The sequence below is a fragment of the Sinohyriopsis cumingii genome, chromosome 2 (genome assembly GCF_028554795.1).
Source record: "Sinohyriopsis cumingii isolate HCF-2022 chromosome 2, ASM2855479v2, whole genome shotgun sequence".
Lineage (NCBI taxonomy): Eukaryota > Metazoa > Mollusca > Bivalvia > Unionida > Unionidae > Sinohyriopsis > Sinohyriopsis cumingii.
Window position 1 is genome coordinate 130,442,232 of NC_142962.1, and position 72,089 is coordinate 130,514,320.

Genomic DNA, 72,089 nt, shown 5'->3' on the forward strand with positions numbered 1-72,089 from the left:
TTATTACAATATGAGGTGAGAGGGGGGATTAGTGGTGGCTGAGAGAAGAGCTTTTAAGTACACAACAGCATTACGACAAGGCTAAAATGTACAACCCGTAAAAGGAATCACATTGAACGAAGGTAAGAAATTTTACAACAGATGGCCAAAAAAACGTCAGCAGTACAAAAGGGAAAATATAGTTGCTCTTCTCCTATTATTATATATTTCTCTTTCAAGAAACCTCTCGCGTGGTTCTGTGTGATCTTCACCACAGCCACATGCGAGATCTGGTTACACGTGGCTTCTAGATATTCATCAGGGGCAACATTCGCCGAATGAATGTCTCTTAAATGATACATACCTTCTTTCATACACGAGATAGCTTCCAGTGGGATGTGCTACGATGGTTGTTTTTTTAATAGTTTTGTTTTCTTCCCTTGAAATTGAAGTAGAGATAATAACTAAAAAATAGTCTTTCAGTTGGTATTGAATGGAAAGCAGTAACTGCTGGTTTTTTCCCGCTTTTTTATTTTTATTCGAGGAGCACAAGAATAAAGTATGCTGTAGTTTCGCATAGTGTTTACTTCATATTTCATCTGATCTCATCGTCAATAAAATAGCAGATATTATGAAATTACAGACCAGCCCTTATACAACTTACACATTCTTAATCAGAAATGGTGTGAATCTAAAATAACACCAAGTTTTTGCGAGCTAGCACTACTGATACATGAAATTATGCATGGAAAATCGTCAATCACGCATTGATGGAACTAATGAAGAAGCCAACTATTTTTCACCAGAAATTTCATTTCATTAAATGACTAGAAATTTGATAGGAAAATAAACATATCTCTAGTGACCATTGATACAACCATCCTTTCAGTGGATTTTAGTTCGTTCGACTAAACCCAAATCATTAAAATAATCAATAACAAATTAGTAGCTGCAGCGGAGACGGTTTAAAAAAATAAAGATTTTAATGAAGTCGTCACGGTGTTGACGTTAATGGTGACATGTGTGTCTTCCATATAAATCTCAATACGGAAACATTATCCGATGACAGGCTTGCGAAATGAGCAAATCGTAAAATTACACATTACCATTAACGATGGTTTACTGATGGGTTATGTTATCTGATTTTAAACAATGACTGCAGAAATATTATAATAGTATTGGATTTTATTATCTTTCATATTAAATCTTTACTGGAACAAGGATATGCAATTTGTTTCGAAAGTATCAACTCTCAAACGTTGATAACATTAAGAAAAGGTAGTTATCGAAGTTTCTGTTCATATTTGAACATTGCTTACAGGTTGTTTTATTTATATATAAAAATCATAATTGTCATCCCATTCAAAACACAGCTGCTCGGATCATACTTAGAGTAACACGATCAGAGCACACTTCGCCGCTGCTCTGTACCCTACACTGGCTATCCATTCGATCCAGAATCAAACACAAAATTTGTTCTCTGTGCTACGTTTCACTGTCGGACTCTAGTCCAACATACCTATCTGACCTACCCATGTGTACACACCAGCAAGATACTTACGCTCCTCTTCTGACAATCGTATACTCATTATTCCCACTTTGAAAACAGTCATATGAACAGCGTTCTTTTGCATACCAGGGCCCAGCAACGTGGAATGAATTGCCCACTGAACTTAGACACAAAGACACAGTGATCACATTCAAGAGGGCTCTCAAAACTCACTTATTTCGACTGCAAGAAGAAACTTAAAGACATAATAATGTTTCCTACCTTAAATATTCTCAGCATGTTTTTTTTTAATGTTTTCTAATTTTATGGCGTTTGTTTTTGTAATCATATCATTATATGTTTTTTTTTATCTTATATGTGTTGTCTAATGCTGTAAAGCGCTTAGAGCTTCTAAAGATTAGGCGCTACACAAACTCCTCATTATTATTACGTAATATACAAGGCAATATATTGGAGGGAAAATACATGTTAATGTGCTAATAAGTGTGATGTTCTAGTTATCACTTCATAGGTGCTATAACACATTTTTTCCATAAATCTGGGTATTGCCCATTTCGGAAAATAACAGTTAAAAATGCTTTACAACAAAATTAATGATAATATCAACAGAGTTAACAATCATTATGGTCAGTGCATTGTCGAGCCCCATTGATTTGTTTCTTTTCAATGATTTATCGAATATTTTTTTCTCAGTCTCGTGAAACATGCACAACCTGCCAGCTGAAGCCGACAATGTTGGTGGTTAACACCCTGGACAGCCTTGTGGTTTAGGATGGGCAACTCCATGGAAGCTGAAACGTTGGGTTACGGTATGAACAATATTTTGTTTTTTAGGGACACTTTTTATCATAATTATTGGTTACATCGAAGAAATGGGAGGTTAATACCTTTCCCGAGAACACTCTAGGGCAACCGACCTGTACTGGCATGGGTTTGTATCCGCAATGGGATACAATCGGGTTGATTGGATATAATGAAAACGCTTAAGACATTTAGTGAATCAGGTGTTTCTTTATAATGCATAAAGTCCAACAATGGATATAACAGAACGATATCGTTCCTAAATGGAACCGATCAAAGGATGGAATTTTAGGAAATGAATCTCAAACGACTTCGTATAGCAACTAATGTAATCAATGTATGAAACTTATTAACAAATATGATTTATACACACGGATCTAACAACAGATAATCGATGCATGTAGCATTATGATCAAATATGAACAATGTATTGTTTATCCGAAAGAATGATGGATGTATAATCAATATTCACATATATAGTGACATTGAATTTTATTGATTTTCACACCATGGTATTAAAATTGAGATTTAAAAATAATATAATATATGATAATATTTATCTTTTAAGATTCAGTCGATGATTACGAGAGATGTACGATCCCACAGCTCCCGTCAGACGATAAATGAACAGCATGTCGAACGGTCCATATAGAGCAACCATATGCCCCTCGCACCGAGTAAACCAGACCTTTCTTTCGAACAGACGTCACTACTGTCTCCCAGTATACGGGTTACACAAAACTCCAAGTTCGATTACTCCTCGTTAAAAACTAATATAAAACAAAAACAAGAAAAGTGTAATACACGAGACACGGTTAAGTACATATACCATGATATACATTAGATATGAACGTACACTAGTTGACTTTTCTAAACATTAAGGTATTTCATAAGAACGAATGTAAGAGACTATTATTATAATAACCACGTCATTATTACAATACTCACGTTGGTACATGAACCTGTTTCCAGCAAGAATAATCAAACTGGATTAAAAACAAAAATTCGAACACTACTCGTCAGTTAATGCATGCAACATAGAGCTGAATTCAACTGGTACGTTAAGCTGTACAAACGGCTAACATGAAACAGACTATAGTCTATCGATAAAATGGCACAATGAAAGTGCAGAGGTTTTGGTCACGGAGTTCGATGACTTACAGGTTTGATAGCTATTCAATGCCTGGAGAGCGTCGACGCTGTAAAGCTGCTGTTTAGCTTTGATAATGCGTTGAACAGACAATAGCTATTTGGTTTAGGTATACCATAGTTTTCTTCGTAGTGTTCAGCGAGCTGTGTTTTCTAGATTTTGGAGGCCTTCTCCCGGTATGGCAGATCATTATGTCTGAATTATCGAGACCTCTGTAAAGATATTCAGCAACGGCGATGGCTACAATTTCGTCACAATGCCTCATTATATCAATATGCAGGGAAAACGTTTTATTCTCAGTGGATGTTTTCTTAATGAATTCTTTCAACATTTGTCCCCATCTCAATTCAAGCTGGCTGACGGATAACTCCTGATCACACAAATTTTTTTCTAGCTCCTCTGCATGTGAATGTGGTAGCGAGTTGATAAACGTGATGATAACCGAGATATGCAAAGCTGCTGACAATCGCCAAACATTTCGCGTGGCTGTCTCGATGTTCTCGATACTTACCAATTTACTGCAGTCTTTTTCAATATCATCATCTCTCATATATTTCAGTATATGAATGAGGCCTGATGTTTCATAAGCTGATATTAAATTCATGATTTTAGACTTTCTCAAGTGCAGTACTGGAAATTCTGGAAGAAATATTGCATACTTTTTGTTCCCATCTATAAGCTTAAAAAGATTTGTGGCAATCTTGTAGTCAGGTGCAAACAGAACCTTATCATTTGTTTCACTCAGTTCAGCCTTCTCCAAAAAATCATCGAGAACCACTTTCAATGTGGTTATGTCGTCATCTCTACCACTGGAGGGTGGAGGATGGCGGCTTAATAGTGGCGGTGATGGTGTGTTGTTTAGATCCTGATACTCTAGTATGCTACTATCAGTACTGCAGACAACAGTTTCATCTTTGTTTGTCATAAATGGTATCTGTATTTCTTCAAGGAGGGCTTGAACATCTTGGAGAATATCTTTATTAGCACCAACTTTTATCCTAATATTTGAATATTCTTCCTCCTCCTCTTCGTCTTCTTTTCCTCTTTTTTTATTCATTTTATCTTTATACATTGGATGTACATCCTCCTCATCTATATCACTGACATCAATATATGGTAACAAATCACAAGATACATTTGGATCATCCTGGATGTTTTTCATATCCTCGATTGTATCCCCATTACTGTCAACTGATCTAATGGAGGTAATGGCTCCATTAATGCTCTCTATATCTTCACTGGAGATGTTTAGTGGGAAGTTTTCAGTTCTATCATTATTACTAATTTTATCCATTTTCTCCAAATCATGAATGGCCAAGGATGAAAAGCTTTCATCTAGATCCATGTTTTCTTCCTGAAATTCTGAATTTTCCATCGAAGCCGCTTTGCCTAGAATGTTTGTGAAGGGCTGTAATGATGTAAGTCTTGCCCATATGTATTTCAGGCCCCATTTGGCTTGCTGCTGAAAACGTTCAAAAGCACACTCTTCATCAGAGGTCATCTTTAGTAGAACCCATTCTAGATCTTCTTTTTCCAGCGGTGGTGCTTCCTTGCATGCACAATCTTCTTTTTCTTCACACAGTGGAAGATGCCATGTTAATACATCGTTTGAATCTTTTGGAATGCCTTTGATTGTAATGGGCAGAGTGCACAGTTGATTTATTCTCCTTTCACCAGGTTGTGGGTCAGTTTTCATGGTGAGCTGGACCAGATTGTCCATGAAAAATATAAGATGGCAGTCTCTGAGACAAACCAAATGTTCAGAAGATGAGACATCACTTGCTTTTATATAGCAAAGTGGATATAGTTTCAGATACGTTTTAAAGTGACAAAGTTCTGGATCTGCAGCTTTCTTAAGACGTCTGTCTCCATTTCGTAGACTTTGACTCATATTGGTAGCTGATGTGATGGAAAAAACAGATGTGATGTTATAGTCGTTGATGAACAACTCATCTGTGACAATATCTTGTATGAGACCACTGTAATTTCTGTTATGTTCAGTGATGAATCGAAATGGCAATATAAAGAGGATAGTTTTGATGTGTAGAAATCATCTGATGATCGACGCCTGAGGCTGTCTTTGTTCAGTAGTGTTTGTTCTAAAAAACACTGGAATGGTAAAGGAACGTGCAAGCGCCATTCTCTCATTATTTGAAAGTGGTTCATATCTAAGGGATCAGCAAGCCAATGTTTCTCCTCTTTAAAACATTGAAAGCAAAAGGAGTCAAGAATTCTATATTCCTCTGGGAGATCTTGGTCATCCAGACAAGATGAAAGTGACACATAATGGGGTTGGAGTTTTCCAGATTTTAGATGACTTCTTGCAAGAAAACGCTCACCAGGCGGAAGGCAGCCTTTGGGAAAGAAGAGTATGACAGGCACATAAACATTGTGACTTTTCTTCAGAGAGGTACGAACTATCAGAGACATATCATCATACATTTCAACATTATGTTGCAATTCCTGCAATTCGATACCAATGTGTACTCCTGCTTTATGTGCACACACATTTGTGCACTGAAAAGAAATAATATTTTGAAACTGAGGAGCAGGTATGTTTCTAAGAGCATTTTCTGTGTCGGTTTCTATTTTCTCAGGTCGATGGATACTTTCAAGATGGATAGTAATTCCATTTATTGCATCAGCAGCAAACTTTCGAGCAACATTCCGCTGACATACCTTCAAGCACAACTGATTGAGTTCTTGTCCTTTTTCTGCCAACTCTTTACATAATCTAAAGAATTCCCATTTACTTTCCTGCTCATCTTCATAGTCTGATGCTTCTTTCTTACAAAAGGAACTATAATGCCATTCGAACAATTGAATTTTATTCCATTCGCTGTCGGTGAACTGTGTTATATAATCAATAATTAAAGATGGAATCTTCAGCCCTTCAAGTTGTAGCTTATTAATTGTTTCTTCATACAGACCCAAACTTAAAATTTCAACAGACGCTAGTTGTTGATAAAGGTTCCATGTTGATTTATTCCATTTGTTTGAAGATATAGACTGTGTTTGTTTTTCTAAGAGTTCATCACATACCACTTTGCAAACCTGGAAGTCATCATAGTGATGGAACATATATCGAAAGAAAGACGACAAAGAAACCAAATTCTTTTCTTCTCTCTGGATTATCCCAGTATCATGTCGCTGTAATTCTTGTACAATATTTTCTTTCTTCACAATTTTTTTCATGTCATGAATCGAATGGTTAGATTTAAGGAACTTTACGAGATCATCTATGGCTATGAAAGTTCCATCTTCGATTTTATTGAAAGGTAGAGACTCGAGTGATGGTATACAGATGGAAACCTGTTGAAGAATGAAATTATTTAACTATCTGATGTCAACAATTCTGTCAAACTAGATAATAAAATATAAAGTTAGAATTTTGGTACTAGATTTTATGTATTGGAAGATAAAAGATTACAAGTATGATTGATCAGTGATATGAGAGATTGATAGAAATATAAACTACAAACACATATGACCATATATCAATTGCTTCAATTTGTTGCCTGAATGCTATTTACACAAGGCTGGTGTCAGTTATGATCCAGTGTATGATTAAAGGCTTTATACACTTCCATGATCATTTACAAACATATATGCTAATTACCATAGTCTCTATCTATGCTACTTATAATATACATTAGGCAAAAAAGTACTACTATCTAATGATGATACACTTCTAATTTACCGACATAGACAATGTTATGCCTTAATTACTTCTTGCTGCAATTAGACAAATAAATGACCGACATGAGAATTAAAGCGACATGAACTCTGGGTTTCTTGATTTTGTGGATTTTGGAGATTGAACTTAACTTATTATTATTGAACTGTCAATGAACTTAAACTGGATTGATACATTAATTCTATAAACTTTTGCAAATGACCGTGGTATAAGGCTATTATATTTCTACAATTCCAAATATATATATATATATATATATATATATATATATATATATATATATATATATATATATATATATATATATATATATATATAAAGTATCTCAAATAGAAACTCACAATAGAAAGTTTATGTATGTGATACACTAAGTGATAATACAAATTACTGAATGCAGGTAATATAGAATAAAATGCTTGATGATATTACATACTCCGTGTCTTCAAGATAAAACTGTAAGTATTCTTGTAAAAAGTCACAAAACTATTTAGACAATGTATTTGAAGCATCTGCAATCAAATACATCACAACAACAGTCAGCTAATCTTATTTTGGTACAAAATAGAGACCTACCATTTATTATGCCCAATACAATAAATATAGAAATCCGATATTTAAAGCTAGCTTTCAAACACAGGGAACTGAAATAGGGGCATTATAACTGGACAGTTAGCTGGGAGTCTAAAAGCAATTATATTTGACATGAGTGAAAGTCACACTTGCTGATAACAAGGTGATGACAGATAAAGCAAACACTGGCAGGCAAGAAACAGAATCTAGAGATATTCAGACCTGGGGCCTGTCCTAGGAGTAATAAGGTCCGGAAACAATTGATTCAATCCTTTCTAAGTCTGCTGTTAAGTTATGTAATCAAGAGCCCGACGCAGTACGTTGCAGAAGACACTGTCATGGGTATGGCATGTCCATAACGGACAGTTTTTCTTCCTTTACATAATTTAAACCGGGCTTATGAAGCTGGATACATCGGTATTGTAATGATTTTGGTCGGGTAAATGACGCAGAGTTTTACGAGTCAGTCTGATCCATCTTATCTCATTTTCAGGAAAGGATTGAAAATGTTTTTTCTTGTTAGCCAATCAGAGTATAGGGAATTTCCCCGATGATTTTACAACGTTAATACTGCATTAGCCTATCAAATGTTGAACTTCTTCAGACAATATAATTTGAGCAGCTGGGTATGTAAGAGATGATTTGGACATTTTACTCATTCTGATGTCGGCTACTGTCAAACAAGCACCCTGAGAGAAGCTAAGTTAAAGGCGGCTTGGTATAAAACGCTAGAAGGTTGCCTAAATAAGACTAATTCTGGTGGGTAATGAATTTTGTCTTTCCGTAACATGTTCATAGGTTTGTTTACGGAACTGTGTTTTCATGCATATGACAGGGATTAGGGTAGCTTCCGGTATGTTATGTGCTTTCTTAAAAACATTTTTCACTTAGGAATATACTAACCTGGATAAGGCAAGGAACACGGTGACAAATAAAGTTACAAATATACATCAGACAAAAGTGGAAAATACTATCACAAGATGATAAAAGATGGTGTATATTTATGGAGAAAGAATACTGTTAGTATACAGGTTATAGAAGTTTTAATTCGTCCTCTACTGAAATTTAAACCCGGGTCTGCTTGTTACAGCGTCCATCGCCTTAGTTGCAAGAACCTACTGCCATTCCCTCTCGAGTAAGAGCAAATTCCCCAAAAGTAAAAGGATCTAGGCATGTCGAGTAAGGCAAGTAAAACTTCGTAAAAGAAAGCTGTGAAAATGAGCCCATAACGTACCAGAGATACCATGAAAATTGTCATATGCACGCTATCAGAACTCTGTAAAGTAGCACGTGAGCATGGTTACATACCGACAATGTTCAGGCAACTTTAGTATTTTATACCTAGCCACTTCTGGCTTACCTTCTCCCATTTCTTTCTGAGCAGACAACACTGAAATGATTCAAATGCTCAACCCATCTGCTCGAATTTCATAAGTTGAATATACTCAGCTTCGGTAGATGCTGCATCGACGGTATAAAAATGATTGTGACAAATCCCTGTAATCTGATTAAACAACAATAAAGAGCAGTTTCAGTTCCTTTCTGAGAATTGAAATTGTTTACAATGATTTGTGAAGCTTAACTGAAAGTGATATTTGGCTAACCCAAATCATTGCAAAGCATTTGACTATGTTCGCCGCCATTATCCTGTGATTTTCCACTTTGTCCGCTGAGTCGCTAAATCGTTCCCACCACAAATCAATTTCTTAAAGAATCTTGCAAAAACTTCTTGTCATGTTTTTACGTTATTTTCTGAAGAATTCGTAAATATAGTATGAGAAAAAAGGAAGAAATAGTTTAAACTTTTACCAGCAGATCTACCACTGTAATAGTTAATTTGGAAACTTTCTTTCCATGAAATTTTAACAGAAGCTTTACCTTATGGAGAATTCAAAGCTGGTTGTCCCAGGGGTCAAACTCTGCAGGCAGTATTAGTGTTAGAGGATACAAGAGAGTCCTCTTTATTAGATTTAGTTTTCGGCATCTGGGTGTTTTGTTGCTGTTTGTATTCTTTAAATAGAAGCATTCTGCCTTTGTTGCAATGTGTTTATCATACTTGCACAAAAAGATGTAATGTAATAACTGAATACTGTACCCATCAAACACTCTGTAAATTGAATAGAGTTGTCTACAGATATAGCACCCATGTTGATATTGTAAAACTTGATGGTTAAAAAAAAAACCCTGTTGGAAAAGACAGAAACTGTCATGGAGACGGCATCATGGTATACGTTTCCGATAAAATGATTATCTGAAAGATTCAAACTTTGAATGTCATGACGTTGAACTTGCGTCGATTCAGGTTACGTTACCGTCTTTCAAAGTAGCCGTTAGATCAAACTACTCCTTAGCTATTTTCTGGCATAGTTTTGAACTTCCATTTATATCACGAGTGACACGTATACACATTTATTATTATTATTATTATTATTTGGGGATTATGCCATTGATGTACTCAGACCTTCTATTCCGCAAATTTAACTGATTTTATGACAAGGTATAGTCTACCAAATGTGATCACTATATTGTACATGATCATTTTAAAAACTGATAAAGAATGTAGTGACCATGCTACTCCCAATATAGCAAACAGAGCAAACTTGAACTTCCAAGCATCGTATGAGCGCCGTGTCGGGATCTACAGCAAGGCTGGCTTTGACAGATTCAACGCTCTGATAGCAGGAGCTAACTGAAGCAAGTGATACTGATGCTGGAGCTGATCTATTCACCACCAGGTTATCAGAATTCTCTGCGTTGTGTATTCCCTCTAAAACTGTTTTTATCAAATCTGCCCAACTGACAAAGCATAGTAATCAAGGATAATGATAAATTAAAGGCACAGAACATGCAAATTTCCCCTAAATCATGGTAGGTCAATCGATTGGAAAATACAAACAAATCAAATTATAAATAAAGTAAATAACATGAACATGTATGCGAAAGATCAATATATAAATAATCCTGGTGAGTATTTCTCAGATACTGAGACAAAAGATGCAAACTTTGGAAAATTACAGAAATAATTTTTGAAAGACAAATTATATCCCACAACTCCAAGTTACAAGCATTAATGTTGGATTCAATCGGAAAAAGAAAAGGCTAGCTTAAAAATGAGTAATATACTTTGATTTCAACTATTGCTGATATTAAAATTTCACTACCACTACCAAATTTTCAGAAAACATTAGTTAATGCTCTAAATGAAGAAATCAAAATTATTAACACTGTAAAGTTAAAACAATGCAAACTCCAGATTATATCAATGAATTACTTTCTCCCCCTATGTTTCTCCCCGTATGTCCGAACAACCAGTTCATATATTCAATAATATAGTCACTTGCAAATCCAAGTTCATTCAAGTAAATCATCTTTCATACCATCAGCAGTTGCCTTATAGATCACTCTTTTATAGAATCTACAATGTAGCATGTCTTAAAGCGCTTTGAATGAGTGTATATGTCCGTGTATCGAATCACTAGAATTGCCAGGTATTAGTCATCGAGACCTAAATATTATTCATACAAGATTGCAGCAAAATGTAAACACTTTAATTGCTGATGCGTTCAACTTTCTGACATCCCTTTTTGTTCAAGTGATGGATAGAAACCACCCTGCATTTCTTCATGTTCTGCCCCAAGTATAGTCAGCAAGGGACTGGCTAATAAGATAATTACTGTGACACATCCAGCTATGAGCTTGAAGGACAATGCCAATGAAAATTATTCAGTGACATCAAGCTATGAGCTTAAAGCGCAATGCCAATGAAAATTACTCAGTGACATATCCAGCTATGAGCTTGAAGGGCAATGCCAATGAAAATTACTCAGTGACATGTCCAGCTATGAGCTTGAAGGGCAATGCCAATGAAAATTACTCAGTGACATATCTAGCTATGAGCTTCAAGGGCAATGCCAATGAAAATTACTCAGTGACATATCCAGCTATGAGCTTGAAGGGCAATGCCAATGAAAATTACTCAGCGACATATCTAGCTATGAGCTTGAAGGGCAATGCCAATGAAAATTACTCAGTGACATATCTAGCTATGAGCTTGAAGGGCAATGCCAATGAAAATTATTCAGTGACATCAAGCTATGAGCTTAAAGCGCAATGCCAATGAAAATTACTCAGTGACATATCTAGCTATGAGCTTGAAGGGCAATGTCAATGAAAATTACTCAGTGACATATCTAGCTATGAGCTTGAAGGGCAATGCCAATGAAAATTATTCAGTGACATCAAACTATGAGCTTAATGCCCATTGCCAATGAAAATTATTCAGTAACATCCAGCTATGAGCTTGAAGGGCAATGCCAATGAAAATTACTCTGTGACATATCCAGCTATGATCTTAAAAGGCAAAGCAAATGAAATTTATAGAATTCTACAGCATATTTGCAAGCATATACCTGATACAAGACAATTCCTATATCTTACTAAATTCGTCCATGTTGTCAATCCCCATTCCCGGTTTTCGTTACACTTTCGTCGTGTTGAAATATATTGAAATACTTGCATCATGCAGGGAGAGGACTAATTTCATTGTTAGAACATATGCCTAATCTGATTGTATCGAATTCTGACAATAAACTAACAAGGTAAGGATCCACGTCGGTTGCTATAGTGACCACTTTGTTGATACCTAGTTAAGGTAATGACTAAAATTCAAACGGCAGAAATGACAGATTTTGAATAGCTCCATTCAATATAGGCATGCTTAAGATATTAATTTCTCTGGAATGTAAGCCATAATGTATAGTCTGTATAAAGTGTCGAATTTTGAATTGTATTGAATCTTAAAGTTGAATGAATTGAGCATTTAAATTTTATCACATTTAAGCCAGAAAAAAAACCTTTGTTAAGGGTCGCTTCGACCTTTCTTCTTAACTCTCTTCTCTCTCCCCCCCCCCCCCCCCCCGGTGTCAGTGTTAAAACTTGAAAGGTTTACGTGTATTACTCAATGAGATTTGAACAGGGCATTGCAACGCTGTCCTGAGAAATTAAACATTTGGGGTAATGTCACCCTGTTATAAAGATGGGTGGTTTATCCTTCCAAACTCTAGGTTCTGACCCTTCATGGACTTCATGGTCCTTTTACTCTGACCTTGTTCTTCTTTCTTTCTTTAACGTACTCCTGTCTTCGGACTGTCTCGTTCTTCTCTCCGAAAGCTGTTCCTTAAAGGACAAATTTACCCCATAAGACTGTATACTTTCTGTTCAGAGGTACATACTACAATTTTCTTAATCGCTATTCAGAGCCTGTGGCTATCCACACACAGCTTACATTCTGACTTAGTACGGTAGGACATTGACCCCGCTTCCAATGGCAAGTCTTAAATTACCACGTGACTGCTAAGCATTACCGTATTAATTTACATATGCTACTACATGTTCAATTACTATTGCATGAAATTCAAAAGAAATTAACTCATGGCATTCTTTAACTATAAGATTATCCAAGCATTACAAAATAGATATAATTAGGTAATTGTCGCTAACTCACGATGATCTGTATCGTCCTAACAACAAAGCAAGTTATTTCATATAACCATATGAAATCTTACACATATGAACATTTGGATCGCATGCAATCAATTCTACCAATGAACTAATAACTGTAAAATTAAAGATAAATTACATAACAATTCTATCATCAACACTTTCTACGAAATTGAAAAAAATAATTTGTATCAAATTGAATAAAGCAAGTTGTATAACAACTCTAACATCAACACATTTCCATGAATTGAATAGACGATACATAGTATAGAAACCTAGTCATAGCAAACACATTTGCATAAAACAAACAATCACATAGTAGAATATTACGTGAAACTAAAATTGCGTACCTCGTCGCTGTTTTTCTTCTTTTTTTCTTTCCTTCAGGACTTGTGCGTTCTAGCACTAAACATGCCTTTCTTTTACGCGACGACCCACTGGTCCCTTTAGTGGCGCTATACAGTTTCGCATTTTGCATAGATTTTAAAGAAAAAAATGTCCCCGGCTTTCCTCACTGGTTATACTGGCTATTTGAAAAAGACCTTGTATATCTTAGGTATAATGCAAAGAACCTTTAATTCCCTTTATTTTGGTGTATGATTGATGGGTGTACTATGGGTTGTAGAGTATACAGCTTGGCCTTACTTCAAATGTGCACCTTTCAAAAAAGTGCTAGCTCTACTTGATCATTTTCACTTCCTGAACTTCAGAGGTAAATTGTATAAAAAAGAGCCGATAACTTTTTTTTACATTTTATATATTTGGTAATTCATTCATTGCACTTTCAGAAGCTGGTACTGTCTAGTCTGGCAAAATTCATTTTCCCTATTTTAATAGCTGCTATGTATAGTGTACTTTAGACTAATTCAGACTGATTTTTTAACACAAGGGAGCAGTCATTTTAGTTAGCAGTGTGCTTAAATCATGTAAAATTTCCAAAAGTACAACATCCAAAAGAAATATCATCCACATTAAATTAATGCAACATAGAGGTATGCAAACATTCTCTCCACTGTGCATGTTTTAAATGCGAACTACTTCACCTTACATACGTCACTCTCTCAAAAGTACATATTATCTGGTGAGCGCCACCTTTCTTATTTCACGAGGAAAGCACTAATCATAGGCTTCCACGGAGTCGAGACAAAGTTTCCTCTTCTAGGAATTTTCCAGACTAAAGGATTTACACTAGGGTCGTCACTTTAAAGTCGGATTGCTCTAAAGTGTACGCCCTGATTTATTCAAACCAATCGTAGGCAAGGGTCCCTAATATTTCCCAAAGAAATAATTTCTTTCATCAGATTTAGACAGATCAGAATCTGTGTACGACAGTGCGTGACAATGTTTCTTTTGAAAATATGATGAGTGGACATAGGTTCCTACGAAGCGGTTAGGGTTGGTAGCTCAAATGTTTACTTCTAAAGACCGTTTTAAGAAACCCCGGTCAATTTCACTGGGTCGGTAATATTGTTCCTTTCAAGTTTACACTGACATGGGGGAGATGAACGGCGAAAGTTCAGAGTGACCCTTCACAAAGACTTTCATGGCTTAACTGCGATAACTTTAATTGCTAAATGCATTCAGCTTTAAATTTTCTATACTTCAAAATTCGACACTTCACACCAATCATAACCTCTTGATAGGAACCCATGTACAATTATCATTTTCAAAGGGAAATTTATATGCACCGTAGTTCACAGATTCAAGGCCATCTAAAATCTGACGAAAGAAATGATTACTTTGGGATAATTAAGGAACGGCTGCTTGCGATTGGCCAGAATAAATTAAGGCGTACACTTTAGGAGTAATGTGAATTTTAAGGTGACGACTTTGGTCGAAATTCTTTAGTCTTAAATTTCCTGAGAGAGGAAGAGTTGCCTCGAGGAAGCCTAAAAGAATAGTGCTTTCCTCATTAAACAAGAAATGGGGACCAGGTGGCTGTCTTGTAAGAAAAGACGCACAATTTCTGAAAGAGAGCAACATTAAGGTACGCAATTTTAATTTCCCAGGTAATCTTCTATTTTTGATTGTTGTTTTATGTAAATGTGTTTGATATGACTGGATCCATATTATGTACCGTTTATTCAATTTCATGGAAATCTGTTGATGCCAGAGTTGTGATGCCATTTATCCCTTTAATTTTACAGATACTAGTTCATTGATAGAATTGACGATTGCATGTATCCAAGTTTTCATATGTGTAAGATTTTATAGGGTTATCTGAAATAATTTTCTTTGTCTGTTAGGACGATAATGATTATCGTGAGTTAAGGATAACTGCATATTTATATCTGATTTTGTATAATTAAATAATCTTGTAATTTAGGGATTGCTGTGAGCTAGAATTTTGTGAATAGTAATCGAGCATGTGGTAGCGTAGATAAAGAGATACGGTATTGTTGGATATACCGATCACGTGTTAATTTATGGCCGGTCGCTGCGAAGCGAGGGTGATTAAGTCAGAATGTATGCAGTGTGGATAGCTAGTATGCTTCTGAGTAACGTAAATGATTGAATTTATGTAGAAAGTTGTACATAGAGAGATTTAGGGGCAATTTTGTCGTTTAAGGAACAGCTTTCTGGAGAGAGACGGGATAGCCCGAAGACGGAAGTCAAAAAAAAGAAGTGACGAGTTCAGAATAAAGGACTAGGAAGTTCAGGAAGGAGTGTAACGTAGAGAATAGGAAGCCTCGAGGAAACAGGAAGACGTTGACACACGGTCAAGGGAGGAAGGTGATGCAATCAGTCGTGGACATTGCGCTCTTTTCACCACCCGTTATTATGATTAAATAAATCCAAATTAGGCACTGCTATTAAATTATGTCGACACAACTTAGATTGAATTGGAGTTGTGCTACTTATTGTTATTGATTAAATTTTGTAATTGTTTCTTGTCTAAGGGGCCTCGTATTGCATTATTTCTTCCCAATAGTCTTGCTAAGTTCTCAGTTGAAATTCTATCTTTCCACTCCCACCGAGCTATAATATCGAGGGAGGTCATCCTCTGATAACGCAAGCCAAATCTAATTAACCTTTCTCTTACTAAGTGGGCGACGTAACAGTCTGACGATTCTTGTTGAACGATAGGTCAGCTTTTAATAAGATTTCAGATATGACACTGGATTTTAATATGAATTGTTACGAAGTACTCAGTATCGTACAGTCCAGATGTATTTGAATCAATTGGCTGTTTTCAAACAAATATATAATGACCTAATTTTGTAGTAGGTCGTTGAATATCACTTCTAGACTTATACTCTAGTAATTCTTTGCTACCGTCAGTTCGATCTAGCTGCAAATGCGTTGCGTACGTGCTGCAAGTTTTTGTGGCTATATGTTGGTGGAACTCTCGACAAACAACTTTGGAACCAAATGTAGGCCTCTCAGCTACTTTGTAATGTTCATTTCATGAAAAGTCGAAGTAACAAACTTGTATTATTCTATTTCAAGTATATATATATATATATATATATATATATATATATATATATATATATATATATATATATGATTAATATAAATGTTTCTGTTCAAAACAAAAACAAATATATATATTTGTGATTGCAACTGCCTGAAACAATTTTCAGGCCGTTGCAATCACAAAGGAATATATTAGTTTTGAACTATTATCGGATATTGGATAAAAGAACATTTCAATTCCTAATCTGGAAAAGGCGGGATCATCCCCAAATTTAAATTCCTAATCTGGAAAAGTCGGGGTCATCCCCAAATTTCAATTCCAAATTTGGAAAGGTCGGGGTCATCCCTAAATTGCTTTAATGTGGTTTAAGCCGTCAAGAAATGATTTTAGAATTTGTTTTAAAAATTACGTAAACTTGGGGTAAATGTTCTAGTTCTTTAAAAAATGTAGACCATAAAGGACATCTATATACATGCGTTATCAGAATTTTACTTAATGAGATTTGTTTAATGTCCCACTTTTAAACATTTGGGGATAATAGTTTAGAATATATCTCATTTGGGACGTACATGTATCTGGCTGGTGTTGATACAAATTTTCTTTAAGTAAATCCTGCACCATAAATTCTATTCATTTTGACTCCAATTACCATGAAATCCATAATATATATTAATTGATATGACGACAGATACCGATACGAACAAAATCGATATCATTCCGTTATTCTGCGTAGTTAGTGAAAAACTGCTTAATGACTTGCCCTAGTTTAATATGTGATAAAATCTTTGTCATAATTAAATATTGATAATCGGAACATATTCTGGCCTTCAAGATTATGCGACAAAAGGATTGCTTCAAATCACGTCTAACGAGTCTAACTAAAATGTCTTTGACATCTTGTGCCATTAGCGATTCCTAAATTGCAATGATCATTGAATTCTGATAGCGATGAAATGGTTCTGTTTGAAAAAAAAATTATACCAGTAAATGTAATTAAAATAAACTGTTCTAACGATAATCGGAATGGGTGTACCGGAAATATAGATATTGCAAATATTGGTATCTCAATTAATATATAACGTATGTGGATGGATCATTCATTGTGTCTGGAAGATTCTGAAATGTGAAATGTTAACTTTCAAACTAACATTAGATCGCGATAAAGGTGATTGGAGTTTAGTCTTCGTTTAAAAACAGTAATAACAAAAATATATGTTTCTTAGAGATATGATTTTTCTATAAAGAACCAGTCTCCTCAAGGATCTAAAACCTATAATATTATCTAGTCGTCTTGCTAGGTAATATTTCTTCACGTGCCTTATAATTGGTGATCTTTCAGAATCACATCCTTCATCCTAAACCGCCATTGAGATGACGCTTGCAGAGAATAACTAAGAAGTGTGGCATGTGTCAGCACCCTTTGGTTAATAAATCCCAAAAGGCCCCATATGGGCCATCCAGATTTCTAGAAACGATAGATGCTACTAATTGCAAATTTTTATTTGTATGTCTTTATCTCTGCTCAGTACCCAGCTAAAACTTTAAACACTTTGCATCTCTAGTGTGTGTGATAAAGTAAGTTTTGTGTGGGTGTAGTGTGTTCGTTAACACTCCTACCTTTGCTTGTATGTAATATTATATTTTTGTCGGTATAGTGTGTCCATAAATACTACTACCATTGTGTGAAAGCATATTTGTATATACGTAAGCATAGTGTTGCGTATATTTAATTCTTCTGTATGAATTTTTTTTTGATTCCATTACTTGCTATTGTAATGTAACATTGTTAGGAGTTTGTTGTTTCAGGAGGCTTTTGATAATTGAAAAGTCATACTTAAGACGGCACCATTTCTTACAGCTCCAAATTTTAGCCAATCATTCAATCTGTCTCTTGATGCAAGTGATGTTGGGGTTGGAGCAGTATTAATTCAAGAAGATAAAAATGGTGTTGATCATCCAGTTTGCTATTTTGATATTATTCCACAATCGAGGAGGAATGTTTGGCTTTGATATTGGCATTACAACACTTTGAAGTTTACATTAGTTTAGCTCCTTCTCCAATTTGTGTCTTTAGTGATCACAAACCCCTTCATCGGCAAGATGAAAAACAAAAATCAGAAATTATTAAGGTGAAGTTTGTTGTTACAAGAATATAATGTTGACATTAGGCACATCAAGGGAAAAGACAATTTAATAGCAGATGCTCTTTCAGGTGTATAGAAATATATTATTTAATGCATATTTTGTATCATTTATAAGATTTCTTATGTTATTTTTTATAAACCACATGTATAATTGTCCTATGGTAAAAAGAAAGTTTTATTATATAAATCTTTCTTTTTCTTTTATGGCGGAAGTGTTGTGTATATTTAATTAATTGGTCTGTTAGTTTTAAAACTTTTTTTCCATTACATGCTATTGTAATAAAGCATTTTTTGCTGGACTTGACCTAGTCGAGAATTGAGTTTAGTTTTGTTGACCTGACCGACATTTTATTATTTCATTGATGTAAACAACTTTTTTAAAATTCTTTCTCAGAGTAAGAATCATTAAGTTGAGAAAATGTCATACTTAGACTGCGTGATATTTTATCATTCCAATTGGTAACAAACTTCTATTTTGTCCAGAAGAATCTGTTTTGCCTTTTAGTTAGTCGTATAACTGATGTTTCTGATAAAGGGTTGTCAGTGGTGCTTTAACATCTAGCACTTTAGGTTGTATTATGTTGTGACCAGTTTGGGCTGAATATTATTTTCTTCAAATTACTGAATTCAAGTGATTATTGTCTCTGGACATACAAAAGTGTTCTGACAAAATTCTTGGATAAAGACATTCATTGGAATTTATGCTGAATCAAAACTGGAATAATATTTTCTGTGATTCAATAAGAGACAGCTGACACATCTGCACTTCGTAGGTTATTAAAGACGTCATCACCTTCCATCTTGAATTTCATCGGGATTTGAACTGAGATTCACTTTTTATTATTAGGACTTGTGTTTTTAATTCTTGGATTAAATGTTGGATTTAATTCGCAATACCGTAAGGTCTTTTTTCTTATTTTTCACTTTGTATTCTAGGGAAATAAATTATTTGTTAAATTTTACAAATCGTGTTTTCTTCACTCATTTCTGTTACTTATTTAAAGAGCATAGACTCGTAACGATAGTGCGTCTGTAAACATTTTACCCTTGTGAAACAGTATGCGTGTATGTATGTAAGTGTAGCGTGTGTGTAACGCTCCTACCGTTTTAGTGGCATAATTGGGGTGTTTGTTTTGGACAGTATATCAGAATGCATGATTCTGGATTGTAGATAAAAATGTGGTGTGTTGGATATGAATCAGAACGTGGCGTGGTTGATAGTACATCAAAGTAGGGTCTGGATAGTAGTATGTTCCTATAGGAAGTTGGGATCTCTTTTTAGATTAATTGTACTTACCTAGGTCAAAGTCTACTTCACTTCTATCCTTTATTTGTCCATTAAGGATTTTGCTTTGCACAAATCCAGAAACCATACAAGTGTAGCCCCGTAAGTGAAGTTTTTATGAAGCGCCTCATTCAGTCAGTGGCAAACATTTACTTGATTTTAACTTTGTGATTGGAGTCGCCAGTGGCATTCAATTCCGCTAATATAATCTCGAACTCCGCCATGCTCATTATTTTATCCTCGATAGCCAACGTACTAAAACTACTTTTATAATGCCGCAAAAAGTTCCAAAATAGATACGTACACGTGAATGTAATCAATATGGGTCCGACAACAATTCCTATTGGTGTTGCTGTGATAGTCGCTGTGTTTGCGATTCCCGCCACACCAAGACCAACGGTGGTTGCCGCGCACACAAGCCTTTGTATTACACAAGTTGCACTATTCTCTTAGTGATATCACCGCGCAGGTGATGTTCCGCTTCGATAATTTTTTGTGTTTGTAATTTCGAGCGTCCATCATAGTTCTATTGATAATGTGTTTGCGAAGTATAATTGCTCGATAATGTTGCCTTCTTCAGGGGAAACATGTTCGTGTACTTCCAACTAATTAACCTTTTCAACTGGTAGATCTGTCATACAATAATATAAAATGTCTACTTTGTGAATATTTAAATTTCCAGCGTTTATGCTTTCTTGGGACCTGGAATTACGTTTGTAAATAAAAACAATGGTTACGCTATTGAATAGTTTCTGAAACGATCCCGTTCTAATCTTCGACCAAAAATTGTTACCCTGACAAGTTCGTTCTTTCTGAATAGCAGTCAAGATTTTTTCTTTTGGTTGAGGCATGGCTGGTGCAATATAGTCGTCGGGAAATGAAACCGGAGACACGACAGCATTGACGCGGTTCTAGACTGCATAAACAAACTCGCTTCTGTGGTCAGTGAAAAGATTAGTGCAGGAATCCATATGTTAATGTTGATGACGAGAAATTGCATTGTTGGCGAGGCCCTTAAGGATTAATATGGCTGTGTTTGGTTCCAAAAATACTCAAAATCTTTGGTGCTGCGATGCTGCGATTTACAGACATGAGCCCACTCATGTCTCACGCAGGATATATAATTTACATGGTTATGGGTTTTGCAACCATAAAGATCACTCGTATGTTCGTATGTTTCGTAATAGCAGCATCATACTAGGGATACACCTCATAATATCACACGTAAGTGCACGCCAAACAAAGTTACCATGAGGCGCTTATGCTAGAGAAAAGTAGCAAATTCGTTGCACAATTCCCTAATTGGGGAGACAGTCATACGGGTGTAGAAATCCACAGAAGACCTTGACAAGCGCCAATAATAATCATAATAATAAATCCCTTTTAATCATACTACTGCATTGGATAGTACATCGAAAAGTGTGAGTTGGACAGTATCGAACAATTTTAAAATGAACATTTCCTTTTGTCCCATTATGCCTAATAGCATCATCCCCATGTTAAATTCTCTTAGAGGCCTGGAGTGTCATCCCTATATTAAATTCTCGTACAGTCCTAATATGTTCCATCATGAAAATGGGCTATAAGTCTCCTTAAGTTAAAGTCACATTTCCGGTAGAGCCCTCAAGTGGCATACCCATTTTAAACCTATGGACAATATTAAAATAGGATTTCCCATAGATCCCTCATGTGTCATCTAATGTAAAATTACGGCGTAATGTTAATTCCCGTAAAGCCATCAATCCTCTCCTTACACTACTTTCGTCTTTTTAAATTGGCATATGTTTATTTTTTGTACTCGTCTGTGCTCTTGGAAAATAAATGCATCGTCCCGAACAAAACCTTGCGATTTCACTTTTATGGTTACACCCGTCCCTTTGAATTTGTTTCGGATAATGATTAAATGCAGTGTGTGTGTGTGTGTGTGTGTGTGTGTGTGTGTGTGTGTGATTTGGATTTTTAACGTAGCTTTAACAATTTTTTCATCATATCGCTACGATGTCTACAGTGTGACAGTTTATAGTGATGTCTAGCACTGGGGCATCATGTCGCAGACATGTAACATGATGTCCCACCCAGTCACATTATCCTGACACCAGTCCGATCAGTCCTAACACTAACTTCTTAACGCTGAGCGCCAAGCAAGGCAACTGTTAGTACCATTTTTGTAAGTCTTTGGTATGACTTGACTTGGCCGGGGATCGAACCCAGACGACCTCCCGACCTCCCGCATCCGAGGCCACCGGAGCGGCAAATGCAGTATGTTAATACAGTAAGTTAAGTTCGCTTCGAAAACACGTTTAATCGCCCTTGGCGCATTTCCAGTGTTCCCAGGTTATGAACTGCGCCCCAAAGTGCAGTATCTGCGAACACAAATAACCATAATGTAACCGTGTCAAAGCGATGCCATCTTGATGTTACAGTTCTTTCTTATAAAGGTACTCCATGCAGTTTTTTTGTAGCATGTTAATTTGTCTGGTAAATAAGGAACGATCAGGCATCGGTTGTTTTTAAGGCAATAAATATGTCAAATCATTTATTTTTTCTTCTTTTTATAGGATCAGTAGACGCAATTGTGTGTTTGTGGACACGTGGCTTCCAGCAATAAAGATGTATATTATTCGTGCAAACCTAATATTGAGAGAGTTAAATATCACGAACATTGTAATGATCTTATTCGATTACATGCTAGAAAGTATAATGCGCGTTTCATCGGTAACAGAGAGAGAGAGAGAGAGGTGCTTGATGATAATATCACCTTCACGAACCATCATATTTGATTTTGTTTTTTTGTTTTTTTATTTCGTTTAATTATAGCCTACCGGCTTATACCAACTATTTCCCTGTCATTCCATGGCATCCTCAGTTCATTTTATTACGAAGATTGGAGCAAATTTTTATTTGGATATACTTTGATCTTAAAAGAAGACTGCAACCTGTCATCACATAGTGTGGGTTGTAAGGTCAACTGGTATCGGTCTTACTTCTGAAGTAAACAAATCCATTTCCTTTCAAAACCTTGTCCCCAAAATCTAAGACAATACATCTTTTGGAGATAACTTATATATATATAGCTTACCAGGCATATAGCTACATATCATGGTTACTTGCATGAACCCAGTGAAATCAATTACTTACGCCTTTTGAGTGCCAAATTTAATCTCTACTTAAAAAGCAAACAAACAAAAACAAACAAAACTCAAAAAGAAAACAAATCATGGGCAGCTAACTATAAAATGAAGATACTGTGTGCAGCTCTTGCGGCCACATGAGCTTTGTTGACATTCCTTAGCCCCATCCCAGCATGTATGGCTGGTTAGAGCATAGAAATGACACCCTGTTTTTCTAAAAGTGCATTTGGTGTGGGTTTCCCCCGTCCTTCCCTGAGGTCTGTAAGTGTAGTTGTTGTAAAACAATAATGCGTTATAAAATTTTGGCAGAGTTTTTCTATTTTTTATCTATCAAATCTGTGAGTTTTATTATCCCATGAAGTTAAAAGGTGTACTTTCTTCCCTTTGTCCGGGCTGACAGTGGGCCTGATTTCCACCAGTTACTTCGGATTGGGGTTGTATTATTAGCCACATGAGCATCCCATCATTCACATCGATGGAGGTGTCACTGACAATGCCTAAACTGGTTGGAGCGTTGGTCTTCGAGAAAAAACTAGCTTTTGTGGGTTCGATCAGACTATATGGTGGTTTATTTTAATTAAAAAAATCTTTACGTGTATCGTGCTTTACTACAAAATGTGTGCTCCATTATGATGATGATGATCATCATCAGCAGCAGCAGCAACATGTAAGAAAGTCGGTTAGTGACCTACAAAATCTTTGAAAAAAGTCGAATAAACCCTGAGACAGCGTACTCTTTTAGGTCAATTACAGAACTGATGGATATCGACGGTGTATGGCATTGTAGCTAAGTAGTCGTACTAACAGACAATATCTCTGACTGCATCGTTTTTTAAGCGCTCAACAAATTACCGGAGGAAAATCATAGTTAGCCATGTTTATTTTCGTGATCAATTATATGAAATATATGAATCTCTGAGACTTTACATCCGTTACATCCGTATCATTAGCAGCAAATATTCTCTACTAAAAGAGTGCTGATGAGATGAGATTTCCCGTGAGTAATTTTGATTAACCGTAAAGAAACTTACTTTAGGAAACGTTCAGTTTATTTGGCGTTTATTTGTATGGGATTTTAAATGCGGTAGGGGTGTGGGGGGAAGGGGGAGGTGCAGGCCTTACCTCATCCACCACACCCACACACCACCCGATCCACCCCTGATATTGACCATTTAATATAGGGCCTATTACGGGATATATGTCCTGTAGTGTTTTAAAATCATATTGACGACTTCTAATGGGTTAGAACAAAGTAATGTCTTTTTAAAAGTAATTGTGGAATCGGGGGAATGCGCACTGAAATAAGAACTTTTGTATTAATCTGTCTACATAATAAAACAAATACATATGTATTAATCTGTCCACTTGTTTATTTTATTCCCCTGCCCCATTCCTTCATACAGGAGGCCCATTTGACAATAAAGAAACTGGTACCTCTCCACTCAGCTTTTTCACAATGAATATATAAAAATTGATATCCTTCACCGTCTGTTAGGAACAAATCCGTATTACACAAAATGTACAAGTGCCCCGCATGCTGTATGGTTTACAGCTAATTCTCTCTCTCTCTCTCTCTCTCTCTCTCACACACACACACACACACACACACACACACACACACACAGTGTTGTAGCTAGGATATTTGGGCCTCTATGCAAGGCTTACCGATGAGTCAATGCTTAATCAATAGTGCAAAAATTAATTCGTGGGCCCTTATATTTCACATATTCTTGCTATATGGTAGCTACGCCGCCGGGTCAAGTACGGATATATACGAGAACAAACTAACAAAGTTACTTATTTCCATCTTAATATCATTCTTTGGGAAGCTATGATCCGATTTTTCAGTTGAGTTGAGATACAGTTTGAGAGGAATCGTTTATCTAAATTATTCATTGAACTTACAAAAGGAGCATTGACTTTTCGACATAAACACTATTTAACATTACTCAGTACTCACTTAAAGACACTGGATTGTATCACCGTGATACATCAAGACTATTGGTACATCAACACATTCAAGGTATATCAACACATTCAAGATTTTAATTAATTCGGAACATAACTGGAATTTATTCGGAACAATATACTTTTGGAATTGTTATTGAACTTTTACAATTATTTGGGACTTAATTACAATACTAGTAGTTCCTTTTAAATTGTCACTTCTTATTCTGGGGAAATAAATTATTTGTTGAATTTTACAAGAATGTTACAAGTGTTTTGAGTAGTATAGTGGGGCACCCTACGGACAATGGGAAAATACATTACGGACATCTCCCCCAGCGCAACTCTACGGACAAGGGGAATTTAACATGGGAAATTTATCATAGGAATGTATAGGGACAATAGCTTGGGCCTGTCTACGGACAATGGGAATTTAACCTGGGGAATATTGGGCCTGTTTACGGACAAGGGAAGAGTCAGTATAGCGTCTGACGTCACGGCATGGGAGATTGGTAACAATGTTGCAACAATGTAGGACGTCACAGTACTGAGCAAAGAGCGGGTGGGCAGGTGTGCACCGGACTGACCTCAATCGGGAAGAAAGAGTGGTACTTAGAGTTATATAACACATACAACAGACAACAAACACTTATACAACTATTTTAAAAAATTTGAGGCAAGAAAGCAATTCTTTTCGAGGCATATGAGTGGCCCTGAAAAGGCCTTTTGGGTTTATGTTAACATTATTCCGTTAACATAGTGGGCATCGCATAGGTCTTCTTTTCCTCAAACTTCTTCCGACTTCTGGTCCGTAGATTAAGACCCTTTTCAAACAACCTTGTTTCTCCATATACATTTTTCTTTTCCAAACGCTTGTATCCGTGATACTGATAATTGTCCATGATGATTTCACATACATGTGCAAGTCCGTACGGAACAGCATTCACGATACGAGAGTAGATGGTTCTACGTTGGTCCACATCTTGTGACGAGAACAGGTGAAGGGAACTGTACGGGTTATTTATAGGGGAAGGGAGGATCGAAACGGATTGAGTTTATTCACCAATCCAAACACACGTTGCAAAATTCAGTCACAACACGGAGTCAATCTTCCAATCCGAAGAGAGCAGTCTGTGACGTCACATTCCCTCTATAGATGTGCTAGCGTCTGTGCGCAGTCAATCCATGCGACACCGTTTTCAATAATTTCGGAACCTAAGAAGACGATGTATTGGGGTGCACTGGCTATGGACGTGCACTGGCTATGCGATGGTATAGCAGCGACTACCCAAGTCAACACAAGCCTACTTCTTGAAGAGCTTGATTTTAATTGGGATTTTGTCGATTTTCTTTCTTCTTCGCAAGAATTTGTTCCGGTACCAGTACCTTCACCACCTTCTCCTTCTTTACCACACGTAGAGAATTTTAAACAGAAATAGAAAGAAGAATTAGATTAATTTTTACAGCAGCAAAAGGAAGCAGAACAAGCTTGTCTTTTTCAGCAACAAAGAAAAGAAGAAGAGGCAAGAAGGAAACGACAGGAAGAAGAAGCAGAAAAGAAACAAGGTATAAGAGATAACGAGAATAATGATAGTCAAACGGTCACGGTACTCTTAGACATTTTAGCAGAGTTAAAGAGTCTGAAATAAATGTATCAGACTTCTTTATTACGACCGAAGAGAAAAAGACCTTCCCGAGCTAAACAACTCAGCCCTGTTACTACGCCTGTCATACCACCCCTAGTGATTTCTACCAAATCATCATCGACAGGAGACAGTCCAGAAATAGACCTTGACCTTGGCCGTGGCAAAGGCTTAAAGCAGTTAAAGATGATTATGTCCTGTTCCTTAGTTTGTTTTTTAAACAAATACCCAATAGTCCTTTTCAGGGCCCCTCACTTCTCTATAAAAGAGATATTATTTCAATTGCCAAAATCAATTAAAACTCAAAGTCCCCTTTTTATCCATATTGTACGTGTGTGAGTGCGTGAGTGTAGGTTCCTATTCTAAAAATCAAAACCAAGAGACGCTTACCTTTTATGCCGGGTCTCTTCTGGTACAAATTTTACAATCCAATTCACATCACAATATAACACTTTAAAAAGTTCATAGGCTTCTTCTGTATCTGTGTTCACTCTCTGCTTTTTAAATTTCTTCACTTTCACAGGGTTTTCCTATACTTCGTCCTCACTTTCTCCTCGTCTTCTTTTCTTCTCATTTGTCTCTTTCTGAACGTGTCTGGGTTCAGGGTACCTCTTCTTCCTGTTCTGAACCCCTCTCTTCTTCTTGCTCCTGTTGTTTCTTAGGGCAATCTGAAGACCAATGTCCTTTTTCTCGACAATGATAACAGGTATCTTGACTTTTGTCTCTTCTAGCACCTGATTTGCTTTTTTGATGGTCTGGACACTCTGAAAAGCAATGTCCTTTCTTCTTCGGATATAGCAAGTATCTTGACTTTTACCTCGAAAGGAGGAGGAGTAGACCGTCGGCTTGTCTGAGGAAAATTTTCTTGTGACATCTCGCAAAGCTCTGATCAAAAGTTTCATCTGTGTAGGCTCCTCAATCGTTCTGCTCAGTTTGAGAGTGAAATGAATATTGGAAGGGAAGTCACACATCCTTTATATATACGCTGGTCTGACATGGATATGAAGTGACCCATGGCGTTTAAAATGTAGTCATTTGACTTTTTGCAATCAAAATGAAACGATCGCATAAATTAGTGAAGAAAGGTGAAGAAAGTAAGAGGCAGAAACGTGATTTATCGCCTCGTATAGTAGCTGAAGTTTTGGCACAAATTCATGCCAGTGATTTGGAAGATGTCATGAGTGAGCCAGAATCCAGACCCAGAGAGTATACACCTAGCCAAGGTTCACAACCATTAGTAAACCCTGAAAAGTACTATCACATTCGTGAGACGGAAAAGCGTTCGTCTAGAAAATTTAGAACGGCGGCTTACACCTACTCGGTGAAGTTTAAAGATTTCAAGTTTAACGTACCACTGGAGAAAGCAGAGGGCTTCATCACCGAGGTGTGAGATTCTTTGTTAACCACTCTGAAACGCCAATGTGAAGCCAAAGAAGACAATCGCTTGAGACTTTCCATTCATCACGACGGTTTCAAGTCCCCTGTTTGGATCGAGTTTAGCAACCCAGCAGAATTGACACCTTCCAAAGTCATCGACAAGATTCAACACGTGCAACAATCCAAAGACAAATTTTACATCACCGATGGAAAAGCGATACTGTTGATGACCCACTTGTCTCTTCCAAGGGACAGGACGCAAAAAGGGGTTATTGGTGGACGACCTTCGTAGCACCAAGACGAGCCTTGTCCGAATTGACAACCCTCAAGACCAGATGTGTTTAGCCCGTGCCATCGTGGTGGGACGAACGTATGCCGACAAGAACGACACGGCAGAATGGAAAAGAGCTTGGCAAAAATTCAAAAATCAAATCGTGCCAGACAACGAAATGAAGCAGAACTTCTGTTACAGCAAGCGGGGTTATCCAAAGACACACCCTGTGGCATTCCTGAAATGCAAAAAAGCAAGACGTCTTAGCTCCACGCTTCACGTTGAAAGTGTATCCTCAAGAAGTGCTCGGACCTTTGTTGTTTCGAGGCAAAGATTTCAAAGACGGAAAATATATTCACGTCTATCATCACGATGAACATTTCGATGCCATTACCAGTATCACTGCATTCTTGGAATACAGTTATTACGGTGAGAAATGAATGCGACTATGGCTATAACATCGAGAGAAACACAAACATTGTGGATCAAAATGGTCAGGATGTTTGGTCTCTCAACCCTGTCTGGACTAAGGACAAGAACGAGTGCATTGCCCTGCTTGTCAGCGCACTTTTTTCTTCAGTCCAACCTGTTACCAACAACATCTAAAGACGCAATGTTCACAGCAAAGTGCTTGTCAACTCCTGACATTGTGTCCTACGTGTGGACAAGGCATACGTACCAATAATGCCAAGGCACACGTATGTTCAGGAAAGAAACAATGTCACATTTTGTAACAGAATTGAAACCTAGTGGGCTTTGGATTAAATTAATGACCCAAACACAATATGTGTGAATGACGAGACTTGTGTATTGTATGATAAGATAATGGCACGAAACAATAAACGAAACAATCTATGTAATATCCTACTCTGCCATGCACCCTACACACACATTCACAAAAGAAAGAAATATCTGTATATAAATATAATGATAATGACGAGGATTGAGATGATGACACAGTGCTGAAATTCCAATGATAATGATGACATCAGTTCATATAACCGATATACTATATAAATATGACAAAACAAAATGTCAGTTCCAACCCACGCCGGGTGCACTCTGGTTCAACTTCCCACTTTGAACGTAACGAAAACACAAAATATCACAGTTCCACTTTGGTTCAACTTCCCAGATTCATACGGGCTCAACTCCACTCTCGATCAGTTTCGTCTGGCTCAACTACTATCCCTCCAGTTTCAGTTTGGCGCAACAACGCCTCCCACCTATTTCCGTCCGGCGCAACAACGCCTTCCACCAGTTTCATCCCGGCGCAACAACACCTCCCACCAATTACCGTCTGGGGCAACGATGCCTTCCACCAGTTTCAGTCTGGTTCACATACGCTTCACCCTCCACCAGTTTCAGTCTGGTTCAAACTACAGCTCCCCCTCCACCAGTTTCAGCTACAAATAGATGAAACTGGTAGCGTATAATACGAAATACGCTATCACATAAAATACTCAAAATACTCAGATACATGTATATGAAATGGATACATATCCTCTCTACAAATATCAATGTCCCTAATGGTTTATACAAACGAAAAAAAATACATTAAACCCGCACTCTAAGTGTGACTTTCTACTCCGAGTCCTACACGTGAAAAGGAATAAATTCTAACAGTGAATTGTCTGTTAAACGTAATTATATTATCTATCGAAGCTTTATCAAATTTACGATAATAATAAAATAGGTATTTCACGAACACACTGAAAAGCATAAATATACAAGGGAATCAAAATTATTTAACAGTTGTCACTTACCCCTATGGACGTAGTTTTACGGTTCCAAACCGTCACTCCGAGACAAGATGCAAGCAATAATGTACCGCTTGCAATAAAACCTTACTATTTATATTATAAAATATAAAAAAGAGAAGTCCAAAACCCAGGGGTGAAGAACCCGTGCATGTAATCATTTGTCAAGGTAATAAAACAAGCTACTCTAGTTAACACTGTACGCGTGGGCAAAAATCAAATATACGTTTTCATCTTTTAATGCAAAACCGAATTATTTTCTTGCCTTTTTCCGTGACAATACCTTCCCCCTAAAAATAAAATGGACACATTTTGCGCAATCACGGAATGTGAGTAAAAGAAAATCATTACTAATCTTGATTTGATAGACTGGGTAAAAATTTATTTAAATCTCCAATCATGCCCGACTCAAGTAGTCTGCCCCTACATTTTCAACTACTCTTATTGCCTCAACACGGAAGCGATAAGGTTGTAGTGTCAGTGCCCAACGCATCAACCGAGCGTTAGTGACCTTTGCCTTGTTTAAATACAACAGGGGTTGGTGATCAGTCTCGAGAACGAAATCTCTCCCCAAAAGATACGCATGATATTTCCCAATTCCCCACACTACGGCCAAACACTCTTTATCAATAACGGAATAGTTTTTCTCCCTAGGTAGCAATTTCCTACTTGAATAAGCTACGGGTAACTTATTGTTATCTTGCTCCTGCAGTATAACTGCTCCCATCCCAGCATCAGAGGCATCTGTTCTTAAAATAAAGGGTTTGCTAACATCTGGCAATTTGAATATGGGTGAACTGATTAGTTTCTCTTTCAGTGCACAAAAATCTCTATCTTGTGGCGGTCCCCACTCTACTCTGTTTGGCTGCCCCTTCTTCGTTAAATCAGACAGTGGGCTGGCAATGGCTGCAAAGTTTGGTATAAACGTTCTATAAAATCCTGCTAGACCTAGAAATGAACGAACTTGCGTCTTATTGTCTGGCTTTGGTGCGTTTCTATTTGCTTCTACTCGCTTGGTGTGAGGTTTCAACTGTCCCGAACCACAGACCATATGACTCAAACAATCTAAATATGTGTAACCAATACTGCATTTAGTGAGTCTCACTGTGAGGTTCGCTCTGCGGAGTCTATCGAAGTGTTCCGTCAAGACGGACACGTGCTCACTTCAAGTATCCGTGTAAACGAATATGTCATCTACAAAGCTATCAACGCTTGCTAAACCCTTTAGCAACTTGCGCATCAAGCGACAACACGTGGCACTGGCACCTACTAACCCGAATCGCATTACTTTGAACTGAAATAATCCTTTCTGGGTTGCAAATGCTGCCAATGTTCGGGACTCTTGAACAATGGGAACCTGCCAATATCCCTTGGACAGATCAAATTTGGAAATCCATCGCTTGCCCGACAACTTCGCAAATAGACCCTCCATATCTGGCATTGGTTCTGCATCGAACACCGTGATTTTATTTAACTGTCGGAAGTCGATACAGAATCGGTTCGTCCCGTCTATTTTTCTGACTAACACTACGGGAGAAGAATATGGCGATTTAGTGGGTTCAATCACCCCTAAATCTAACATTTTACTCACTTCGTCCACAGTTTCTCGTGCGTTGAATATGGTACCGGATAACCTTTGATTCAGTTGAATTGAGAGGTCTACCAACTTTGTTGTTGTTGTTGTTGTGGGGTTTAACGCCATTTTTCAGCACGATAGGCTATACATGGCGGCCAGTATTAATGGTGGAGGAAGAACCCGGAAAACCCCGGAAAGAACCACCGACCCACGAGAAGCTACTGGCAAGCTTTCTCACATGTCCACATTGGCTGAATCTTAGACTCGAACCGCCGCAGACAGAGGTGAGATGGCAGTGATCCGTAACGAAGAGCGCTTTAGACCACTCGGCCACTCGGGGCCCCTACCAACTTTGTACAACCTGGCCTGTCGGTGAATACGCTGGTCTTTGGTCAACTCCGCACTCACATTCACTTGGTCTACCTCTTCCCTCGCAACACCCAAGGGCCACTCGAGGGAAACATCGATTTCTGAGTCTACTACGTCATCGTCGATGACTGCCGTACAAACGACATTTAAGATCCCTTTTTCTACACTGTCGCTCTGTCTCCTGATGTACAAGTTAAGCGTGTTAGTATGGAATGTCCTTAAGTTACCGTTCATGTCAATTTTATAATCCATGTCACCCTTGACCTCTTTAACTTCGTAGAGACCTTTCCACTGAACTAATAACTTGTTTGTGCTAGTATTAAGAAGCAGTAGCACCTGATCTCCTACAACGAATGTCCTACTTCGTGCTATGCGGTTATAATACTTGGCATATATGCGTCCTGATTTCATTACTTCATCACGTGCCATCTGGCATGTCCCCTCTAGTTTTTCTCGCAGATCTAACACGTACTGGCAGGTAGTTTTTATTTCTTGATTGGCGACGTCACCTGTCCAAAGTTCGCTTAGTATCCGCATCGGGTCTCGAACTGTTCTTTCGAAGGGTGAAAACCCTAAACTTTCTTGCGGTAATTCAAGGTACGCGAACAGAACCGCGTTCAAATAGCGGTCCCAGTCTTGCAAACGTTCGGCGCACATTTTTCGTAGCGTATGTTTCAGGGTACCATTAAACTTCTCCACCAGTCCATTGCACATCGGATGGTACGGTGTGGTGTTCAGCTGTTTGATGGACAACAGCCTACATATTTCCCCCATGACGTCAGAGGTGAATTGGGCACCACAATCCGTGAGGATTTCTTCTGGCCCCCATACCCTCCTAAAGATGTCAACCAATGCTTCAACCACCCGTTCCGTTTCAATAGCTGGTAACGCTACGGCTTCGGGGTATCTGGTTGCGTAATCCACGAGAGTAAGCATATACCTGTTTTTCCTTTCGGTAACGGGTTGCATTGGTCCTACAATATCCACCGCCACTCTTTTAAACGGCGTATCTGTTAATAGCATCTGTCCTAAGGGCACTCTTGTGACCCTTTCCTTACATACGGCTTTCTGGCATACGTCGCAAGACCGACAGAACCGTGTGACATCGCCATTAACTACAGGCAATTCGAATTCAGCAACTAATCTGCTAGTGGTCTTCGCCTTACCCAGGTGTCCTACCATAGACTCATGTGCCACCCTAAGTACATGAGATCTGTATCTCTGGGGTACGAATACTTGCCAATACCTCTTACCCTCCGGAGTGGTAAACTCCCTATGAATTATCTCGTTCCTCCGAATGAATCTCGAGCTTCCCCTAACCTTGCAGTGTTTACTTGCGCCGGACGCGATTTTCTCGACAATATTATTTAAGAGATTCGTCGCGTTCTTGCTCTTGTTTGAACTCCTCACGCGAAATTCCGGAGATCGACTCAGGGACTTTTAATTTCTGAAACGCGTTTTTCTCTCGCCGAGTTTGTACTCGCGTCTCGACTGCCTGGGCCAAATGTGTCCTGAAATATACCATGGTTGGAAGACGGAAACCTTCAACATTACCGATCGTCGGATCGTACATAGGGTTTTCCATTCAAAGAGCATCAACAGTTCCGGTTAGGAAATGTGTTTCTACCGTGATCCGTGCTACGGGGATGCGACCGAACGTCTGATCGAGTAGCATACATGGGGACTCCCATCCGAGCATTTGGTTATCCTGCACGAGACTACGTTTGATCACTACACCCGTGCAACCAGTGTCACGTAATGCTACGACTTCTCGTCCGTTCACGAAACCTTTCGCGGTTGGTACTTCCGCTTCGGGGAAAAGACACTAACCGAGTTAATGAATACCTGGTTCTACCTGCGTAAGACTTGCAGACGTACCTCTACTCTGTATAGCCACGGTACCTTATGTGTCACGGTACCTTATGTGTAGGTCCCTTCCTTTTAGGACATTTTACTTGAATATGACCCCATTCCTTTATATAAGTAATACTGTACACCCTGAAGACCTGGGTCCCTAACTGATCTTCTTTCATTAGCTCTCTAGGCATCGGTCTCGCAGACTGGTTTCCAGACTTAAAATCTTTTGAAACCACGTTCTGGGTTCCCCCATGAGCCTCGGCAAAGTAATTGGCCTGCTTAGCCATATCCTGTACGTTTGTCACCAAATCGTGGACTTGGAACACGTATGCTACATTCAAAACTACCAACCCCAACAAGAGGAAGATGACCAGAAGAATGGGAATTTCATCTTTTTCGATTTCGAATGCATGCAGGAGACCATCATTCACATTCCTAATTTCTGCGTGGCTCATCGAGCGTGCGAGAAGTGCATCCAAGAGAATAGCTTTAGTCATTGTCCTCACTGCAGCAAGATTCCTGGAGGACGTGAAAAAATATTTCGGGGACGGAACACGCTAGCCGATTTTGCCCACAGGATCTTAGACCCCATCGAACGTTACGGAGATTGTCATCGCCATGCCACGGTGATGGCTCACAATTTTTCCGGATACGATGGACAGTTTTTTTTAGATACTATACGGAACAAGGCACCGAACGTCCTAAAATGACTTTGAACGGAGCCAAAATCATTTCCATGCAAGTGGGACAAGTACAATTGAAAGATTCGATGAGTTATTTGGCCATGCCTTTGAGTCGAATGCCTAAAATGTTTGGAATGGCAGAAATGGCTAAAGGTTATTTTCCACACTTTTTCAATACTGAAGCCAATCAACACGCCGTTCTACCCCATTTGCCTGAGGCTCACGACTACGACACCGATAACATGAGTCCCGAACAACGAGAGGCTTTCGACGCTTGGTACCAGGATCACGCATCTGACCCATTTGACTTTCAGGAAGAAATGTTAAAGTATTGTCGTTCCGACGTGCACATTTTACGACGTTGCTGTGGAAAATTTCGAGAACTGTTCATGGAACACGGAGGGGTGGATCCTTTGAAAACAGCCTACACCATTGCCAAAGCATGTTCCTTAGTGTACTGTCAACGATTCATGCCTGAAAACACCCTGGCTGTCATCAGCCCCCAGAAGACCAACTTTGTCAAAAGTCAATACTCGATCAAAGCCCTACGCTGATTACATTACTTGTGCGACAAGAAAGACAAATGGATTCAGCACGTCCGCAACGGAGGAGGCGAAAAGACCATCGGAACGTATTCAGTGGATGGCTGCGACTTAGAAAAACCCAAGCTCGTGTACGAGTTTAGCGGTTGCTTATTTCATGGATGTCCCCTCTGCTGCCCTAAACGTAACACTAAAAATCAGTTTTTACAACGAACCATGGAAGACTTGTACGAGACCACGTATCAGCGGCGCTTGAAGTTAGAACAGCAAGGATACCAAGTGGTGGAAATGTGGGAACCCGAGTACGATCACCGTTTGAAAACCGATCCCGAATTTAAACGCATCGTAGAAAGTTACAAGTTGATGGACCCTATGAACCCGAGGGACAGTTTGTACGGAGGAAGGACAAATGCCACCTGTTTGCTGTACCAAGCCGACGAGGAGAACGGAGAAGAAATCAAATACTTGGACGTGTGTTCGCTGTATCCTTACGTGTGCAAATATTGTCGCTTTCATGCAGATCACTGCTGACGGAATACATTGACCTGGACAACATTCGACAATACGAAGGCTTGATCAAGTGCAAAGTCTTGCCTCCCACTGACTTGTACCATCCCGTGTTACCTCACCATTGCCAAGGAAAACTTATGTTTCCCTTGTGCCGTACTTGTGCCGAAACGTGTAATCAGCAAGCACACCTAAGAAGAACGCGCCTTGACGGGAACGTGGGTCAGCGTGGAATGGTTTAATAAATTCAAAGAGAAATACTGGAAACAGAAAGTTATCACTTTAGGCCACATCGAGAAAAACGAACGAAGGCGATCGTTTGCCAAAGTGATGTTAAATTGTTTGTGGGGCAAAATGGCACAACGACCATGTTTGCCTAAGACGGTACTTCCAGATGATTCACGACAAAACTAAATACATGAAACACGTGGACGTCGTTCGTGAGGATTTGATCTTAGTCAGTTACGAAGATCTGGACTTTGAGTTTGCAACAAGGAGACAAACAATTGTGGAGCATTTTACTGAACAGTTGCATCGGTTATCTTCTTCCCAATACTTCCCTGAAATACTCCTCGAACGGCAACAACGGGAATCGTGCGTCCAGTGTCAGTCACCACTCCAACAACATTTTGGGGGACCCACTCCTCTGACTTCCAGTGACCCATCGGACAGCCACAGAACTCTGGAATTATGAACCATAACAACCAATTTTACTTAACCTTACCCAGTGACAGTTAAATGGATGTGTTTCCCTATAACACTTTGTGTTGTTACACGGCCAAATTACCTCAGGCCATCCAATTGGATCACGATGCCCATTGGGAAGTGGCTTTGGTGGAAATGATTTACCCTACACAAATCAAAAACATCACTGAAAAGCAAAACACATTCCAGGTCGAAATCCTGAATGCCCAATTGCAAGAAGAAATAAATAAAATCGGGTTTTCAGATGACACCAAGTCAGCAAGCAATCCATCATTCAGCATCTACACGTTGAAAATTCCTTCAGGTTATTATTTTAGTGGTGAACATTTGGTGGACACTATTGCGGACAGGTTCGAGTTAGCCTTTGGCAAAGCCTAAACAGAGCCAAACAAAGTGTTAAGATTGAGCATCATAAAGTGGCTCGTCGCCTCATGATAAAATTTCAGGATACCGACACATTGTCCCTCAGGTTTAATAGTAGTTTGTTTGAAATTTTGGGTGAACATCCACAGATGCTAGCACACAATTTTGGTTCCAACAGTAATATGGCTTTTTACAGGGCTTTTGGAAACCCGGCAGAACTGAACGAAGGACTGAATTTGATCTTTGTGTACTCCGATGTGGTGGAGTACAACGTGGTGGGACACCGTTACTGCGTGTCATTCCTTTCAAAGTGGATAGTACCACGGCCAATGACCAAAAAAGTTAAAATACCTAGAACGTTCACCGCGAATTTTTATACATCCACACTATTTACCTGTCAGTATGTCGTATTTCGACACTGTCAACATTACTATAAAAGGAGATCTCGGACAAAATATTCCATTCTCCAAAGGAAATGTCACGGTGACACTCCATTTTCCAAAAAAATTCTCCAACGAATTTTAAGTTATGTATCAAGTGTACCGATGCGTCGCTCGACAGCGAAGAACTGGTTTAGGAGATATGTTGAAATCAGCCCTTCGTTCGGTGGCTTCGATGTTGAAAATGATGGTGATACGAGGATGGCACGCTTTGAAAGATGCCGCATTGACGCACGGTAAATAATTTCTCCAAAATGTTATCATTGACAAACAAAACCCTAAAGAAGCTTTCTTGAGAGCAGGCAAAAATATATTGCTTAAAACAGGCAAAGACATTTTCGGCCGACGAGAAACTCACATAAATGCCCTGAACGCTAGTGAGTCAGGCATTTCCGCTTCCCTGACGCCACAGCAAGGACACGGCAGAAAGAGACGACGAAAACACCCCTTTAGAAAATTTCACACACCTACAGCTAGAAAAACAAAGAAAAGAAGAACTGCTCGAGACTAGACGTGTTTGATTATTAAATCATAGAAAGAAACAAAATGATGCGCCGAGAGTCTTGTGCCTGTTCCAAGTCGGAACTGGATCTGTTTGCCATGCCACCAACTATGATGCTGATGCAAGAATCCCAATGGGTCAAATTTCATCCCATTTCCTCTGACAAATCAGGGTCAGCTCCCATCGAATTTGAAATCAAAGGACAGCCCGAAGATTACATCGATCTGAATAGCAGTGACTTGTACTTGAAAGTGAAAGTGATCAACACGTCGACAGACGGTCCCGATATAAAGGACGAATATAAAGTAGCACCCGTCAACAATTTCATGCATTCCTTGTTCAGTGGAGTGGATTTGTATTTGAATAACAAACTGGTCAGTAGCAGCATGGACACTTACCCTTACCGAGCGTACCTGGAATATCTCTTGACGTTCGGAAAAGAAGACCAAGAACACCCATCTCCATGCTTGCGTGGTATGGAAACCTGACACAGCGGGCAAGTTTGACGATACCGATCTGATAACAGATAAAGACCCAACCACAATTCAATGCCCGACGAAACAAAATCAAAGGCCCCAACAAAAATTTAGAACTGATGGATCGTTTGCATTTAGACATGTGGTGCAAGAGAAATATAAACACTCACTCCTTTCTTGGGGTGTGTGTGTGTGTGTGTGTGTGTGTGTGTATGAACTCACGTACGTTTGTGTGGATAGTAGAGTGTGTGGTTGTTTAAAGGAGACTAGAAACCAATGAAAATACAGAATAATAATAAAAGCATTATAGAAGAAAGCCTTCTTCTGAAGTATCATCTGCTACCGAAATGCCAATATTTAAATATTGGCATATCTTTTACGAGCTGAATTTCCGTGACCTCGTATGCACAATTTCCGCGCCTATTCGGTTACTTTCGGGTGTGACGTCATAGTAGCGACTCCAACATCCCAACTTGGAGTTGCCAGAGTAAAAGACAATGCCGTTTTGCGTTACTGACGGGTGTAAAAGCACATTAAGAAAAGCCTGTGGACAACATTTTTTTTTCTTTTCCAAAGATAAAGGCATAAAGAAAGTATGGATACATTATTACAAGCGAGTCGATTTCAGAGCAACACCATACAGCACACTATGATCATTACATTTCTAAAGGAATGTTACGAGAAGGATCCTGAAAAAAATGATAGCCCGACACTCGGGGCCCCTCTAATTTTAGTTCGGGCCCTTCCTGTATTCAAAGTTAGGTCCCCGTCGGGTTTGTTGGAAAAAAATTGTTTGCCTGAGGAAACTTTGATCGCGCTGATGAAAAGAGTAAATGTATTTTCAAGATGTTGACATACATACCTTAACATGGCACCATCGAAATCAAATCACCTCTGTTCTAGGTGAAATTGAGATCTGATTTTAATCAAATGAAAGCTTTGCTGAAAATAAGATTCTAAACCACTGACACGGTCATGTTTCGAGAAAATACAATTTTCAGTAATCGTAAATAAAAATATTTAAAAAAATAATAATCAGTCTATGCCTGTTACACGTAGTATGTATAAACGGTAATCTGTAATGATTGGAACTGATATAAAACTATCCCTTAGGATGTTTAAATATCAGCGACTAAAAGAAAAGAGGTCAGTTATAAAATCAAAGTTTCAATTTAATTGGCTGACAATAGAAATTGGGGGGAGGCCTCAATTGACCCCATCCCTTGCCCCAATGTGCGAGCACCCATTAGACGAGCCATTTCCCCTGTGATACGCCTTATTATCCCCCAGGACAAGACCCTTTTTCATATTCTGGTCAGCTGTGGCTAAACTGCATAATAGCTAAAGGTTAGACTTGAGCACACGAGCATAAGGCCAATGTGACTAATTAACAGTTAACCCTTATCAATTCATTTATCTTGTGAATAGGACTGCCCTTTGGACATACTTCAAAGAAACCATGTTCTACAACATGTATATGTAACCATCAGCATTGACTGGAAAATAAACGATGCCCTTTTTATTGTAACTTACGATGCCTAGGACTTCATTTTAACAGTTAAAATCTGTTTTTCCCACATTTAAATACCACCTTATTTCCTTAGGTTTAAGTCTTAAGGCGTGTAACACTGTTTACTGAATACAATATGTATTCTGGATTAGTTCTTTGGGGGCACATATACTGCGTGGCATATTTTCTTTTATTCCTTCTTTCATTTTCATCATGGTAATTTAAATTTACATATACGGTAGAGGAATGCCAGGCGTTAACTGGCAGAGTTTCTTTGGTGGAAATGGAGATTGATTTTGTTTGCAGAGAAAAATAGGCAACATTCACAGTGATCATTCGTGGGATTTAAGCTAATTGACGGCAATTTTATTTTTTTAAATATTTTTATTACTACAATTATGTTGTAGTGTTTTAAAAAATATGAAATTTATGTGAATAATGTTTAATCTTAACATTCTATTTACTGGAGAAAAATACTCGTGTGATATTTATTATTTCGTCACTACAATATTCACAAGTGATAAAATAGAATATGGCATCTCTGGATTGTATTCGTTTTATCTATTTATGTATGGTTGTCTTTTTGTTTTTTTCTTCTTCTGAGAAATGAAAATTGGCAGACATAATGTAATAATAGGAGTTCTCTGCGAAAACTCGGGAGATAGTACGAGATCGGGAGGTAGGTGTGGAAATACCCCCAAAATCGGGAGGTTTTTCTCTCGGCTTGAACTGTCCGGCCTTGTGTAATGAATATGTCATTTATATCCTTCTTAAATGAATTTATTGCATTGTGGTAAATTTTTAACTTTTACATTGGGCACCATCACTTAATCCTTATCACATTTGTGCACAGCACACGATGTATAAGTATTTATTTAAAAATTATATTGCATTTTTGATTTCCAAAATATGAAATATGAGCACCTTCTTTCTGTTGTACTTTTCTGCTGTCAGGTCTTAAACACGTTGTTAACACACAGTTCAACAGATATAGTTATGAGCATAACTCGGAAGCATATTCAACTTTTGAATGAGCACCCCAAATCTGGTCTCCTCTTGTCTCGCTCGCCATGTATATGTTTGTATTTGAGGACTGGCTAGTACTGCGTCACGGGACCACGTGATCTGTCGTCTCATCAAAGCTCGGAAAAACTCGGCAATTTACGGAATCGTGGTATCTTCCGCGCAATATAATCACTACCCGCCTACGATATTTAATTTATAAACATCACAGTCCAATTAAAATTTGTAGAGAATTACATACATAAAAGGATATTTTTTGTTTCTAGTCTCCTTTAACTTTCCTTCTGTGTGGATGGTATAATTGGGTTTGTTTTGTTTTTTTCTTTCTTTTTCGCATGTGTGGATAGTATATTTTGGTTATGTATTTTGCTTCTTCGCGTGTGTGGATAGTAAATTTGTGTTTGCTTTTGCTTCTTCGCATGTGTGGATAGTATAATGTGGGGTTGATTATCTCCTTCGCGTGAGTGGATAGTATATTTTGGTTATCTTTTTGCTTCTTCGCATGCGTGGATAGTATAATTTGGGTTTGATTATCTCCTTCGTGTGTGTGGATAGTATATTTTGGGTTTGATTATCTCCTTCGCGTGTGTGGATATTATATTTGTGGTTAGCTATGGCACCTTTCCGTGTGTGGATAGTATATTTTGGTTATGTTTTTTGCTTCTTCGCGTGTGTGGATAGTATAATTTGGGTTGGATTTTCTCCTTCTCGTGTGTGGATAGTATACTGTGGATAGATTTTGCTTCTTCGCCTGCGTGGATAGTATATTTGTGTTTGTTTAGTGCTTCTTCGCGTGTGTGAATAGTATATGTGTGGTTAGTTATGGCACCTTTCCGTGTGTGGATAGTATATTTGTGATTGTTTTTGCTTCTTTGTAAATGTGTGGATCGTATAATTTGGGTTTGATTATCTTCTTCTCGTGTGTGGATAGTATATTTTGGTTTGTTTTTTGGTGATCACCTCTGTGTTGATAGTATGTAATATGTGTCGTGAATGTAAGGGATGTTTTCCTTCACGTCTGTGCTTTACAAAGAAAAAGTCAAAGCGTTCGTCGTTCGCGCCATTCTACGGAATAACCAAAGAAGATGGCAGTAGCCGTAGTTTTATTTAACAAATTGACGGAGAGTTGGCATTGGATAGTGGATGCCTCCTATGTAGTGGAAGGCTTGAGAAGGAATGGAGGTATCCAGTTATAAAAGACTTTGTCACAAGACAAGTAACAAGTCTAAAAGTAGCCATGGATCTTGTGAAAGACATGATAGAGGAAGAAGCTTTCTTGCCTCAATTTTTTTTGTACGTCAGTTGTATAAGTGTTTGTCTGTTGTCTGTTGTATGTGTTATATAAATCTAAGTCCCACTCTTTATTCCTGATTGAGGTCAGTCCGGTGCACACCTGCCCACCCGCTCTTTGCTCAGGACTGTGACGTCCTACATTGTTTCAACATTGTTACCAATCTCCTTTACCGTTACGACAGATGCTATACAGACTCCACTTTCCTTGTCCGTAAACAGGCCCAATATTCCCCATGTTAAATTCCCATTGTCCGAAGACTGGCCCAATCTATTGTCCCTATACATTACTATGTTAAATTTCCCATGTTAAATTCCCCTTGTCCGCAGAGTTGCCCGGGGGGTGGGGGTCCGTAATGTATTTTCCCATTGTCCGTAGGGTGCCCCACTATACTACTTGTTTGACCTCAATTTAAGGGTATAACGGGAATTTAACATAGGGATAACTCTGTGGGTAATAACAGGAATTTAATATTGGTGGTACATTATAACATGATTAGAAGTGGCTAACCTTAAATAGGGCTGCATTGTTGCCGATGGTTGACCTCCGATGGCACATATACTATCCAACAAGTCGTGTGTACGTACTCATTGCTTAGTAGCTACATTGATATATGCGAGATTTGTATATAAAGTAGGTGTCGTCAGCCTATTGCACGCGTTCCCATTGTGGCACGACATAATCTTTGGAAAGGCACGCTCTACGAGTTGTAGTTTTGCATTGCATGTACTAAAATCTATAAAATGTAATTGAAGGGACGAACGTGATTTGGCACGCAGCACTCAACAATTGGACTGACCTAACCCACTAACGTTTTCGGCCCATTATGAATTCGAACTTACCATTTCGTTCACAATGACAGTTGCAATCTTTTAAGCTCAGTGATGAATAAAAAAAGACATTTTAAAACTTACTTGTTATTCAAAATTTGTATCGAATATAATTCAAACATTTGGTCTTCATAATATAAATTGAGCGACGATTAGTTTCAGCGGTATCAACTGGTCAAGGAAAAGTTTTGGTTAATTATATTCAGTATTTAAAAATAAATCGTTACATTCTTTTATCTGCAGGTGCAAATTTTGATAGGATTATAACCTGGTAAAAGATTAATAAAGCGGAGCTGATAAATAAATGCAATAAATACCCTTTATCTTTCAACTTTAACAGGTGCAGCCATCCCACAAACTCCTCACCTGCTAGTTTACTATCCACCACTCTAACCACCAAAATGATGTTTCTGCCATCGCCACTGTCTATAACCATGAAGTGGCGCTTAATTTTGTTTCAGAAATATTCTTGCCGTATTTCTACATTTATTTTCCGGAATTTCTTAATTTTAAACAAAAATTATATTAAATTACTTGGAATTTAAAGTTGATCCATTATGAATATCTAGATACACACCATATCGAGTTCTTTTGTAGCATATAGTATATATCGCAAAAACCTCGCTGAGAAAGAAAGACATGTTCAAATGCTGTGGAATTACAAACGTACAATAAATACATCAAGCTATTGGTTAGCTGGCATTACATACTAAGGGAGACAACTCGTGAAATACTATAGATGTCGCTAGGACAATTCACCAATATATCTGTTCGATCGGAACCTTGGCTAGCGAAGATGTAGACACCCAGACACAGTCACACCTCCAAATTCAGACGGCCAAACAGACATCCCCACCAAATTCAGACGTCCTTTCCAAAATTCAAAGCCCTGAAAATACGATTCAATCCGTGTATTACACGAGACACGGTCATGTACAAATGCAGTGATATACTTTCATGCATGTGCGCACATAAAGTTGCCTGCTACATAAAAATATTTCATCGGAACTACAGTACAAGATTATAATTATTATAATAACCAGGTTCGTATATGAATTTAGATCCGACAAAACTAATCTTAGAGAACTATAAGAACTCGAACAGTTTCTCATTCTTTAATGCGTGCAGCATTTAAATAAATTCGATTATTTTGCTCATTTATAAAATGGCTAAGTTGAAAGACTATAGTGTATCTAACAACATAACGTTATGCCATAAGTCTTGGCTCTCTGTAAAATTTAGAATAAATACTGAAACGTCCAATATATCAAACAATTCTATTACATAATACGGATGGCGCAAAGACAATGCAATTTTAGATTTCACCAACCTCTACAGCTGAACATTTTCTGTTGAGACGTTATTGTCTCACTCGCGTCTCTAAGTACCCTGGTTATGGTGCAGTCAACGGCCAAAGAGCATTAAGTTTATCGGTGTTCTCATTGCAAGCACATTGCTCGCGCAACATGAAATGTACAGAAGTCAGTATTCTGAAAAATCTAAGACACTAGAAAACAACTTCCTGGTAACGCTGTACGCGGAAACGGTATCCATGTACAGTTTAGTTCAGGTATAATGCATAAACATTAATTACACAAAGTTCCCTGACACGGGAAAGACCTTTTGCGTCAGGCGAAGGCATTAATTCCTCCTCTACGCCACAGCAAGGACAAAGCAGAAAGATACTTCGAAACCTCTTCAGACCTCATAGGCACAATCAGAAAAATAACAAGAAAATAAGAACATCCATCTTAGAATTGGACGTTATTCATTACTAACCGAAAAAGAAGCAAACAATAATTCTTGCAAATATTCCAAGTCAAAGTTTGATCCTTTTGCCATACCACAAGCAAGGATGAGGATGCAGTAATACTAATTGGTAGAATTTCATTCAATGTCGTCTTTGATCACCCCAGTACCTATCGAACTTGAAATCAAAAGACAAACCGAAGATTTCATCAGTATGAATAGCAGTCAATTGTACCTGAAAATCAAATTCTCAAAGTGGGCAACACCAATCCAGGGAAGATGTCTGAGTAACTCCCGTGAACACTTTGATGAATCAGTTGTTCAGCGAAGTGGATTTGTACTTGAATAAAAAGCTGGTCAGCAGCAGTATACTCTTATAGCGCGTACTTGGAAATTTTCTTGACGTACGTAAAAGGCTCCAAGAACACATATCTGGATGCTTCCATAGTATTTGGACATTTGGATGTAAGATAAGTATTTGAACATTTGGATGCAAGATAAGTATTTGTTGAACGGAGTCGATGTACGCCTGAGACTGAATCGAAGTAGTACCGTGTTACATTTGATGGCTAATGCTAAAGAGTACAAAACGAGCATAGAAGAAACCAGATTTTATGTTCGCTATATTTTAAGTCTTTCCTAAAGTCAGACTAAAAAACAGAACGACAGCCAAGAATCCTCTTCGACGAGTGTAAGTGAAAACTTTCACCATTGCCTCTGTACTCCGATGCAAAATCAAAATCATGTTTAACATAGACGGCCACCCAAACGTTTAGTCACTGACATCGTCAGCAATACGGCCCACCCATCAAAATTCTTTCGAGTTCCAACATTTCAACATGTCCAAAAGAGAAGTCATTCGAGATGGACAGACATTGTGTACCAGATCCTTTGAACTTAAATTTGCCTGGAAACAACAGCCACGGTAATTTATTTGTGGATTTAGCAGTAAAATATGCTTGGTGGGGCTTTGATTTCACTCCAGCGCAAGGCAGCTACGAATGACATTTTACCCTGTAAAATAATTCCAACTTCGTGTAGAACTTCAGTTTGCAGCAACTCTGGCAAACAACCACGAATGTCATCCTGCATGATGAATTGGACAATACTCTAGAAATCAACTGTTTAAGAGAAGTAATCCTTGACTATTAAAATAAAAAGTATGGAACATGAAGAAGCTATGGAGATAGACCATGATGATGCATAAAGACCTGAGGGACCATTCCTTTCCTCCTTTGACTTCTATGGAGAAAGGCCATGATGATGCATAAAGACCTGAGGGACCATTCCTTTCCTCCTTTGACTTCTATGGAGAAAGGCCATGATGAGGCATAAAGACCTGAGGGACCATTCCTTTCCTCCTTTGACTTCTATGGAGATAGGCCATGATGATGCATAAAAACCTGAGGGACCATTTCTTTCCTCCTTTGACTTCTATGGAGATAGGCCCTGATGATGCATAAGGACCTGAGGGATCACTCCTTTCCTCCAATGACTTCTATGGAGCTGGGCCATGATGATGCATAAAGACCTGAGGGACCATTCCTTTCCTCCATTGACTTCTATGGAGATAGGCCCTGATGATGCATAAGGACCTGAAGGATCATTCCTTTCCTCCATTGACTTCTATGGAGATGGGCCATGATGGTGCATAAAGACCTGAGGGACCATTCCTTTCCTCCTTTGACTTCTGTGGAGACGAAACGCATCAAAACTCTCTTGCAGCTGAGAACAGAGACTACCCGTTGTTCTCCAACTTACCTATCAGAATGTTTCAAGGAAAATGTCAGATTACAATAATGATATATAATATCATTATTGAAAAATCTTGAGCAGTATCATCTTACATATTTCCACATTAGACTTCACTGCATATTATAAAAATATACTCTTGTAATAATAACTATCATAGCAATTGTAGCTATCAGCATGATGAACTAATAATAATATGCACTTTCTTCTAACTCTTTTTCTTACCAGTTATCTCTTTTTGCATGTTCCTTTTCCAATATGTTTAATCCTTGTTTGTACTTTCAGTTGCTGTAGAAATGGGGCTATTGCTGTTTCTGGCTTCAATAAATCCCATTTTACTTTCAAGTTGGACTTTGTGTATTTCTTCACCATTGAAACAACAGAAAACTGGCAGAGCATGAATGTTTTAAAAACTGAAAATACTCCATTGGAAGATGAAGATGAGGTTGATACACAAATGCAAGTTGATGATCCTGTAATTCTTGCTAGTGGTCTCGCAAATCTGGGTGGAGAACGTTGTGAATTTTCTGGAAAGCAAATGTACTAGTACTTCATGTTAAGTTCATATCAGAATGAATTATAATACAACTTGGAAAGAAAGTTTAGAAAACAAAATGAAACATTTCAAAATGAAAATTTTGATGTAAAGTTAGTACAAATTTCAAAGAAGGCAATATCAGATCAATGTTATTACCCATCATTATTGCAAGTAAAACTGGTAAGAAATAGTTAATCATATTAAGTTGGACAAAACATGGCAATATATAGATATTTCCTGTTGACGCTGTGTGAGGTTCCATCATCCAGGATACACAGCTTAAATCTCCATTTGAACATACTGTTTTACAAAGGCATCAAATACAAGTTCCTGATGAAATAGATGCAAATAAGTGCCTTTGATTAACAGGTAAGATAAACTGATACTATAAATGATGATTACCATTCAGAACTGAGAACTTTTACCTTTGGTGAATAGATTATTTATTACAGAAAGTAAAGAGTATTGGGAGAGATCCAAATGTAGCAGAAGTTTTCAAGTAAAAAATGCAATCAATGAAATTTTGTGTTGAAATGTATAAAAACCGATTGAATGGCTAAAACAGAAACAGATGCAAACAAAAACCAGTATTGCAAGAACATTTGTAAAGTGCTACAAGTAAAAGAGTGCAATTAGTTGAACATTTAACACAGCTGAAGAAAGTTTTCAGGGAAAATATGGAAGAAATCAATTCAAAAGATAGGAAAAAATTACCATTTGGTTAAAGGCTGAAACAACTGTTTCTACATTGTCATGTGTTCATTGTCTGTCAGAGAATTGGTTAAATTTGCAAACATGGCAGCAGAACTATCATCATGTTGGTTGTCTACACAGATTTTACACATTTTGTTCTCTTTTTTGATTCACCCCCAACCCCACAAATATGTGTTGTATTGTCACAGCAGGCTTATCAGCTTTTTAAATAATGCCATTTATAACCTCCATTTATAATGAAATACTGGATTTCTCTACATTGCTACTGTATCCAATGATTCTACTCATTTTAAATAATGCCATTTATAATGAAACACTGGATTTCTCTACATTGCTACTGTATCCTATGATTCTACTCATTTTAAATAATGCCATTTATAACCTTCATTTATAATGAAACACTGGATTTCTCTACATTGCTACTGTATCCAATGATTCTACTCATTTTAAATAATGCAATTTATAACCTCCATTTAAAATGAAACACTGGATTTCTCTACATTGCTACTGTATCCAATGATTCTACTCATTTTAAATAATGCCATTTATAATGAAACACTGGATTTCTCTACACTGCTACTGTATCCAATGATTCTACTCATTTTAACTACCATGTCACTTGGTAATTGAAAGACAACTTCACAATCAACAGCATTGTCCACTGCACTTTTGAATCAGTGTATTGCTGGAATTTTACCATTATATTTTTGTCCATGTTGCAATATTGCTCTCCAAAAACTATAAGTTCCATTATTTATTCAACATTGTCAGATACTGTCAAAAACACAGAATGCTTAATAAATGTTCTGCTTTGTATCTAAGCACTACAATATCAATGACATTGCTTTGATTTAACACTAGCAATATCAATGTATGTCAAACCAGAAAGCAGGAAGTCCAGTTAATAGGTTTATCTTTGTCTGCATTAACATTTATTTCGTCAGCTGAAAATGTTCTCCAGTACACATCAGTACATCCATTTATCAATGATAAAGGTCTATCATTTCATCTTTGCTAGCTGATTTGGGTTTTCTTATCTAAATAAATTCATTATCTACTTTTTCAAACATTCACATGCAACTCTTTTGACTTTCATCTCTTTACATTTACTTCAGTGTTATACCAGCTTACTCTCATACCATTTGCATCTCTAGTATTTTGCCTTTTGTTTTTCCTTCAATGCAACCAGTTATTCACTATTACATTTGTAATATACTACATCTAACTATTGTACTTCATCAGGCACATCCATTGTACCATTTATATCAACAGTCTTAATTCAATTTTAGTTCAAATAATACTAGTTCTGTGACTGTTGAATCTACAAATAAAAGAGATGTACTGCTGTTTACTTAAAGATTCTTCCCATAGTAACTGACTTGTGTCAATTTTGTGTGAATTCTCTGACATTCAAGGTGTGATTGATATCTTGAGACTGTACATAATAAAACCTCTGTGCAGAAGAAATACATAGTTGGTTGAGTATTGTGTGATTCAATGCTATATCTTCTTCTATATAAATTTGAAATGTTTCACTTCCCTCTCACGTGTACCAATCTTCTTCTATATAAATTTGAAATGTTTCACTTCCCTCTCACGTGTACCAATATCCATGTCATTTGCATGACTATTTATCAAGTTCTACACTGTTTTACACTATATTTATTTATTTCCCTTTTTAGATATAACTGGAATTATGTTCATATTTTTAATGTTATCTCCTTTCATTTCTTCTGTGATATAATTTATTACCATGAAAAGATATTACCTAGATTTCAGTAGCCATATCACTCTTGCTTAGACCTGCCAACCCCAACTATCCCTTTACAGTAAGGCAGTCAATATTTTTCTGTTGTAAGATGCAGCAAAATATCATGTACTGCTATTGTTGACTCTGAAATCATGCACTACAAAAATTCAGAAATGTTATCTGAGACTACTGTAGTGCAGGCAAATATTCTGTTCAACTAAAATCTTTGTCAAGCACACTTAGACCTTTATTTCCTCCAGCAGTTTTAGAAATTGCAGTTAAAAACCTATGGAACTTAAAGACTTTTTGATAGATCTCCCTTTCCATAATCTTTATTTTTTGTTTGTTCTTAATTTATGAGTCAATGGCAGTTTTCTCTCCAGCTATGAGACATTTTCAAATCAACATGATGTGACTTCCAAAATGAATGTATTAGTTGCCTTTCCAGAATTTTTTCTCTCCAAGAATCGGATATTCCTTAAAATACTTACACATATATTATTGAAACCTTTTAAGAAGCTTATTGTCTCTTTGATGTTCAAAATGTTTTATCATAGGATGCCTTTTCTAGAAAATGCTACATAAAATATCTTAAGTATTTCTGTAAGGTTAGACTGGTTCCCTGACCAGTTCCACTAAATCTGATAGGAAACCCAGATCAGCATCAACATGGACAACCTAGTGTCATGGTTTGACCTCAGCAATCACATTTTTGTAATTTTGCTATTATTATATATGTCTGAAAATTAGAAGTCATTTCAGTAAGACTCAAGGTGAAATCATAAGGGGTCGACTTGTCTGTTTTCATATGTACCAATTTGTTGTACAAGTTTGATGTTTTTAGATTTAGGCTCTATCTTTCCTTATTTGTGAAAAATATTTTTCATCATACACATGCTCTTTTGTCTCCTATTATTTTGTAAAGAAATTTACATTCATGCACTTTTTCATGTAAAAGTAACTTTTGCATGAAGATTTTAATATCTACAGTAAAGCATTATCTGAACACTGATAATTCAGATTATTTGCTCATACTTCTACTGTGTCCTCCAACATTTGGATTTATTATAATATGAACACATTATAAACTAAACTATTTTGCTGATGACAAATATCAACGTAAACCAATAAACAGAAATCAGAAACAAACACATCTGAATGCAATCTCATATAATTATAGATACAATGGCATTATGAATAATTATCGTTTCAAGAACAATAAACATAATTAGGAGCAAGGGAGGGGGATAAAAAGAGCAAACTTCTTCTTACAATCAGTTGTTACTCAGTGAGTGCTGCTTTAAAAACAAGTTATTTGTCTTATGATATACTCATTTTTTCTCTATTAACTCATCATTGTCAAAACCATACAATATGGAGAAGTATTGCATGACATGGGTTTAAAGATAGTATCGTTTGTTAGGAACTGCTTTTTATTGTAAAAAATACAATGTACATTCATGTAAGCAGATTTCTGAGGATGATGCTTCCATTATTTCCAAAATAGAGAAGATGAAGCTGACGATGTGGATGAGTTTATTGAATCTACAAATAGAAACTTTCAACCAAATGACCTAGTGTGATATCCACGATCTCCAGCGAAAGCTGTATGACAACAAATGTGAGATATGTAGTACTGAAAATAACTTTGTGCTGATAATCAAAATACTTATTTAGCAGAATTGTTCTTGATGATTCACAAATCCAATAGTTGATGCTATAAACTGTGCTATCCAGAATCAATTAAAATAATAACATAGAAGGGAATATAAAGGTCAAGGGCTATATCAGAGATGCCCCATTTTACAGGCCAGCCCAAGTAGTAAATCCAAAAATTATGCAACTGAACAAGGCAAGTTTTGCTCAAAAAAGCAAGAGTCTCAAAGCCAATAAGCCAAGATGATGAAGAAGCTTATTTCTGCTAGTGAAATCATGCTTTCACACATCAGCTGCTTTGTAATTTTTTCCATTTACTCAACTGAGAAAATTTTTGGATTCAGGGTACAAGTATTACGGGTCATGTATCGATGGTCCCTCAGCAAAGAGCATGCAAGTGACTGGGCATAAAAATATGTCATCTAAAGCTGGTAATAACAATATCAATAAATGTACTTACCTTTCCGTATCATGAATTTCTTCAAAATGTACTTTCTCAGTTATTTCTCATGTATTTGTTTATGCTTGTGTATTTACTTTGGAATTTAGCAGAAGTTCAATCATCTTGATTTTTGTAGTGTGTTCTTTTTTATTATTCAGCCTTAGGTGGAAAAGCCAAATGAATATATAATAAAATGGTTACCACATTTGTATAGGAAAATATGAATTAGCTTTTTCTAAGCTATAATGCATTTCTAACATTGTGCAGTATGACTCAGAAAAACTCAGTCATAGTTTCCTACACATATGCAGCAATATATAAATTGAAAAATCCCAAGCTAATCAAGCATAAGTGTGTGTGTGTGTGTGTGTGATTTGGATTTTAACATAGCTTTAACAATTTTCCATGTAGCATGGAGGCAGATTCTCTAACCACTTAAGCCGCTGGAGCATCAAATCAAGCATAATTAAAGACTCACTGTATGAGTAATGAATTCAGAATTCCAAGCATACATAATTAACATTTGATTACAATCAATGGTGAATTTACAGGTGATAAAAATTAACTACCTATTAGCACCATGTGAGATAGAACCCATTTACATTCTATTTGACCTTGATCAAAGTCATTTGACACTTATGTTCACAAGATCACATATAAAATGATAGTGTCTATCACACCTACTTTGTTATTCAACCATGTATAGTCCAAGTAAATTTCTGATGGCTGTCAAACACGGTTGTAAAATCTTATCATGAATTTTAGTATTTAATTACAGTATCTGAACAATACTTTTTATTGTTTCTACTTTTTCCTCACTTAAACTTGTTAAATGTCTGCAAAATGTTAATATTTAATGACTGACACATATACAGTCAAACATACAATTATTGGACCCATTTAATATAGATATTTCCATTCATAGTTCTACGTTTCCACCCAAATTTGATCATTCAGATGACTGAATATCCAGACAAAATCTACATCTCTTTACCATACTTTCTATTTAACAGATATAAATTCTACATTAAGGCTTTACTTTTTTAATGCATGAAGTAATTTTTTATGAATTTTTTTTACAACTTATGTGAAGAAATAATTGTTGTTGTCAAGAAATCAGTCTTGATAAAGATTGCATCATTGTCTTCTCATGCAAATAAATGTGCTTTCACTTTAATGGAAACCTTAAGTGGCTGATGAAAGGGACAATAAAAGAGCAAGTACTTAACTAATAATTAGGCAAGATATAAAATAAGCCACCTTGGTTTAATACCATATTGTATATCTACCCCATCTCTCATATTCCGCCACCTTGGTCTAATACCATATTGTATATCTACCCCATCTCTCATATTCCGCCACCTTGGTCTAATACCATATTGTATATCTACCCCATCTCTCATATTCTGCCAAATACCAGGGATATCTAATGTACATTTCTTGATGTTCATTAACAGACTGTCCTGTCCTCATGATGCACAAATCAAACCTTCAGCAAACCATACAATTGATAACACTGGTATAGACTGATAAAGACAATTTGGTACTAACCTAAGTCTGCCTAACAAAACTTAGTGAAAGAGTCAATTTGTCTATCATTTAAAAGGTTAATCACTTCTGATCAGCCAAACTTTGTGAATATTAATAAAACAATACTGTGTGCTTACAGCTGTGAAAACATCATTACTAAGATCATAATTAGACCAGTATCATTAACAGTGCAAATTATCTGTATCAAAACACAAATATCTGAAGATTTTTTTTTTTGCCTAGATGACTATGTTATGAACACTATGAGTTTTCCAACTGCCTTGATGACTATGTTATGAATACTATGAGTTTTCCAATTGCCTTGATGACTAATGTTCTGAACACCATGAAGATTTTTCTGACTGCAAAGATGACTATGTTATAACATAAGCACTATTATTTTTCCAACTGCCTTGATGACTAATGTTATGAATACTATGATGATTTTTTGGACTGTGTAAATGACTTTTGTTATGAACACTTATTTTTCCAACAGCCTAGTTGACTAATGTTATGAACAATATTTTTTCAATTTTGCCTGGATGACTAATGTTATGAACAGTATTTTTCCAACTGCCTCGATGACTAATGATGTGAACACTATGAAGATTTTTCTGACTGCCTAGATGACTGATGATACTGACAATGCAGATTTTTCTGACTGCCTAAATGTATAATGTTGTGAACACCATGAAGATTATTCTGACTGGCAATATAGTTCATGTTGTGAACGCTTAAGATTGTTCTCATTGCCAAGGTAACTAATCTAATGAACATTACTCTAAACTGGTTGATGCTGATAAAGACAAATGGCTACAATAATAGTTTTGATGATAAAGTTAAGTATATTTTACCAACCAATCAAGAAATAGGGCTTTTATCTTGATGATGATGATCAAAAACATACTAATCCCAATCTAAGCCTAGAGGAATGCATGCATAGACAAAAATCACTGGCTTATAGGATACTATAAACAAATATTACAGTAACAAGACCTATACAACTATCTAGTCAATGTTTTTATTTCATTTTAATGTTAATTCACAAATACATAGACAAGTTAGAGACAGGAAAGTATTTTTTTATATCACAGATATCAACTGAAGCTTTGACCATGTGCAAATATCCTTCTTTGATCACCTGATCAGTGTGATATATATATATATATATATATATATATATATATATATATATATATATAATGCACTTAGGTTACAGTATTTCATGTATTACTATGATCAATGTCCTATATATAATGTACTTAGGTTACTGTACTTCATGTATTACTATGATCAATGTAATAGATATAATGTACTTAGGTTACAGTATTTCATTTATTACAGTGATCAATGTAATAGATATAATGTACTTAGGTTACTGTATTTCATGTATTACTATGATCAATGTAATAAATATAATGTACTTAGGTTACTGTACTTCATTTATTACTATGATCAATGTAATAGATATAATGTACTTAGGTTACAGTATTTCATGTATTACTATGATCAGTGTAATATATATAATGTACTTAGGTTACTGTACTTCATTTATTACTATGATCAATGTAACAGATATAATGTACTTAGGTTACAGTATTTCATGTATTACTATGATCAATGTAATAAATATAATGTACTTAGGTTACTGTACTTCATGTATTACTATGATCAATGTAATAGATATAATGTACTTAGGTTACTGTACTTCATTTATTACAATGATCAATGTAAGAAATATAATGTACTTAGGTTACTGTACTTAATTTATTACAATGATCAATGTAACAGATATAATGTACTTAGGTTACAGTATTTCATTTATCACAAATCCAGGGGAAAGCCTTGTTATATGTTTGAAAATCTGAGGGTAGGGTGGGATGGAGCTGGGTAACCTTATCAGGAGAAGACAATAATTCTTGTAAGAATCTTTTCCAAAATTCTGTAAAATGTATGGAATGAACTTACTGCAGAGAATGGTTTTAGTGAAGGCAAATTGTTATATATGGACTATGTAATTAGAAACAAAGTAGTTTATTACCAACCAGGCCTTACTTTTACCAGTATAATTCAAGATTTAAGACAATTAGCTGGTTAATTTTAAGTCAGACTTCAATTTCAGCCAATCAGGTAATCACTGGATTCTAAATTTAAATTGTTGAGCCTCAACTTAAATACACCTGTTGAAATTCAGGCTTGATTTAGATTTCTTCTAGAGTCTTATAAGTTTTCCTCATCCTGTCAAAACATTGTGAATATAGTTGCCATTGTTTTGTTTCCATCAATGTACAAATTACTACAATGACAGTCAGTTATGTCTAGCTGAGAATAAAGTAAATATACTTCATGCAAAATGCTTTAGATAAGCAAATTTTCAAAGGTACTTGAATCAAACTGTAAAAAGAATGTAATCTTGTCAAATACATGATGAGTAATGGTTGACTGCAAAACAGAAAAAAAATTATATGCACAAAAAGTAAAATTTCCAAGTCTGACAAACATTTCTGTATGCAGGTGACTTATGAATCCAGAATGAAATAAAAGAAAAAGAATCATATAACTTTCATTATTTACCTAAATGCATCCAAAATCATGTCTCTGACCTATCATCACATCATGTTTTTGTATCAAATATAATCAAAAATTTCTGCAACAAAGAATCAGAATGGTAGCTTAGAAACATTTGCCTGTAAACCTAAGAAAAGTATGATTTGTATGCATCAAACTCATTAGATTCAAAAACTGCATTTTCTAAACTTCCAGACTGTGTGTGCCACTCTCTCTTTGTCCGCTTAGATGTCTAATCTAATGTCTTCTTTATTTCTTTTTGTCAGCACTGTTGCCCCTATTGTTTTGAGTAGGACTTTTTAGTTGGTTTATCTGTCCAGAGGCACTTTTTATGGGTCCCTTCACAGATATTGGTTTATCACCAGTATTGAGTTGATCTTCAGAAGCATTAGGTGTAGGTTTGTCCCAGTCTGGCATCTTCTTCCCCCAGAAATCACTGACACGAGATGAAATGTCACAATTCTCCTCACGCCACTCTCTCTGCCACTGCCGTAACTCTTGCACCTCTTGGTCCCTTCGAACCTGCCAAGTTGAGTTTAATTGTTCAGAAATCTTATTTACTGTAAAAAAGCATTTTAAATAACCAATAAAGGGAAGTTTATACCAGAATAGACCTTTTACTCAAACTATTTAACATCTGTGATTTTAATAAAGCTCAGACACGAATGTAATCAATGTAAATAATGTTTCTACTGATTAGGCTGTATTTTAGTTAAAATTAGAAGGTTTATGATGAGAAAGGTAGCACACGTGTGGGAATTTCCCATTTCTCAAACCCACCCAGCTGCCTACCTTAGTGTGTGTGTGTGTGTATATATATATATATATATATATATATATATATATATATATATATATATATATATATATATATATATATAACAACTTGTGGTACAAAAAGAAATGTTGAAATGCAGTAGAAAAAAGGGTGGAATGAGGTAGTAGAAATGATGAAATACAGTTGCAGAAAGGTTGAAGTGTGGTAGTAGAAAGGATGGAATGTGGTAGTAGAAAGGTTGGAAAGTGGTAGTAGAAAAGTTGGAATGTCATAGTCAAAGAAAGGAAGGCTCTGAATATTTGCTCTTTCACTTATAGCATATTACATTGTTTTGTGTTATCAAAACTTTATGTCCAGTAATAAATGATGGTGGTAATTCCTCAATCATACAACTTTTTTAAAGGCACAAAATACACGAATCTATCAATATCATCCATGAAGAAAATTTCCAATTAGTGATTTTTTCATGCATTTTTGTGAACTAATACATGTAAATTAGAATTCAATCAGGGCTGGATTAACGTTTTGGGAAGCCCAGGGCACTGAAGATAGGGACCCTTATAGAACCACAAATACAGACCAATCAGCCATTACTGAGTAGTGTATGAAAGGAATAGTCATTTCAAATTGAAATAATTTATTTGTGTTCTGTATATAGTCAGAATTTGCAAGCAAGAATACACAAATGTTCCTTTTTTTAAATTTCTGGACCCTACCTCTGGAACAAAAAACCTCACAGAAAAATATAGATCAACTAGTTAAATTGTCCAACTGGGAAGATTTTTCAAAAGCTTTGTGAATATTTCACATTCTACATTTTATTCCAAGCATATTACCAGACATCTAATCTTTATAATTCAATATAAACTTGTAAAAATGGTTATAAACAAATTCAGGCAACAAGTGAAACCAGACCTTATGTCAACTTATACTGTCATATAAAGTAAAAGAAATGAAACAAATTAAGGAAAATGAAATAAAGTTAAGAATAGGAGCAACAGCTGTCTTATACTGTATGAGTAAAGAGATTAAAATGGGAAGCACAATTATATTTTTTTTAAATTTTACTTTATTAACTAAGGAAAGATAAAAGCAATAAATATTTAAAAGACCTTCACAAAAGATTAAAAGGAAAAAAAGTAATATGTAATGGGACATGGAGTGACATTTAAATGATTTTCCTGGAATTCTAACAATCTAAGTTTATTCTTTTTTTATTTAAAGTGGAACATTTTTATTTTCTCTTTGTTTTCTACATTAAAAGAGTAGAAAACATGTTCAATAAAAGTTGTATGATATACTTAACTGCAAAGTTCTGTAGTATATTTAGTCCAAAGAATAATCATAACTTTTTTCTTTTTAGACTTGTCAACAGACAATATCATCAGTACAAAAACCATATGTGATATCTTTAATCATTTGGTAGTTTGCCTAAAAATCAGTTGGTATATTATTATCAATCATAAATCCTGTAAATTAAGATCCCAATCAAGTTTATCATTTGTTTATCGATCACTTCTGAACATATCATTCAAAGCAATGCTGGCTCCAACTTTAGTGAAACTAGCATCTTTGCATGCAAATAATTCACAAATTACTTGAGATAATTTCATAAGAACAACAGATAAAAGTTTTCACATACTGAAGGGTAAAAATAAATTTCAACAGAAACTTCTAAATCTGATCTTGAAAAATCCTGTCTTGTGGTAAAGGCCATATATTACACTACAGACAATGTGAATAAGATTGTACCTATTCTCATGGGTACTCTGAACCACACAAAAGACAATAGCTGTCAAAACAGGTTGTTTCTCTGTGCAAGCTTTTGCTGTACTTCTTTAAATATTCAATTCATAATTTGTCTAAGACATTACTGACACAGAACTGTACAAAAAATTTATTCTCATTCCAGTCCATAATGAACAGAAAATATAAATACTGAAAAATAAACTTTGACAAAGAAATTAATAATTCCATTTAGTCATTCTAGTTTCTAGCCAGAATCAAAAAGTAGGTCTCTGAGTATTAACTTGAAGAGGGGCAGTAACTCTTTTCAGCATGGAACCAGTCATTTCTTGAGTGATATTGATATCAATCTTTGCACTAAATTTGATCTGTATTCATCAAGCTTTTCTCCAAACAGATTATATGGAAAAGGGGCAATAACTCTGTTAAACATCGAGAGAAAAAAAGAAAATCTTGACCTTGATACTGGTGATAATCTTTGCACTTATTTGATCTGTATCCATCGACTCTTTCAAGTTAATTATTTGGAAACAGACAACGGGATGTATGAATGGCTGTATGTACGGACAAAGATAATGCTATCTGCCTCTACTTTGCATAGAACAGGAGTGTTCAAATTATGAGAATACATTACACTGCAGGAAATATGTCTATTAGTGTCATACCAAGTATCCTCTCCAATGGGATTGAATAATACAAACTGCCTCCTCCTCAGTCCAGATCAAAGACAAGGGCAGGGGAGGGCGGGGGCTGAAATGGTGAAAAGTCTATAAATATCTTTCACACAGCTTTTATAACTATGTAAAACAATACAATTAGGAATTTGATCAAATAAACTGAATTATAAAAAAAACATACCTCATTCTAAAAAACTTGAAATTTCTAACCTGTTTATATCTTCTCTTATCTCCAATTAAATAACTGTATACATCAATGACATTAAAAACTGCAAGCCTACAAAATGGAAACACTGCTGCCGAATTTAGAACTGTTCTGGACATTAAAACAGTGATTATCTGGATGCCAATTACTGGAACTGTTCAACCATTTAAATCAAGGAATTAACACAGAATTTGTGACCCTTGAGAAATAAAATGATTTAAATTCATCATCATCGTCATCGTCATCATCATCATCATCACTGCTTATCTATGATGACCTGTAATCTGACCCAAAATTCCACCACTTTAGTACAAACCAAAACTCAAATTTTTTCTTTTCATTGCACATTTTTTGAACTGCCATAAAATACCTGTATAAATGTAGCACCATTCTTAAACTAGATGACTTTGAAATCTATTTTATGTAAGATCTTTTACTTTTGAATACCAAATCCTTACTACTGTGTACATGACAAGGCCTTTACCGAACATTTCTAAAACGATATTGTAGCTATTATTTTATTACACTCATAAGTTGTTGCTTTAATTTATTCATTAGGTAAAGAGTCACAATTCAAAAAATCATAAATAAACATGCTAATCAAATTATTTTATATCTGACTTTCACTGATGGCACAAAAAATTAAGAATCTACTTAAGTTTAATATAAAAGGTTTTCTATTATATACCCTGTTTTCAGTGTTAAATTCTTTTTAAATGTATAAAAGCATGACAACAATATATATCACATGACTACTGTGTTATCTGCATCAATATAGCCAGAAAATAAATGTTATGTATGTAGCACATGTAATAACATCTCCTCATATCACAAATAAGAGAAAATTGTCTAAATGAAAGGCATAAAGATATAGATATTGACTGTATTTTGAAGTTATTTTATGACACTAGTCTATGGTTTGTTAAAATAAAATCAGTCTGTTTCATCAAGCAATAAAAAAGATCTTAAATTTTTCCTTATTTCATACAAAACCTGTAAAATACTTTTAATCTTACGCTCACCAAGGTTCCTTCAATACATAAATTATCTGATCTGTTTCACAAATTTTATTTCAAATAAGCATATTTAAGATCATCTATGTCACATCTTCTCTTATCTAGTTATCTTGCATGAGAGAGAGAGAGAGTGGGGGGGATAGTGACACTCATAAATAGATAGGCAAAGCACATAAGCATTACATGGATTAAGAAAGTAAGTTAACCATATACTATTATGTATGTTGCATACTTACTGATCTTTTAGCCACTCTTTCACAAAGGGAATCTCCTCCAGCTTGATATTTTCTCGACCTGATGCCTTGGGATTATGCCTTTGAGAAAACAAATTAAATTAGATTATACAGAACCTTATGAAAGCTCACCAATGTCAGCAGCTGAGATTGTTTTACATGCTTATGACAAGACTCAATATAGAGATAAACTTTATTTCAAGGATGTCTTAAAATCCCTGATATTTAGTATTAATCATTCTTTTAGGACTGATCTAGTCTTAACAGTTCTAATAACTAGTAATTAATCATTCTTTGACGACTGATCTAGTCTTAACAGTTCTAATATCAAGAAATTAATCATTCTTTGAGGACTGATCTAGTCTTCAAAGCTCTAATATCTGCAAATACTCATTCTTTGAAAACTAGTTTACAGTCTTATCAGTTCTAGCACTAGTCAGTCTTTGAGGACTGATCTAGTCTTCAAAGCTCTAATATCAAGCCTTACTTATTCTCTGAGGACTGATCTAGTCTTAACAGTTCTAATATCTAGTATTACTTAATCTCTGAGGACTGATCCAGTCTTAACTGTTCTAATAGCTAGCAACCATTCATTCTTTGAGGACTGATCTAGTCTTCAAAGCTCTAATATCAAGCCTTACTTATTCTCTGAGGACTGATCCAGTCTTAACTGTTCTAATAGCTAGCAACCATTCATTCTTTGAGGACTGATCTAGTCTTCAAAGCTCTAATATCAAGCCTTACTTATTCTCTGAGGACTGATCCAGTCTTAACTGTTCTAATAGCTAGCAACCATTCATTCTTTGAGGACTGATCTAGTCTTCAAAGCTCTAATATCTGCAAATACTCATTCTCTGAAAACTAGTTTACAGTCTTATCAGTTCTAGCACTAGTCAGTCTTTGAGGACTGATCTAGTCTTAACAGTTCTAATACATATCATCAATCATTCTTTGAGGATTGACCAAATCTTAAGAGCTCAAATATCTAGCATTAAACAGTCTTTGAGAGCTGATCTAGCCTTAAGAGTTCTAATATTTAGCATTACTTATTCTTTGAGGACTGATCTAGTCTTAACATTTCTAATATCTAGTGTTACTTTTTCGTTGAGGACTTTGAGGACTGATCTAGTCATAACAGTTCTAATATCCAGCATTACTTATTCTTTGAGGACTTTGAGGACTGATCTAGTCTTAACAGTTCTTATATCTAGCATTACTTATTCTTTGAGGACTGGTCCAGCCTTAACAGTTCTAACATCCATCATTAATCATTCTTTGATCACTGATCTAAAGCCTTAATAGTTTTATTATCTAGTATTACTCAGTCTATGAAGAATGATTTACAGTCTCATCAGCACTAGCACTAGTTATTCTTTGAAGATTGATCTAGCTTTAAAAAATTCTAATATCTAGCATCAGTCGTTCTCTGCAGTTTGATCTCTTTTTAATAGCTCTAATATCTAGCATCATTCGTGCTTTCAAGACTGATCTACAGTCTTAACAACTCTAATATCCAGCATCATTCATGCTTAGAGGATTGATCTACAGTCTTAACAACTCTAATATCTAGCATCATTCATGCTTTGAAGACTGACCTACAGTCTTAACAACTCTAATATCCAGCATCATTCATGCTTTGAGGACTGATCTAAAGTCTTAGCAACTCTAATATCTAGCATCATTCATGCTTTAAAGACTGATCTGCAGTCTTAACAACTCTAATATCTATAGCATCATTCATGCTTAGAGGATTGATCTACAGTCTTAACAACTCTAATATCTAGCATCATTATTGCTTTGAGGACTGATTTACTGCCTTAACAACTCTAACATCTAGCATTAATTTTCTCTGAGGAATGATCTACAGTAGTTAGAAAAAAACCCACAGACCTAAAGGTTTAAGTTTCATGAACAAAAAATTATAGTCATATTTTACAAAGGAGATTGCACCAGCATTTTGTGTAGAGAACAAAATAACACTTGTTGATTACAACTGTTCTGTCAACTAGTTATTTTATGATCCTCATTTCAAGCAGTAAATTAGTTTTATTACAATATTACAATATTTAACTCCTTCTGGCTGTTGTCATTTGATATGTGTGCTACTGTGATGCCAGTATTAACAATGAAACTGTTACTATGTTATATACTGAGAACAATTCAACCCAATGAGTAAGCCCACAAGCACTCCCCACTTGAACTCAATGAATATGCCCACAACCATTATCCAGTTTAACCCAATGAGTCTTATGAGTATCATGGGCCAGTGAAATGTTCAAGCTCCACCCACAAGATTGGTATATGAAACTTGACTCAAAAATGTAAGTGCATGGGGTGTTACATGCATTCTCCCAGTCTATATTCAAAGACTTGTTCTTCCAACCATGCCCACTTGAACAGGCTAATCTTCCTTGGAAGATGATATAATTAAAATACTGAACTTGCACAATATGAAACATTGTTTGGCATTTTTAGAAGACAAAAAACTTTTTGTGACTTATTTGTTTTTGCACAAATACAAGGCTTTCTCATGAGTTGTATAATATCTCAGTGTATTAATTTTAATTGGTTATAGGATTATGTCAGGATTAGAATTACGGCTTTTCATTTTTGAAAGCTTTGTTTTTCATCATGACACTTTCATCGCTCCCAACCGTATTTAGGGTTGCAGACCTTAATGAAGTGAGAGTACACTTGCACTGTATTGATAACTGGCAATGCGAGTGAAGCTTATCTCTACTTGAAGTTCCAAAATCTAGAAGTCAGAATACAGATTTTAAGTGTCCTAACTAAAGTAGTCTGATCAACAAATAAAATTTCAGCAGCGTGTAATACAATGTGCCAATCAATAACTGCTTTTTTTCTTTAATGAAACACTTATTGCAGGTAATCCATAATTATTCATGATATGACTGACAATGTAAAATGAACAATTCACATATTTTGCTAACTTCAAATACTTTCAGGAGCATGAAGGAAATATTCTAAATGCTGATCTAGCTCATATTCTTATCAGCTTGTGTTCTGACAAATGCCCTGAACCCCAATCAAGTTCATACACATATTGACTTGTGCTCTGGCAGTGACTCCAAAAGCCATATTAGGTTCAGACTACTATCAACTTGTACACAGTAATGACCCTAAACCATGGTCAGGCTCAGACTCCTATCAACTTGCGCTCAGTAATGACTCAAAATCCCCAATCAAACCCGGACTCATATCAAAGTGTGCTTGGCAATGACTCCAAAACCCCAATCAAGGTCAGTATCAACTTGTCCTCAGCAACGACTCTAAATCTCCAATCAAACTTATACTCCTATCAACTTGTGTACAGAAAATGACTCCAAAACTCCAATCAAACTCATACTCCTGTCAACTTGTGCTCTGGCAATGATTCCCAAAAAACTTGATCAGGCTCAGACTCCTGTCAACTTGTGATGAGCAGAAGTTTGAACTTCAAATTGCATATGATCCCTATTATTTCAACCCTCTTTTGGTTAGAAAATTCCCATATTCAAGTTCAAATGAGTAAACTATATAAGTAATCATTTCGATACTGACAATCAGTTCTTGCTTACCAGTACTGATATCATTAAATGAGAAAACACGCATGAACATCAAACAAAGAAACTTACTTATATAAATATTCTGCCAAAAAATCCATGGCATTAAACTTTGTTCTCTTTCTCTGTAAATTAAACAGAACATAAATATTTAATGACAATGAACAAATTAAATTAATTAATGTTCAACAAGAATAATGAAATTGTAGAATAACCTTGACTAAGAATGTTTATAAGAGCCACGTACACTCTAAAAATTGCTAAGTTTTGTGTGCATGTCTGTGCATGCTTGATAATGGTATGGTTCTTTTCTATTTACACCATGCAAGCATATCTTTAAGCTTCATACTTTATCTACCCTGAATTGGATTTGATCACAATACATATTTTAAAATAAAAGTCAAACTGCAAGTTATTCTAGCTAAATTTTATTAATTTACTGTTGATGTTTGGAAATCAGATAATATACAAAAATATTTTTAAAAAGATTAAGACAAATTTCAAAAACACAAAAAATCCAATTTAAATTACTATACTTAATGCCATAGACATGGTCCAGCAAAAGATGATTAAAATTTAAAAATTGTAACACTTATATAACTTCTATTATTAATTTTTCTTTCTGTCAACTCTAATGAATGAGTTAAAATTCAAAGGCCTCCAAAGCAACTGTTACTATAGTAAATATCAACCCTTTCACTAATAGAATGCATCAGTTTTTCCATATTCAAAAGGCAAATACACCTACTTTACACTTATGAAAATTGAGTCAGCGCTGTAGAAACCTAAAATGGTTTATGATTTAGCTCATATTAAAAGACCTGGTCAATCTAAATCTTTCTAAATACTCTCACAGACACAAACAAATATGCTTAATATGCCAAGAGATGACAACAAGATACCGTATAATATTGTGTTTTAGTTATGCTGTAATTCCCTACTAGATGAAGTTACACATGCCAACAGTTGTTTAGTATACTGTGTTGTGGTTATACTGTAAGTTCCTACTAAATGAAGATACCCAAAATTGCATAGTATTGTTATGGCTCTATGGTCTTAAACTAAGTAACAGAAAAGAGCTAAAAGCAACAAGTAGGTAGGTATGTAAAGTACAGTCCCTGTATGAAGTGAAGTGTATATACATGTAGCTAGATTGATTTATTCAGCTTGGAATGCTGAATATGTGATTTGTACTTTCTAAAAAAACAATTATCTTTTAACTTACTCAATAATTCATGGTTTAAAGTCAGTAGGAAAAAAGCATGTGAATTATTTTGTTGTAATGTGTACGAACAATAAATAACAATTACACCAACTAGACTAATTGGCTTGCTTATTACCAAGCAAAAATTACCCACAGTAATGTTAATCATTTCCACTACTTGAAATCTGTACCTCGAAACACTTTTCTTTCTTTGCTTGCTTCAACATCTCATCCAAAGCAGGTAATAAATATGGGAAAATGTAATATTCTAAATATTCTCTTGGTGTACCTGGAAAGAGAATTGTTAATGGTAATGGTCTGTTACAGCAAGGACCTAAAATACAAAGCATCTTTTGATAACAAGTTACAGAGATAGAAGACAAATATTTCTTAAATTTCCTCTTGATGTCTAATTTTGTGCTTGTTTCTTGTAATTTACTTATTGTGAACAATTAAGAAAACATATGCTAGGTATATGCAGAGACAAGAATAATAATTAAATAAACAATAATGACATGCATATTTTGTGAAATCTATCTCAACAATTTAAAATAGCACATTTTAATATTTTAATAATACATTGGTATGAAGTTTGGTCATTAAGTCCCTAGCTTGAAAGTTCAGTTGGTATAGAACCTGCATGGCTAAAATTACTGCACCATATTGAAGATTTTAATCTGATATTAACCAACATAGTTTAAGACAAAATTAGAAAATCATGTTCACATGTGAATTAGATAATAGAAGTGTGCATAACACTATAACCAAATTCAAAGCATTGACCTAGAACTGTTGTCACAGAGTTTGCTACCAAATAACGATCTATGCTGCTTGAAATTAGCATTATAAAACAAGAATGTAAATTCTGATGCAGAGACATAATCTGTGTGACCAAATTTAAATACTGCTCAACAACTCACATAAGACAAAGCTCACATACTGGATAAAAAAAAAGACCATGATAACAATCTACAATTCATTGAAATAAGGCATATACCAGCATTTTTAACTTACATTTATCTTTATGTGGTGGTGGTGTTGGAGGTGGTGGTGGACTGGGAGGTGGTTTTGTGGCAAAAGCATATCCAATACAAGAGGGATGAGTATTGGCTGGGTCTACATCTTGAAAAAGGTTAGCATCTACATCCACTCGATGATGCATCTTCCCAAAGAAAACAGGATTATGCCTTGCTGGGTCATAGTCCTGATAATCTGTGTTAACTGATATGTCATCATCATCTCTAAATACTGGTCGTTGTAGAGCAAATTCTGAAATATTACAAAATATCATGAGATTCAGGTTCAGTGTGTTTAAATGACCAGGTAGACTCCTTACTGCTCTGTCTACAGCTTCAAGGGCTTACTTTGTTGTCAGATATATATATGTAGAAATATAGATGTGAAGATGGCATAGAGGCAGGTAGATATGATGGTGACATAGAAGCAGAAGATTTGACGGTGCCATAGAGGGAGGAAGATATTAAGGTGATGTAGATGCAGGTAGAGATAAAGGTGATGTAGAAGCTGGTAGCAATAAAGGTGATATTGCTTTAAAGCATTTTTAGTAACTTTTATTCCAGTAATAATTTTATACGAGTTGATGACAAATATCAAACCTTTTTGTTTGTAAAATTTAACAAAATATTTGATAAATATTTTTTAAAAATTGGTGTGCCAGTCCATTATACATATTGGTGTCCTCTTAAAGTCTGCTATTCATTCATAACATTCATTAGCTAGACTAACAAATTTTCATTATCTGACAGTTATAAGATGTGTACTGCACTTGAATATATTTACCTTTTTCTATGTACTATATAGCACAATATCCTAATTTAATGAAATAAAATTCATAATTTTAATTCAATTTCCACTGGTATAGAAATAATACTGCACCCAACCTTTGTATTACAGAGTGACCATCTATCAGACTGAATGATAATTTAGCACCTGGAACATTGATATTTTTTTAGTTTGTCCATAGGAGTCAAGATTGTGTCTATTTTTAGGAATTAGGTACATGTAATTACAAGTTGCATAACATCTTCCTAATTCATAACAAGTTTTGGTGTTTTTTTAAAACTGAATGGTTCTCTTTATGGTGTATTCTACAAATACTGAATTTCTACTAGAATGACAGGTGTATGGTGAAATTGTCTGCATTTATGGCACAAAGAAAAAAAACAAGGCTGAATATGGAAGCAGTTAAAGGCTGAACTAATATGGCAGTGTCCAAATTAAAATATTGATTAAAGAAGGTAAACAATATTTTATATGCAGTTTTACAATGTTATACAGCATTTCTGGTATTAAATAAGAGGCATATTTGGCTTCTTTCAATATATGTAAGGAACATGTTCAAAAAATTGTTATAGTAGACCGAACAAGCGCCAAGTGAGAATCACACCTGTAGCTCAGTTGATACACATTGGTTCATATTAGTACCCCGTCCACGAAGCTGGGATGCGAATATTGGCAATAAGTTAAAACATACTAGCAGACGTATGAATATTATCTTGATGACACAAAAATAGATCCTGCCTCAAAGAAAATCTCAAGGTTCCTGCTTCCATCCCCGAAAATGAATGGTCGGTCACTAACTGTCATTACATCAGATTATCGACGACTGCAAAACTCTACTATGCTATTCTGTATACCCATTGGAATACATTTTTTTTTATTTAAAAAAACACCCAAAAAAACCCACTCTCTCTCGTCCCAGAAAGGGTTTCACTGCACTTAAAATGCCTATAAAAACAGCTTTCACCCTGCCATGGTTACCAGTTGGCGGAAAACTATAAAATGAATAGAATGAGATTCCACCTTTGCATATTGATTCCCATAAATTCGGCTCGGGTACTCTGGTTATGACCGACATCTTGCTATTGACGTACAACAGTCAAAATGTAAACAATTTGCGCATATAAACTAGATCCCTGTTTTTCTATTACAAAATTTGTTTTTTCTCTTCTTTGTGGTATTTCATGAGTAAAGTATGGAATAACATGATGAATCTGAATTAAATTCTCTGGGATGGATTAAGGGAATGCAAAAAGTACGAAGGACAGAGCTCTAACATATTAATAGGCGTATAAATATAGTAACCAAGGAAAAAGTAGTGCAATTTTTCCCTTTTCAAGGGAAGTGACTCCAATGTCCCTATCAGATACGGACTAAAAAAACGTTTCTTTTTTTCTTCTCTTTTTTGGGAGGTGGGGTGGGGTGGCTTAACAGTACTTTTCCCATATTAATGACTACGTAATACCGATGAAGTAGGAGTATGTGATCCTTTTATACAAATGTGTTGGTGTAGATAAATATGGCCGACTGGGTTTTTATTTTCATCATTAATACTTTCAAATGTACTTATGTTCATTTATATAAATTATTAGACCAACAAGTAGGTCAGAAAAAAAAGAAGTGGAGACCAACTTGTTGGTATATATCAATTATCTTGAGATAAAGGAGTACAGTAGTAACAGAATGGGAGTTTAAGTATTTTTTGTACCTGAGTAGGGTCCGCGCCTTTGTTGCCCTAGTCCTACAATAGAAGACATCGACTCTATTATTTATGTTTTCGGGTCGCCCTCTTACAACAGGTGCTTCATGCGAGCTTAATGTTGCAAAAGAAAAATAATCTGAAGGAGAACAAATCATACCGAGTGACAAAATTTAATAAGATTATCCTAATTACCCGTTATGACATAGGACCGTGTATATCATACTATCTGTTTTATAGTATGATAGCCATAGTCCTAAGTCAGAACAGTCCAAAGTCAGAACGGGTAACCGGGATAACCTGAGGAAAATTTGTCACTCGCTAATATTTGTGCTGTTTTATTCCTTCAGGCTATTGGTTCTTTTTAACATTAAGCTCGCGTTGAGCACCTGTGCCACTTACTGCCTAAATAAAAACGTTGTGTAACATGTTCCCCAGTCGAATGGCTGAGGAACGAGAGGATGATTTTTTTAAGGAATATTTCACATACTTGGTAGACATATCAACGCTGTTCTACAAATTAAAGTCATATTGCTTTAGGTGGACTTTACTTACTCTGACTTTTTTTTCTAACGATCCAAATTCTGAGAGAATCAAATGAACGTGTTTTCAAGTTCCATTGACCTATATTTTAGTTCGCTTGAATGCCGAAAATGGTAAAAACACTTTCTTCAATATTACTATCTTTTTATTCGTTTCGTTAAAGAAACATAGTTCAACTTAATCCGATTTCGGCACTGCCGGCTTCATTCGCATTCAAGCCAATGCATGCAACGTATATCGAATTCAATTTGTCTGCCCATTGATGAAAATGGCTAACTCAAAACAGACTATGTATAATCTATCTTATGGCATGGCCTTATGATACAACATATTCTAATTATTCTATCACATAAAACGGATAGCCAAGAAAGAATATAATTTTATATTTCACATACATCTACAGCCGAAGACTGCGCCCGTAAAGTGGGCAGCTTCCTGACAAAACTCGTTGTATTGTGATGAGACAGCGACAATTTACTCTATAAGTATGACGTAAAGTTTATACATGTAAACAGCTTGGATTAGTTTACTGACCGTTAACGTTTACAAAATTGGTTAACGTGTATACGAACACACGCATGTGGCTGTCAGTAAGACAGGAACTATCTGCACCATATATATATATATATATATATATATATATATATATATATATATATATATATATATATATATATATGGATAGATGGATGGATAGATAAATACGGTTTTGTGCGATGTTTCTGTTAATTCATTTTTGAAGTATCGATATTCTGTAACAGTAGGAAACATATCATGCCGATTCTAGTCATGTTTTACGGCATTTATCAGATATAATCACAAAGACATGTTTTACATCGACATGCTGTTCTTTGTATATCAAGGATTACGGATCATGTAACGAAATATCACACAGTGCCAATCTCAGTAAGGGGCTTCACTCTTGCATTATTTTGAAATTCTAAATATTCAACAATGTTTCTATTTAAATAATTAAGAGTGACTAACACTCGAATTCAGGAACAGTTCAAATCAAAGAGAGATGATTAAATCAAATAAATTGCAGTCATGCAATCTGTAATGAGGAGCATGATAAAATCGAGTTGGAACAGTGCCTGAAACAATACCTGAAAAGGTAATTTAGCATATAGCAAATGATTAACGTAGAGTTGAACAAAAGTTGTAAAGCGTGAGTCACAAAATGCTGGATCAGTACATAACCATGTTAAACCCATGGACCAGTTTGACATAGGATTTCCATAGCTACCTCTTGTGGCGCATACTGAGGTCAACTCTAACATATTTAATATGTAACTCCAATTGAGGTCAGTCGCTTCTAATAATGTTATTGCTTATCCATCATTGTTAATCCTATGGACCAGTTTAACACAGTATTTCCATTTTATGGCCATAACTTCGTTCGAATATGTCTACATCTTCACTAGCCAAGATTTTTATACGTTAATACTATCGAGACCATGGTGGATCGATCACATATTAGAGTGCTTGGTCGTGGCTACATCTATTGGATTTCATGAGTTGTTTCCCTTAGTATGTAATGCTACCCAACCGATAGCCTGTAACAGCGGTGCATTGTTACTTTGTACATCGGCCAAAATATGCCGGCAGATGTTGACTTCAAAAGGATACTGTGCAAGTTTATCATCGAAAGTATGACTACGTACCAGAGAGAAGCCATTACATGTGTATCTGAGGGAAATGATGTATTTGTACAAACACGGACTGAAGTGGAAAATTGCTTTTTATCAGTCCATTCCATTTGTGTGCTCCCCTTGTATCGATCATGTAGGAACATTGTTCAGATTTGAACAAGTTGATTTTAATTGGAATCGTTGACTTGGCGCCGCATCCAATTTAATTCACAGACCCGAGGCACTGAATTATCTGATCAACCTGCTAAGGCGTAGATAGGGTTAACATATCTGAACCTTGGCTAGCAAACACGGTAAGTCTACGGATCCTAAAAAATTATCATTGACAGCTACTTAAATGCAGTGCTAAATACTTAATCCTGTCAACAGTCCAATCGTGCTTTTAGTTACTTCCTTTCCAAATTTAGTGTGCAGCATATTAAACAGACGTTCAGTAACAAAATCCAACCCTGTTCATTAAATTTACAGGTCGTGTTCTGTAATATTCAATTTTCTCTTATTTATCTGTTAATCTGTTAATACGCTTAATGGTCAAGTAGTGCTGTTTTTTACAAAACCAAAATGCCCAAACTTTTTAATTATTACACTTTTCCAATATGGCTTAGTGTCGTTAAAACTTCATACAAATTTGGATTGTTATCACGCGAAAATCTTATCTAGCTGACTTTTCTCATGAAAAAATCTCTACGTTAAAGCGATGATTGTGTTTACAATTTGTCTCAATTCGTTACCACTCTGAATCATATTTAAAAGCAGTAGATGCCTCTAACACACTTTAAAATAAGTCGGTAAATTATCTAAGTCTTCATCTCTGATTTATTTGTTTACCAACCATCCCTTTTTCAGAATTTATTTTTCTTTATAACTGCGCCATACTTCATTGTCCTCGTAAAACAATCAAACTATTTATATTTAAACAGTTAAATTGTGCTCCCATTAATTACCTACTTACAATAGTTGTTTAGAAGACAAACTATTAATGTGTACTTCATTCTCAATTTCTGATTTACAAAATTTACAAACGCTCCGGTGGCTTAAGCACTCAGATCGTCCGTCTCGGATGCGGGAGGTCGCGGCATCGAACCCCGGCTGAGTCATATCAAAGACTTATCTAAAAATGGTACTAGCAGTTACCTCGCTTGGCGCACAGCATTAAGAGGTTAGTGTTAGGACTGGTCGGCCTGGTGTCAGCATAAATGATGTCACATGGAGACGGCATGATGTATCAGTGCTAGACATTAATATAAACTGTCTCACTGCAGACGTCGAAGCGATATGACTGAACAATTGTTAAAGCTACGTTAAAAATCGAAATAACACACACACACACTCACTTTACAAATCGTTCAGTTCCTATCAGTTTACTTGAATTAACTTATTTTTGTATCCAATCAGTGTTCTTTAACTCTGATATG

The 72,089-nt window shown here is 36.1% G+C and overlaps 1 protein-coding gene and 1 long non-coding RNA gene across 3 annotated transcripts; one reads left to right on the plus strand and one right to left on the minus strand.

The window, feature by feature from the left end:
- The first annotated feature begins 43,743 nt into the window (after positions 1-43,743).
- On the plus strand, positions 43,744-49,079 carry LOC149805838 (uncharacterized). The gene is made up of 2 exons (XR_016415013.1): positions 43,744-43,902; positions 46,646-49,079. It is a non-coding gene; the product is annotated as an uncharacterized LOC149805838 (long non-coding RNA).
- Positions 49,080-53,995: 4,916 nt separating this feature from the next.
- LOC149805839 (IQ domain-containing protein K-like) lies at positions 53,996-68,560 on the minus strand. 2 transcript variants are annotated; one of them, XM_089950557.1, is made up of 7 exons: positions 68,489-68,560; positions 65,995-66,249; positions 65,172-65,269; positions 63,849-63,901; positions 60,217-60,294; positions 58,748-58,832; positions 53,996-56,080 (listed from the first exon to the last, which is right to left on the minus strand). In XM_089950557.1, the coding sequence occupies exons 1-7, from the start codon at positions 68,535-68,537 to the stop codon at positions 55,808-55,810; spliced, it is 891 nt and encodes a 296-aa protein (XP_089806683.1). In that variant the 5' UTR covers positions 68,538-68,560; the 3' UTR covers positions 53,996-55,807. The 2 variants fall into 2 exon arrangements, with proteins under 2 accessions (XP_089806683.1, XP_089806682.1); XM_089950556.1 differs by lacking the exon at positions 68,489-68,560 and adding an exon at positions 67,804-67,945.
- Positions 68,561-72,089: the final 3,529 nt, after the last annotated feature.

Coding starts and splice junctions, on each gene's coding strand:
- LOC149805839 (XM_089950556.1), bottom strand. CDS start 67,858: ATGTCGGTCATAACCAGAGTACCCGAGCCGAATTTATGGGAATCAATA. Junction 65,270..65,994: donor ACCACCACATAAAGATAAAT/GTAAGTTAAAAA, acceptor TTCTCTTTCCAG/GTACACCAAGAGAATATTTA. Junction 60,295..63,848: donor TTGGCAGAATATTTATATAA/GTAAGTTTCTTT, acceptor GTTTTCTCAAAG/GCATAATCCCAAGGCATCAG.